The sequence below is a fragment of the Aegilops tauschii genome, chromosome 2 (assembly GCF_002575655.3).
Source record: "Aegilops tauschii subsp. strangulata cultivar AL8/78 chromosome 2, Aet v6.0, whole genome shotgun sequence".
NCBI lineage: Eukaryota > Viridiplantae > Streptophyta > Magnoliopsida > Poales > Poaceae > Aegilops > Aegilops tauschii.
The window spans coordinates 11,379,169-11,451,257 of record NC_053036.3 but is presented as its reverse complement, the minus strand read 5'-3'; the positions used below and the strand labels follow the sequence as shown (position 1 = coordinate 11,451,257).

General features: G+C 43.1%; 4 protein-coding genes across 7 annotated transcripts; 3 read left to right on the top strand and 1 right to left on the bottom strand.

Moving 5' to 3' along the window:
• The first annotated feature begins 8,190 nt into the window (after nt 1-8,190).
• On the top strand, nt 8,191-13,702 carry LOC109759071 (uncharacterized). 4 transcript variants are annotated; one of them, XR_002231987.4, is made up of 5 exons: nt 8,191-8,531; nt 9,459-9,508; nt 9,610-11,590; nt 12,429-12,613; nt 12,751-13,702. XR_002231987.4 is itself a non-coding variant. In XM_040401312.3 (4 exons), exons 1-4 carry the CDS (start codon nt 8,456-8,458, stop codon nt 12,515-12,517), a joined length of 2,199 nt encoding a protein of 732 aa, XP_040257246.1. In that variant the 5' UTR covers nt 8,191-8,455; the 3' UTR covers nt 12,518-12,795. The 4 variants fall into 4 exon arrangements, 1 of the variants encoding a protein (XP_040257246.1); XR_005770227.3 differs by having other exon boundaries at nt 9,456-9,508; nt 12,751-12,795; XM_040401312.3 differs by having other exon boundaries at nt 9,456-9,508; nt 12,429-12,795.
• A 28,238-nt stretch (nt 13,703-41,940) lies between these two features.
• On the bottom strand, nt 41,941-43,776 carry LOC123497301 (uncharacterized). Its single transcript, XM_045233724.2, has 2 exons — nt 43,401-43,776; nt 41,941-43,310 (listed from the first exon to the last, which is right to left on the bottom strand). Exons 1-2 carry the CDS (start codon nt 43,512-43,514, stop codon nt 42,606-42,608), a joined length of 819 nt encoding a protein of 272 aa, XP_045089659.1. The 5' UTR covers nt 43,515-43,776; the 3' UTR covers nt 41,941-42,605.
• Nucleotides 43,777-50,181: 6,405 nt separating this feature from the next.
• LOC109759056 (uncharacterized) lies at nt 50,182-52,923 on the top strand. Its single transcript, XM_020317900.1, has 3 exons — nt 50,182-51,066; nt 51,245-51,643; nt 51,898-52,923. Exons 1-3 carry the CDS (start codon nt 50,182-50,184, stop codon nt 52,921-52,923), a joined length of 2,310 nt encoding a protein of 769 aa, XP_020173489.1.
• A 1,940-nt stretch (nt 52,924-54,863) lies between these two features.
• LOC141040605 (probable WRKY transcription factor 54) lies at nt 54,864-58,815 on the top strand. The gene is given in 5 exon segments (XM_073506717.1): nt 54,864-55,109; nt 55,112-55,185; nt 55,334-55,444; nt 57,088-57,090; nt 58,503-58,815. Coding segments are annotated over 5 exon segments (747 nt in total).
• Nucleotides 58,816-72,089: the final 13,274 nt, after the last annotated feature.

Genomic DNA, 72,089 nt, shown 5'->3' with positions numbered 1-72,089 from the left:
TGTTTGATGCGATACGGTTATTCATTTAAATCTGAGAATAATGGTTGTTCTATTTATATGAGTAATATCTTTTATGGTCATGCACCCTTAAAGAGTGGTCTATTTTTGTTGAATCTCGATAGTAGTGATACACATATCCATAATGTTGAAGCCAAAAGATGCAGAGTTGATAATGATAGTGCAACTTATTTGTGGCACTGCCGTTTGGGTCATATTGGTGTAAAGCGCATGGAGAAACTCCATACTGATGGACTTTTGGAATCACTTGATTATGAATCACTTGGTACTTGCGAACCATGCCTCATGGGCAAGATGACTAAAACGCCGTTCTCCGGAACAATGGAGCGAGCAACAGATTTGTTGGAAATCATACATACTGATGTATGTGGTCCGATGAATATTGAGGCTCGCGGCAGGTATCGTTATTTTCTCACCTTCACACATGATTTGAGCAGATATGGGTATATCTACTTAATGAAACATAAGTCTGAAACATTTGAGAAGTTCAAAAAAATTCAGAGTGAAGTGGAAAATCATCGTAAAAAGAAAATAAAGTTTCTACGATCTGATCGTGGAGGAGAATATTTGAGTTACGAGTTTGGTCTTCATTTGAAACAATGCAGAATAGTTTCGCAAGTCACGCCACCCGGAACACCACAGCGTAATGGTGTGTCTGAACATCGTAATTGTACTTACTAGATATGGTGCGATCTATGATGTCTCTTACTGATTTACCGGTATCGTTTTTGGGTTATGCTTTAGAGACGTCTACATTCCTGTTAAATAGGGCACCATCGAAACACGTTGAGACGACGCCGTATGAACTGTGGTTTGGCAAGAAACCAAAGTTGTCGTTTCTTAAAGTTTGGGGCTGCGATGCTTATGTGAAAAAGCTTCAACCTGATAAGCTCGAACCCAAATCGGAGAAATGTGTCTTCATAGGATACCCAAAGGAAGCTGTTGGGTACACCTTCTATCACAGATCCGAAGGCAAAACATTCGTTGCTAAGAATGGATCCTTTCTAGAGAAGGAGTTTCTCTTGAAAGAAGTGAGTGGGAGGAAAGTAGAACTTGATGAGGTAACTGTACCCGCTCCCTTATTGGAAAGTAGTTCATCACAGAAACCGGTTCCTATGACAGCTACACCAATTAGTGAGGAAGCTAATGATATTGATCATGAAACTTCAGATCAAGTTACTACCGAACCTCGTAGATCAACCAGAGTAAGATCCGCACCAGAGTGGTACGGTAATCCTGTTCTGGAAGTCATGTTACTTGACCATGGCGAACCTACAAATTATGAAGAAGCGATGGTGAGCCCAGATTCCGCAAAATGGCTTGAGGCCATGAAATCTGAGATGGGATCCATGTATGAGAACAAAGTGTGGACTTTGGTTGACTTCCCCGATGATCGGCAAGCCATAGAGAATAAATGGATCTTCAAGAAGAAGACTGATGCTGACGGTAATGTTACTGTCTACAAAGCTCGACTTGTTGCGAAAGGTTTTCGACAAGTTCAAGGGGTTGACTACGATGAGACTTTCTCACCCGTAGCGGTGCTTAAGTCTGTCCGAATCATGTTAGCAATGGCTGCATTTTCTGATTATGAAATTTGGCAAATGGATGTCAAAACTGCATTCCTGAATGGATTTCTGGAAGAAGAGTTGTATATGATGCAACCAGAAGGTTTTATCGATCCAAAGGGTGCTAACAAAGTGTGCAAGCTCCAGCGATCCATTTATGGACTGGTGCAAGCCTCTTGGAGTTGGAATAAACGTTTTGATAGTGTGATCAAAGCATATGGTTTTATACAGACTTTTGGAGAAGCCTGTATTTACAAGAAAGTGAGTGGGAGCTCTGTAGGGTTTCTAATATTATATGTGGATGACATATTGTTGATTGGAAATGATATAGAATTTCTGGATAGCATAAAATGATACTTGAATAAGAGTTTTTCAATGAAAGACCTCAGTGAAGCTGCTTATATATTAGGCATCAAGATCTATAGAGATAGATCAAGACGCTTAATTGGACTTTCACAAAGCACATACCTTGATAAGTTTTGAAAAAGTTCAAAATGGATCAAGCAAAGAAAGGGTTCTTGCCTGTGTTACAAGGTGTGAAGTTGAGTCAGACTCAATGCCCAACCACTGCAGAAGATAGAGAGAAAATGAGAAGTGTTCCCTATGCTTCAGCCATAGGTTCTATCATGTATACAATGCTGTGTACCAGACCTGATGTGTGTCTTGCTATTAGTTTAGCAGGGAGGTACCAAAGTAATCCAGTAGTGGATCACTGGACAGCGGTCAAGAACATCCTGAAATACCTGAAAAGGACTAAGGATATGTTTCTTGTTTATGGAGATGACAAAGAGCTCATTGTAAATGGTTACGTCGATGCAAGCTTTGACACTGATTCAGACGATTCTAAATCGCAAACCGGATACGTGTTTTTATTGAACGGTGGAGCTGTCAGTTGGTGCAGTTCTAAACAAAGCGTCGTGGCGGGATCTACGTGTGAAGCAGAGTACATAGCTGCTTCGGAAGCAGCAAATGAAGGAGTCTGGATGAAGGAGTTCATATCCGATCTAGGTGTCATACCTAGTGCATTGGGTCCAATGAAAATCTTTTGTGAAAATACTGGTGCAATTGCCTTAGCAAAGGAATCCAGATTTCACAAAAGGACCAAGCACATCAAGAGACGCTTCAATTCCATCCGGGATCAAGTCCAGGTGGGAGACATAGAGATTTGCAAGATACATACGGATCTGAATGTTGCAGACCATTGACTAAGCCTCTTCCACGAGCAAAACATGATCAACACCAAGACTCCATGGGTGTTAGAATCATTACTGTGTAATCTAGATTATTGACTCTAGTGCAAGTGGGAGACTGAAGGAAATATGCCCTAGAGGCAATAATAAAGTTATTATTTATTTCCTCATATCATGATAAATGATTATTATTGATGCTAGAATTGTATTAACCGGAAACGTAATACATGTGTGAATACATAGACAAACATAGTGTCACTAGTATGCCTCTACTTGACTAGCTCGTTGATCAAAGATGGTTGAGTTTCCTAGCCATGGACATGAGTTGTCATTTGATTAACGGAGTCACATCATTACGAGAATGATGTGATTGACTTGACCCATTTCGTTAGCTTAGCACTTGATCGTTTAGTTTACTGCTATTGCTTTCTCCATGACTTATACATGTTCCTATGACTATGAGATTATGCAACTCCCAAATACCAGAGGAACACTTTGTGTGCTACCAAACGTTACAACGTAACTGGGTGATTATAAAGGTGCTCTAGAGGTGTCTCCGATGGTGTTCGTAGAGTTGGCATAGATCAAGATTAGGATTTGTCACTCCGGTTGTCGGAGAGGTATCTCTGGGCCCTCTCAGTAATGAACATCACTATAAGCCTTGCAAGCAATGTGACTAATGAGTTAGTTGCGGGATGATGCATTACAGAATGAGTAAAGAGACTTGCCGGTAACGAGATTGAGCTAGGTATTGAGATACCGACGATCGAATCTCGGGCTAGTAACATACCGATGACAAAGGGAACAACGTATGTTGTTATGCGGTTTGACCGATAAAGATCTTCGTAGAATATGTAGGAACCAATATGAGCATCCAGGTTCCACTATTGGTTATTGACCGGAGACATGTCTCGGTCATGTCTACATAGTTCTCGAACCCGTAGGATCCGCACGCTTAAAGTTTTGTGATGATCGATATTATGAGTTTTTGTGTTTTGATGTACCGAAGGTAGTTCAGAATCCCGGATATGATCACGTACATGACGAGGAGTCTCGAAATAGTCGAGACGTAAAGATTGATATATTGGACGACTATTCGAACACCGGAAGTGTTTCAGGAGGTTTCGAACATATACCGGAGTACCAGGGGGTTACCGGAACCCCCCGGGGAGTGTAATGGGCCTATTGGGCCTTAGTGGAGAAGTGGAGGGGCGGCCAGGGCAGGCCGCGCCCCCCCTCCCCCTCTAGTCCGAATTGGACAAGGAGGGGGGGAGGGGGGCGGCGCCCCCCTTTCCTTCCTCCTCTCTCCTTCCCTTCCCCCTTCTCCTACTCCTACTAGGAAAGAAGGAGTCCTACTCCCGGTGGGAGTAGGACACCCCCCTTGGCGCGCCCTCCTCCTTGGCCGGCCGCCTCCCCCTAGCTCCTTTATATCCGGGGGCAGGGGGCACCCCAAGACACAACAATTGATCATTGATCTCTTAGCCATGTGTGGTGCCCCCCTCCACCATAATCCACCTCGGTCATATCGTAGCGGTGCTTAGGCGAAGTCCTGCGTCGGTAACTTCATCAACACCGTCACCACGCCGTCGTGCTGACGAAGCTCTTCCCCGAAGCTCTACTAGATCGTGAGTTCGTGGGACGTCACCGAGCTAAACGTGTGCTGAACACGGAGGTGCCGTACGTTCGGTACTGAAGATTGGTCGATCGTGAAGACGTACGACTACATCAACCGCATTGTTATAACGCTTCCGCTTACGATCTACGAGGGTACGTAGACGACACTCTCCCCTCTCGTTGCTATGCATCACCATGATCTTGCGTGTGCATAGGAATTTTTTTGAAATTACTACGTTCCCCAACACTTAGCACATTGCCAGAAACTACAACCAGCGGAGCCTCTTTAAATATTTTCAATAAGTGTAGTAGGTTGAGGAGTAACTCTTTGTGCTTCTGGTTAAGGTGAAGATACCCCGAACAAGCCCTAAAAGGATTTTTTTTAGGACCATGGCAACACTTAAACCATGGGAGAACATACTCGTCTCTCATTACAAATCTAGCATCTAAAGGGGCGTTAGTGACAATAGAGAAATCGCCTGTTCTCCTTGCTATGGCTGCTAGTTCGTGGGCAAATTTGTTTTTGTCCCTGGTGATGATGCTGATTTCCGAGCTGGGGAAGCTGGAAAGGAGCCTTTTCGTGTCAGATTGCACAGCATGACAGGCTGATCTGCAAATCTGACTAGATTGCAGTCCTCGTCCCAATACGGCGTTGTCCGTTTCAAGAACCACTTGGCCATCGAAATGCTTTGCTAATTATATGAGACCCATCATAGCTGATGCACCTTCTGCTTCTTATGCCGAGTTGCAGCGGCCAAGCCTACGCCCGACCGAGATGAGGACATGCCCCTTGTGGTTCCTAGCCACAGCACCTCCCCACGTCTCTCCTGTTTCCTCGAAGTACGTCGCAATGCAGTTTAGTTGCACTTTGCCCGGGTCTGGGGCAAACCACTTGCTGGGTACAGGGTTTATTGGAGTGCAAACTCTTTCTGGGAATAAGGACTGTTTGTTCTTAAGTCCCACATCGGTAGGGTCACCTGTGGCCACCATGAGATCTTCTTTTAGCCTAAGCAGATACTGTACTGAACCAACGAAGGTGTCTTTCTTATCACCATGCACCAGGTTGTTCCTCAGACTCCACACCTGCCAAAGAACTAACAGAATGTTATTTCTGACATTCTCTGTTTGAGACAGCAATAGCATCTGAGTTCACTCCAGTATATCTGAGATCAGACTCCCTAGGCAATTCCCAACAGTTTCTCATTGCATGCCTTAGCGCCCGGCTTCTTGTGCAGGTGATAATGGCATGGAATTCATCATCTTTCTCCATCCCACAGATTTCACACACATTGTCATCCACTATGGTTTGTCTAAATGTGTTATGCTTTGTGGGTAGGGAATTAGTGGCCACTCTCCAACCGAAAATCTATAGTGACAATAAATTTCAGCACATAATATAAATTTTTCTTTACCAAATTCCACTCACCAAAAGCACTTCACTCCTCAGCAACGGTGCCAGAAAAAGAGTCTTGATGACCCACAAGTATAGGAGATCTATTGTAGTCCTTTCGATAAGTAAGAGTGTCGAAACCCAACAAGGAGCAGAAGAAAATGACAAGCGATTTTCAGCAAGGTATTCTCTACAAGCACTGAATTTATCGGTAACAGATAGTTTGGTGATAAGATACGTAACGGATAGCAAGTAATAAGTGTAACAAAGGTGCAACAAGGTGGACCAATCCTTTTTATAGCAAAGGATAAGCCTGGATAAACTCTTATATAAAGCAAAGATGATGATCGTAAAAGAAAACTGGAAAGCAAAGCGAAACGGAAGAGATCAAAAGCGATTGAAGTGACTAGTTGGAAGTTCCTGAAAGCAGGGAAAGCGATAGTTGACTTTTCTTGAGAAGTAGGGACCCAAGAATGACAAGTGGACTAGTATTCATAGGGGCCTTTTTCTTTCGAGAAGGCTTACCAGATACTATGCTGGCCCCAATGCGAGGTAGTTTCCCTGCTTGTAAGATCCTGATTGCCAGCTCGTGAGGACACATGGGAATTATTGTCAAGTTAGTTTTCATCATGCACATATGATTTGTGTCCGTTACTTTGATAATTTGATATGTGAGTGGACCAGTGCTTGGGTGCTGTCCTTACTTGGACAAGCCTCCCATTTATGATTAACCCCTCTCACAAGCATCCACAACTACGAAAGAAGAATTAAGATAATAAATCTAACCATATATAGCATGAAACATGTTGATCCAAATCAGTCCCTTACGAAGCAACGCATAAACTAGGGTTTAATCTTCTGTCACTCTAGCAACTCATCATCTACTTATTACTTCTCAATGCGTTTTTCTAGGCCTAAATCATGGTGACGTGTCATGTAGTCGACGTTCACATAACACCGCTAGAGAAAGACAACATACATCTCATCGAAATATCGAACGGATATCAAATTCACATGATTACTTATAATTAGACTTCTCACATGTCCTCAGGAACAAAAGTAACTACTCACAAAGCATGTTCATGTTCAAGATTAGAGGGGTAATAAATATCATTAAGGATCTAAACATATGATCTTCCACCAAATAAACCAACTAGCATCAACTACAAGGAGTAATCAACACTAGCAACCCACAGGTACCAATGTGAGGTTCTGAGGCAAAGATTGAATACAAGAGATGAACTATGTTTTGGGAGGAGATGGTGCTGGTGAAGATGTTGATGAAGATTGACCCTCCCACGATGAGAGGATCGTTGGTGATGACGATGGCTTAGATTTGCCCCTCCTGGAGGGAAGTTTCCCCGGCAGAATCGCTCCCCCGGGCTCTAGGTTGCTTCTGCCCAGGTTCCGCCTCGAGACAGCGGTGCTTCGTCCCGAAAGCTCTCTCTCCATTTTTTCTAGATCAAAACCCTCCATATAGCAGAACATGGACACCGGGGGCTGGCCAGGGGGCCACAAGCCCTGAGGGCACGCCCTTAGGCCTGTGGCCACCTGGTGGGTCCCCTTCTGTTGTTTCTTCGTCCAATTTTTTTTATATATTCCAAAATAATTCTCCGTAAAGTTTCAGGACATTTGGAGTTGTGCAGAATAGGTATCTCAGATTTGCTCTTTTCCAGTCTAGAATTTCAGCTGCCGGCATTCTCCTTCTTCATAATTCTTATCAAATAAGGGAGAGAAAGCATAAGTATTGTACCATAATGTGAAATAACAGCCCATAATTCAATAAATATCAACATAAAAACATGATGCAAAATGAACGTATCAACGTGCGGCAAGCCTGGTCGTAGGCGTGATCCTCCTTTGTGGCAGGGAGCCTTCCGGTAGTGCCTTCTTCTTCAGCGGCCATCTCATGCTCCGTGGCTAGGAGCTCTTCCGACTCCCGGCACCTCAAGGTGTTCGGGGAAAGGGCTTTGCGGAGGTCGTTAAAGCCATTGCACGTGCCCCGCCCACGGCTGCGTGAGAGGGGACATGCTCGCGCGCCAGCTTGGACCGCCATGGCGCGACATCGGGCTAGCTGGAGCTGCTGGCCTCCGTGTCGGTCGGCCGAACTTGCGTGGCGGCGACCCACCACGGCAACCACGCCTGTCGGCACCACCAGCCATGGATCCACAATCAAAGGATAGAAAGGAAAAGAGATGGGCGGCTAATTGCTCGCGGGAGTTCTTTATCGCCAGCGGCGGAGCTTATCCGGTACGCTGACCCTAATTTTTTTTACTGGTCGGCAGCATTTTATGGATCTGTTTGATACAGTAAAAATAATTCGAAAAACCTGTAAACCGGATCTGCTAGACATGGTATAACCAAATTTCTTTGGCGCAACTCAAATAAAATAAAATTATTTGACATGGCCCAGTCGCGGTCGGGTCTCGGTAGGAAATCCCCAAATCTGGTGATCCCCAGCCTCCTTCTGCTCAGCCATGGCGGAGGAGACCGCGGCTGCTCCGCTGCGCCTCCTGTCCGTAGCTACCACCGCCCTCCTCCGCCGCGACCACCGGCGCCATGTATCTTCCTCGTCGCCCCTCTGCTCGTTCGGAGCTTCTGGTCGCCGACGGCAGTCGTCCTCCACGCGCGGCGCCTAGCTAGGCCGACCGCGAGCACACAGTTCAAGCGCCTCACAGATGCGCCGCGGACTCCACCGGAGAGCCGGGGCGTCGTTGCCCGCAGACAGCTCCGCCATGCCCGCCGCTCTGCCATGTGAGTTCTTCCGAGTCCCCTTTGTTGAATCCGGTCCAATTTTAACCTCTGTATATTAGACATATATAATAACCCGTCGAATTTGTGCGTTTTAAGACGGCACTCTGAACCTGGTGCTAATTAACATGGCCTGGGATTAGAGTATTGTTGGTCGACTGGCTTATATAGTATTGTTGGTCCACTCGACTGAATGCAGCTTGTACACTGACTACCATGGTCTCAAGTCAATTATAGTACTGCACAGTGGTGTGGTGTCCAGATGCAGGCACATGTTTGAGACTGTATTTATGCACCTCATCTCATTTATGATGATCATCCTTCAAATTATGTGCATCCAGCGCGTACCCGCTACCCTCACATGCTATTCCTGGCTGTTATCAGTTTTCTTAATTTCTTGGTTTTTTTGGATACTTGTTGAGAGTGGACAACAAGGTGCGCGTACCCTCACATGCAATTCCTCGCTGTTATCAGTTTTTTTTAGTTTCCTGTTTCTTTGGATACTTGTTGAGAGTGGACAGCAAGCTAGTTCTTATCAGAGTAAAGCTGTAACATGGCCTGAGATTAGAGTATTGTTGGTCCACTCGACTGAGTGCACCTTGGACACTAGCTACCATGGTCTCAAGTCAATTATAGCACCGCACAATGGTGTGGTGTCCAGATGCAGGCACATGCTTGAGACTGTATTTATGCACCTCATCTCATGTATAGTGGATCATCCTTCAAATTATGTGCATCCAGCGCGTACCCTCACATGCGACTCCTCGCTGTTATCAGTGTTCTTAATTTTTTGGTTCTTTGGCTACTTGTTGAGAGTGGATGTGCAGCTAGTTTGTTGGCTAGCCCCTGTAACATGGAAATGCATATCATATTCTTTCGACAGTCTACAACATGTCTACTTGTACTAAGTTGATCTGGACTCGCTAGCAGGCGGTCTCATACTCTTCAGTGCAGGTGTTCGCTTCCTTCAGAGTTGGGAGGTACCACGCCGCCACTTTGCAGTGTCATACTCAATATGTGCAATTAGGCTCCTGTGCTCTTACTTTGATTGACTGTCATTACTGATTTTATGTATCTTCAGCTATTGTGTTGCAGGATCAAGCTCACAACAATGGCTGGAGGGGTGTTGGGCTTATGGAATGACTGGGCGTCCCGGATCTCGGTTCTCTTGAGCCTCTTCTTCCAGCTCTTACTCCATATATTTGCTAACATCCGTCGGCGTAAAGACGGCTCATCTTGGCTGAGGGTCCCCCTCTGGGTGGCGTACCAGCTGTCTGACTCCACTGCGACATACGCTGCCGGCCAGCTCCTCTTCAGCGGCGCAACAAAAGACCACCACCTCATTGCCTTCTGGGTGCCGTTCCTCCTGTTGCACCTCGGCGGCCCGGATAACATCACCGCCTACGCCCTCGAGGATAGCAAGCTCTGGGGGCGCCACTTGCTAAGCCTTGTGGTGCAGGTCCTGGCAGCTGCAATTGTCCTATCCAGGCATATCGTCGGCGGCGGGACCTTGCTCATGGTGGCTGCCATCTTGATATTCGTTGTCGGCACTGCAAAGTATCTGGAGAGGACACGTGCTCTCTGGTCCGCCAAGTTCAGCATCCTCCAGAGCTCTCTCAAGGTACGGGCACATGACATGCATCACCAGCAATTTTACACTGAGTATCAAGACTGGTACAATGATGGCGAACTAGTCCTGCAGCATGCTCACTGCCTGTTTCATATCTGCAAGCGTGGGATAGTTGATTGCGTGATCGCGGTGGATGACTCAGGTAGCCAGAATGAGGGGGATTATCTGGAGAACACAATAATCCAGGGCCTCTTGGAAGACCGTGAACACATGTGGAGGGTGATGGAGGTGGAGCTCTCCCTCATGTACGATATCCTGTACACCAAGGCAGGCGTGATCCACTCTTGGTTTGGCTACTGCATCCGTGTCATCACGCCACCCGCTGTCGCCACCTCCCTCGTGTTGTTCCAGTTGAGCAGCAAAGATGATTACAGCCTAGTCGATGTTGCCATCACATACATCTTGTTGGGTGGCGCCTTGGTCCTGGAGACAAAGTCGCTCCTTGGTGCACTAGGCTCAAGCTGGGCGCTTACCTTCTTGTGTGCCACGCAATGGGATTGGCTCCGGCATTCTGCTGTGTGCGCTGGAGGATGGCGTCAGCTTCGGCGCGCAATTTTTTCTCTCCGCCAGTCCTGGCCTGTCAAGGTGATGATGACAGGAAGCTCGCGGAGGTGGTCAGGCACCATGGGGCAGCACAACATGTTGTGGTCTCGTGCAAGACAGGTGGATCCGATGAGTCAACGCCTCGGCAATCTGTGCAAAATGCTGGGCCTCGGCAAGTGGTGGGACAAGAGGTACATGTGGACCATCGATGTCTCTGAGAAGGTCAAGAAGCTTGCATTGAATGTCACAGGAAATGATATGAACACAATGGGCTTGCGCAGGACTAGATGGGGTGAACGGGCACTGAATGAGGACCGCTATCCTGGGCTGTTGAAGGATTTGGAGGATTATCATGGAGTTGACTTCCATGAGAGTGTCATCAGCTGGCACATCGCCACCGACTTGATCCTTGCTAAAATAGACCAAAGGGGCGATCATGTGTCTGACGACCATGTGGAGCTAGTCAGCGTACTGTCCAACTACATGATGTTCCTCCTTGTGGACTCTCCCGACATGCTACCAGGCCTTCCCCAAAACTGGTTGTACGAGCAAACCTGTACACAACTGGATGAGATATGCACTAAACACATCGCAGGCTCACCTGGTAACAGCTTCTGCACCATGCTCAAGAACTTGTTCCGACCTCACCATCACCGTGGCTGGAAACCTTCAGAGCTTGAGAAGGAGATCGCCATCGACATACCGAGCAAGCTGAAACGCTCCAACTTCATCAATCCTCGGCTCACTTATGCGGGTATCATTGCTAAGACACTACTTGATAGGAAGGAAGATGTGGTTTATGCGCTGCTATTGTTGTGGTTGAACTTCCTGGCCTATGCAGCCAACCGGTGCAACAGGGAAGTGCATGCAAGGAAGCTCGGCAGCGGCGGTGAGTTGCTGACCGTCTTTTGGCTTTATCAAGAACACCTCCACCAAGTAAAAGAAGGCAGAAGAAAGGGGCAGGACCTTGTATAATTCACTGTACTAATGAGTATCTAGAAATATCTTCACCTTCTGTATTTTGTGAACTTATCTTTCTTCAGTTCAGTTCAGCATCCTTTGTTCATACGAAGTTTGTGTCTTATGAAGAATACCTCTCGGAGGACAAAACGCCCATTGACATGCTAGCTAGCCCAGCAATGATCCAGTGAATAAATTGTGGTGTACTCCCTCCGTCCGGAATTAGTTTACGCTCAAATGGATGTATCTAGACGTATTTCAGTGTTAGATAATCCGTTTGAGCGGTAATTCCGGATGGAGGAAATTGTTTGAGCGTCAAGGCAATTGTTAGCGTTCTTTTTGTTTTGAAGGAAATTGTTACTGCTCTGAACATAAATAGAAATGCTGAACTTCAGAGGTGTGGTACTTGGTTTTTAGGTATGCTTGCAAAATTGTTGTTTCACCAATTAATAGGATATATATCTTCATTTCATTGCGGGGCCATAATAACCCGATAAGAGTACTTAACCAATAACTTAATGATAACTTGCCAAAGAGAAACATTGTGAAACCAGGTGCAAATTCTATATCCTGCTGATTCTTCAGAAATGCAACTGTTCATGATCTTTATGTTGGTTGTGGGCTGGCTTCCAGGTTATGCAGTCAATTGTCTGGTACTCTTTAGTGTAACATGTCTGTAGCTAGGTAATACAGTACTACAGTAGCAGGTTTTTTATTGAGTGAGAAAATACAGCATGAGGCTCTGATTACTATTTCTTCTGCTGCAGTGAAAATGCATTTCAGCCAATGCAGTAAACTTGGAAGCAGATTTTTTGTAGAACAATGCAGAGAGTACGGCTGCCTCCTGCTGTCCTGAATCACCGGGCTGCCCGTCATTGCTCTGCCAAACTCCGCCTGGAATCTAGACTGGCCTTGAAATGTGGCACTTGCCAATGGCTCCTAGCAACATCAGGTATTTGCACTGGCATCTAGAGCTTTCTTTAGCAGGGCATCACTTATGACTGTAGTGTGCTCTGTTCTTATACGTCAGAATTTTCATGCACATGTTTTTTTACTTGTCAATTGCATCACCAAAAATGTTCTAAGCAGCATGACTGGAATCAAGAATGCTAGAACCGTTGACACGAGGATCCATGGATGCCTGATGTTTGAAGATCATATGAGCTAGGTGAACAGTAAAATTCGGAAAAATGATAACAAATTCAAAACATTCTGAAATGTTTTTGTGGCAAACTTTGACAAATGTTCTCAATGCTTGCAAACTTTCATCATAGAATGACATTCGTGGAAGTCGTGGCAAAAAATAATGCTCCAAAAAATGTTATTTTCAAAAGCATTTTGGAGGGCTGATTTTTTTTTTTGCCATGACTTCCACAAATGTCATTCCAAGATGAAAATTTGCAAGTTAGTTTGCTACAAAAAAAATCAGAAAATTTTCAATTGTTTTTAAAATTTTCGGATCTTACTGTTCACCAAAGCTCATATGAGCTCGAGTTGAGGACACTTTCGTCAGTGCACAGGCTGTATGAGTAGCCTGTACAAATTCAGCCTCACGTGTACAGCCAGGATGGTGAATTGGTGATGGATGCTGTGAAGCTTCTGAGTTGCAAACTTGCAGTAGAATTAACAGAACCACTCGGAGGGGTCAACTCGGCTCGGTATGTCATGGCCATGACCAAGGTTGTCAAGAGGTGCAACAGCTTGCGCGTCTTCTCCACCAGATCATGATCGTCGAGTTTGCTGCCGCGGTATAGTGGGATGAAGATAGCATGCACGACCATGTGGACAAGTATGGCACCCAGCAAGGCTATGACATAGTCGAAGATAAAGGCACAAGGCACTTGTTTTCTAACGTGCCAGTAGCAATATTTCTGTGAGTTCTCAGGCAACTGAACCTTTTCTGCAATCCCAGTGGCTATTTTTTTTTTGCGAGAAAACTTTGAATCTATTCATCTTCTATCATAGCAGTACAACGAACACTAGAAATCTGGTTCCCTATTTGGCCCTAGAAATTTCATTTTTCCCTTTTTGACATCATAAATTCATTTTAATCCTTCCATGACACTTTTGTCACCTTTTGCTGTTAACACCGTCAAATATGACTTGAAATGTCTTATTTACCCCTGCTTTACCACGTCGGAAAAAAAACAGAAAAATCTAGTTGCGGCGTGAGGCACACAAAGGCGGCGCGAGGCAAGGAGGGCGCGGCAAGTAGTGATGGACGGTCGAGGCGGCGCTGTGCAGGCCCATGTCACGCGCCGAGACCCTCCAGTTGCTGCCCCTCTCGCTAGTGCAAAGGCCAAACAAACCTGGCCACCATGCATAGTCTCCACGTAGCCATTTGAATGTCCTAAGTATTTCTAGAGTGTTGCCAGCACATGCATGTACATCCCATAAATATTAGGCCACATAGCTAGCTACTTCATGATTAATTTGTACTTCTACTTACTTTGTACTACTGCTGAGTCAGACCGACATGAGCCAGTGGAAAAACTCCACATCTTCCCTTCTCACAAGTTCTCTATATATTGGCATGCGGACTACTTAGCTTGAGAGAATTTCCTCCACCCGTGTACATCTTCCCATTATCTATTACATTTCTTTGACGCAGCGGTGTAGCATATCTTATTTGCTTAATTATTTGTTTTAAAAAATAATACAAATTTAATTATCTAACTTAACTCAGCAACTTAAAATAAATATCCTTAAAAATCAGGTTTTTTACACCGGAGGTCCGTTGGTGGCAGGGGCGTGCTAGCTGGGTCACCGTGGCTGCGTGCTTTCCATGGTCTAGTATGTGCTCTTTGTGTGTGCGTCATGTGATATGTGTGTTGTGTGCAAATAGAGAAATTGAGAGATGAATCTCTTCTATACGCTGTGCGTGAAGAGAGAAACCGTGAGATTGTTGTGCATGTCTGTACTGCTCGTACATGTTAATTAGTGCACTGGTTCTTATTAATATGGGTTTCTCAGTACAATCTTGTAATATAATTTCGCTGCAAATCCAAGGCACTGACGCATTCTGTCCATGCGCCCACGTCGCCATTGCTTTTGACTTCTAGTTCATAATTTTGCTCACAAAATACATCAGGGATAAAATGGACTTTTCATGTTGCACTTAACTTGTTAGTTGTCAAAACTGACGGAAATATCATAGAGGGAACAAAATAAAGTTTAAGTGTCAAAACAGGAAGAAATTTTTTGCTAGGGTCAAAAAGGGAATCAAATTTTAAGGAAGGGCCAAATAAGGAATTCTCTCTTTTACTGAAGGCGCATGTGCATCTGCAGTAAAAAGATGTGCAATTGACTTTCGATCTATTCATCTTCAATCTTGACAATACAACAAAGCAGTTGACTGTCTTTAGCTGGATCGTTTTCACCTGCACTCTGATACGAAGATAAAGACATGATATCGCACCCCCTAACAAACTAGATTCAGTAAGCACCTTAGCTCTATCTGCACATGCTTGCACATGCACTTGCTAGTGATTATTGAGTGCTTCACAGCTAGTTGAGCAGTTTAGAATTAAGCCACTAATTGAGCAGCTTAGAATTAAATCATTAACTATACATTTGCATGTGACGCGTTGCCACTAGTAGAAAACAGGGCCCCCAATTTTAGTCCCGGTTGTGTTACGAACCGGGACTAAAGGAGCTCCACGTGACCGCTATGGGGCGCCCAGGCAGGAGGACATTTAGTCCCAGTTGGTAACACCGACCGGGACTAAAAGGCAGCCACGCGTCAACCTCTGCAGAGCGCTGGGGTTTAGGTTTTTTTAAGGAGGGGTTTAGGGGTTTCCCCCTTTTCTTTTTGTGTTTACAATTCAATTCTTTTACATTTAGGGTTTTTATTTTCATTTTATGTTTTTCATTCAACTAGGCGCTAGCTACTACATATATATAGCAATGAAGAAACCATTACACAACATCGTCGTGAATGTATATAGAGAAGTGACCTCTCTTTCTCCGTGCTTGGTCGAACAACAAGTTTTCGCATATCTATTCGACACTACTACATATAGTACACGTTAATGCATATATACAATATAACATGTCTTATGATCCCTAATATCTAATTAGCAACATTCACTACCAATTTCCGATGGTATACTCCGGTTTCATCTATGACCTTTTCAAGAAAGAATCCCGCCAATTCCTCTTGAATTGCTCGTATGCGATCCTTTAGTAGGAGTTCGTCCTGCTTCCGTTGACGAGAATAGAGTTCAATCAAAACAATAATCAAGCATGGTAATGGTATGTAAACTAGAATGAAAGAGATGCCCGGACCTAGGTAGTACTACTTACAAGGAGTTTTTAAAATCGCAGATGCTCTTTCCATTCACCCCTAGCCTGCTTGGTGAACTCTTTTCAAACGCCCGACAAAGAAAATGAATAAAGGAGTTATTAATTACTTGATATCAGGAAATGAACTAAAGTTGCCGATATAATGCGATAATGATTGAAATTACCTCTGGAGCATTTCTCTCATGTCCACCCACATCTCCATGTCTTTACGTTTTGAGTCCATGACAAGTACTCTTCCCGCGTAAAACCAAATAACTAGCAGAATAAAGTGAAACCTGCGCATGCATAACTCATCAATTACACTTAACATCGAGTAAGCGAAACAGAATGCGCAAAAGACAATAACACTCACTTAAAGTTGTTTGTTGTTCAGTTAATGCCCTTAGCAAGATCTTCTCTCGCCCCTCCGCCACCATGCACGCCATGGACCAGAGGGGAAACCCTCCTCCCATCTAGGGGCGAGGTCAATGGAAAAGAAGAAGGAGGGGGGGCTCTCTCCCCCTCTCTCCCGGTGGCCCTGGAGTGCCGCCGGGGCTAGGATCTTGACGGCGATCTACACAAACAACCTTGCTACCATCAACACCAACTTTCTCCCCCTCTATGCAGCGGTGTAACCTCTCTATTCCTGCTGTAATTCTCTATTTAACACGGTGCTCAACACTATATATTATTATCCAATGATATGTGGTTATCCTATGTCGTTTTAGTATATCTGTTTTGTCCTATGGGTTAATTGATGATCATGATTGGTTTGAGTTGTATATTTTATTTTGGTGCTGCCCTATGGTGCCCTTCATGTCACACAAACATGAGGGATCCCCGCTGTAGGGTGTTGCAATACGTTCATGAAAGTGCGTTATATCGACTAGAGGGGGGTGAATAGGCAATTTTTATGAATTCTTCACTGAGGAATTTGCGGGTGAGGAAATTCCTTAGCGAAGAACTACTTGCAGCGGAATAAGTACTCAAAAGTAAACATAACAGAACACAAGCATGGTCATCATGATGAAATGAAGACAAGCATAGAGTACAGAAAGCGTAAACACAGGATGAAGACAAACAAACTGAAGAATTTGAACTGAGGAAATTAAGAAAGTCTTCAGTCAAAGTCTTCAAACACAGATATGAACAAGTGAACAACACAGTTATGAGGAAATGAAAGAGTTGAGGGAATAGAACCAGTAAGCTTGGTGAAGACAATGATTTGGTAGACCAGTTCCAACTGCTGTCTCGGTTGTACGTCTGGTTGGAGCGGCTAGGTATTTAAACCTGAGGACATACAGTCCCGGACACACAATCCTCACCGTAATCTCCTTGAGCTAAGGTCACACAGACCTCGCCCAATCACTCGTGGTAAGTCTTCAGGTGACTTCCAACCCTTCACAAACTCGGTCACTCGGCGATCCACAATTTCCTCTTGGATGCTCAGACCATGACGCCTAACCGTCTGGAAGAAGCACAGTCTTCAAAGGTAACAAGCGTCGGATCCACACAGGATCAATCTCTTTAGTGATGCTCAATCACTTTGGGTTTGTAGGTGTTTGGGTTTGGGTTTTCCTCACTCGATGATTTTTGCTCAAAGTCCTCGGAGGATGGGATGCTCTCAAATGACAAGTGTCAGTTTCTCTCGGAGCAGCCAACCAGCTGGTGGTTGTAGGGGGCGGCTATTTATAGCCTAGGGAGCAGTCCGACATGATAAGACATAAATGCCCTTCAATAATGTGACCGTTAGGTGGGTAGATATTTTGGGACAGCTGGCACAAGGCACAAGAACGGTCGAAAATTTGAGTATCAAATTCCTCAGGGCTACCATGTTCCTCACAGTGTAGGCAATCCGCACTGGCGAATTCCTAACTCCTCAGTCAGAACAAATTCCTCAGAGACCAGAAGAACTTCATCTCTGTCACTGAAGAATAGGACTGAACTATATGAGATTTCCAATGGCTTCACTCGAAGGGATTGGTAGGTGTAGGATTTTGAGTTGAGCATCACATGGAAATTTTTCTTTAGTATTTCCTCAACCCCCTTTAATAGTATGGTGTTTCCTATGACTCAATAAAGAGAAAATGAAACTACGAAAACAAAAGTCTTCACGCTTCATGTTTCTCGAATGGATACCTAGTCTTCAAGGTCACACCAATTTGTTCACTCTCAAAGTCTTCAGAAAGTCTTCAGAAATCCAGAGTCTTCTGTCGAAGAACTTCATTTTTAGTGGCCGACTTTCACTATAAATATGAAACTCCTCATAGACTTATAGACCTGTGTACACTCATAAACACGTTAGTCCCTTAACCTATAAGTCTTCAATACACCAAAATCACTAAGGGGCACTAGATGCACTTACAATCTCCCCCTTTTTGGTGATTGATGACAATATAGGTTAAGTTTTCAACGGGGATAAACATATGAAGTGTAAATACGGATATTGAGGAATTTGATTGCAAGATATAGAAGAACCCCCCCTGAAGATGTGCATAGTGAGGAATTTGCTTTTGAAGCAATGCACACTTGAAGAGTAGTATCATGGAGCTCCCCTATATCTTGCAATTCATACACGCATTTGACATATAATATATGAAGAATTTGAAATGCATGATGAAATATGGTGACTGATGTAGTTCAGCATGCGTGCATTAGCATTAACGAGGAATAAGCATGCAGAAAAGCTCAGCAAAAGTATCAGGCCACCATAGAGTTTAAGTTTACAACTCGATCCAGCAAAGTCATCAGAAGAACGAGAGTTGTAACTTCGCAAAAAAATGCCCATATAGGATAGACCCGCTTGAAGACTAACTCAAATTTCTCCCCCTTTGTCATCGAATGACCAAAAGGGTTGAAAATGAGGACTAACGCCCCTGAAGAATATCAAGTTGATGAAGGAGCGCCAGCGTTGTTGGGGTCGTTTGTCATAGTAGGGCCTGCCGCAGTGTCGTCCAAGTCTTCATGCTCATCGGTTTCGCGCGATGAAGAATATGAGCTGGCCACCAAGGAAGGAACCTTGACCTTCTTGTATTTCTTTGGTGGAGGTGCAGACCAGTCAAAGTCCTCCTTGAGACCCATTTGCTTCAGATCTTCTTCACCATATACATGTGATAGAATAGCCCAGGTGCGACCGAAGACTTCATGGAGGTAGTAATGGTTTTTCTTCACTGCATTATGTGTAGCAATCATGTTGTGAAGAATAGAACCAAACTGACGCTTAACCCATTTGTGGTTTCGATCCATCTTCTGGTGAAGACTAAGAAGCAGCTCACGGTCAGTCATCACTCTTGGAGTTGTGGCTTGAGGAGTAGACTTGGGTGCAATGGCAACAGAGTCATGAGTGGCAGAGTCATCATCGGTGGAATAAGATGCAGCTTTGCCAAACTGACCATCCAATGGACGAATGCCTTCATCTATAACAGCAACGGCCTTGCCCTTTTCATCACCTGAGGAAAATGTCCTTTTGAGGACTTCAATGGGGGGCAAGTAGCTGCAGTGGTTGAGCGTGTCAGCCTTGTAGTTGAGTGAAGACCTTGTCCTGATGAATCTCATAATCCAAGGTGCGTAAGGCTTCAACTCAAATAGAGAAAGTGCGACATTTGCCAGAGTCCTCATGAAGAAATCGTGATAATTGACAGGAATGCCATGTATGATGTTGAATAGCAGATTCTTCATGATGCCAACAATTTCCTCATCAGACGAGTCGTGGCCTTTGATTGGACTCATAGTCTTCGTCAGAATGTGATAGACTGTTCTGGGCACATATAGCAATTCCTTCACGAGGAATTTGGTCCTTGGGGCTTGACCGGGCTTCAGAGGCTTCATAAGCACTTGCATATAGTGAGCAGTAAGTTCAGGCTCTTGGTACAAGCAACGAGCTCCTTCAATGGGTGGACTGATAGGCAGGGCGTGAAGTAATTCAGAGGCCGGTGCCTTATAGTGAGTGTTTTCGGTCATCCGGTCCAAAACCCAGGTGTTGATGTCATCAACATCGCCGGTGATGTGCTGGGTTGCATAGAATTGAAGAATAAGTTCTTCATTCCAATCAACAATGTCTGTGCAAAATTTGAGGAGGCCTGCATCATGAAGCACACTGAGGACCGGAGTGAAACAAGGCATGGATTCCATGTCGACGTGAGGAATATGCTCGTGGTCGAAGACTTTGTCCTTGTTGAAGAGCAGTGAAGAATAGAAATTGGCCTGTCTGGCAGTCCAGAAGCGCTTCCTTCTAAGACGAGCAGAGTCATAGGGATTATAGTCAGTGAAGAACACGTGCTCGCCGAAGAAGTCATCAGTATTGAATTTCTGTTTCTTCGAGAATGGATCCTTTGGCTTGGCCTGAGGAGTGTCAGTCAATTGCATCACCACTTCAGGAATCACAATCTCAGGTTCCACAGGCTCAGGAATTTCAGCTTCTTCTTCAGTGGCAGCCTGGGTCTTCAATTCTTCATTTACATTTTCTCCAGCACTAGTGGCTGGAATCTCTTCATGGATAGACGGTGTGTCATGTGGTTCATCAGATCCCATTTGAACTGTAGTTACTGGGGACTGAGGAATTTGTTGCAACGGTGTGAACAGTGGAGAGTTGGGGTGCTGACTTTCCCAAAAGTCATCATTCAGCACGGGTGTGGTACAACCAATGTCCACATCTTCTTCTTCTATTTCTTCAATGCCAGCCTCTTCAGCAGTGAACTGAGGCATATGCGAGGAGACAATTGGTGTTGAAGGGATAGCATCCGCTTCAATTTCTTCATCCAACTGCTCTGACGAAGCAGCAGAAGGAATCTCTTCATCTGATTCACTTGGAATCACATATTCTTCAGCAAAAGGAACAAGGTCCTTTGATGGCATGGTTGAGATAGGAACATCATCAATTGGATTTGCATAAGAGTTGGTCAACGGCTTCATCTTCTTCTGAGCTGAAGAATCTGATGAAGTTGATGCTTTCCTTTTCCTCACAGCTACTCTCTCTGCAGCCTTGGTTTTCTTCACATCTGATGCAGATGGAAGGATTGGAGTTGGGGTAGGCCCAGGAGGAGCAGAGGAATTTGGTTGAATTTCTTCAGGCACAAGTGATGCAGTTGCCCTGACTTCTTCATTTTCTTCAGGCGCACCACTAGTGGATGCCCTGGCAATTTCTTCATCGGCTGGAATGCAGTCATCAGCCCTGGTACTTTGATTTTCTTCAGTAGCCTGAATATCATCAGAGGTGCTGGCATTTTCTTCAGTCGCCTGAGCAGATGCTTCAGCCTGAGGATTTTCTTGTTGCGTTGGAGCTGCAACTTTGGACGTGAACTTCTCAGTCATGTTCACAAACCTGACTTTGGCTCCAAGCCAGTCAGCGTAGTGATACGTCTCCGTCGTATCTATAATTTTTGATTGTTCCATGCCAATATTATACAACTTTCATATATTTTTGGCAACTTTTTATACTATTTTTGGGGACTAACATATTGATCCAGTGCCCAGTGCCAGTTCCTGTTTGTTGCATGTTTTTGTTTCGCAGGATATCCATATCAAACGGAGTCCAAACGGGATAAAAACGGACGGAGATTATTTTTGGAATATTCGGAGAATATGGGAAGGAAAATCCATGCGATATGGTGCCCGAGGGAGGCACGAGGCAGGGGGGCGCGCCCCACCCCCTGGGCGCGCCCCTGACCCTCGTGGGCCCCCCGTAAGGCGGTTGATGCCCTTCTTCAGCCGCAAGAAAGCTAATTTTTAGGAAAAAATCACGGCGAAGATTTCAGTCCAATCGGAGTTACGGATCTCGATATATATATATACGAAACGGTGAAAGGGCAGCCGAACAGAACGCAGAAACAGAGAGAGACAGAGAGACAGATCCAATCTCGGAGGGGCTCTCGCCCCTCCCATGCAATGGAGACGAAGGACCAGAGGGGAAACCTTTCTCCCATATAGGGAGGAGGTCAAGGAAGAATAAGAAGGAGAGGGGCTCTCTCTCCCTCGCTTCCGGTGGCGCCGGAGTGCCACCGGGGGCCATCATCATCACCACAATCTTCACCAACAACTTCAACTTCACCGCCATCATCACCAACTCTTCCCCCCTCTATGCAGCGGTGTCACCTCTCTCTTACCCGCTGTAATCTCTACTTAAACATGGTGCTCAACGCTATATATTATTTCCCAATGATGTATGGCTATCCTATGATCCTTGAGTAGATCCGTTTTGTCCTATGGGTTATTTGATGATCAAGATTGGTTTGAGTTGCATGTTTTATTATTGGTGCTGTCCTATGGTGCTCTCCGTGTCGCGCAAGCGTGAGGGATCCCCGCTGTAGGGTGTTGCAATACATTCATGATTCGCTTATAGTGGGTTGCGTGAGTGACTGAAACACAAACCCGAGTAAGGGGGTTGTTGCGTATGGGATAAATAGGACTTGATGCTTTAATGCTATGGTTGGGTTTTATCTTAATGATCTTTAGTAGTTGCGGATGCTTTCTAAGTTCCAATCATAAGTGCATATGATCCAAGTAGGGAAAGTATGTTAGCTTATGCCTCTCCCTCAAATAAAATTGCAATAATGATTACCGGTCTAGTTATCGATTGCCTAGGGACAAATAACTTTCTCGTGAAAAAAAGCTCTCTACTAAAATTAACTTAGTTGTGTCTTCATCTAAAAAACCCCTACTTTTTGTTTACGCTCTCTTTATATTCTTGCAAGCCTATCCAAAAACACCTACAAAGTACTTCTAGTTTCATACTTGTTCTAGGTAAAGCAAACGTCAAGCGTGCGTAGAGTTGTATCGGTGGTCGATAAAACTTGAGGGAATATTTGTTCTACCTTTAGCTCCTCGTTGGGTTCGAGACTCTTACTTATCGAAAGAGGCTACAATTGATCCCCTATACTTGTGGGTTATCAAGACCTTTTTCTGGCACCGTTGTCGGGGAGCAATAGCGTGTGGTGAATATTCTCGTGTGTGCTTGTTTGCTTTATCACTAAGTAATTTTTATTTGCTTTTCTTAGTTGTTTCTATCTTTAGTTATGGGTAGGAAACGCAAAATACCAAAAAAATTAGTTGTATCTACTGAACCAATGGTTGAAGAACCACTCAAAATCTATCGCACTCCTGAAGCTTATTACTTGGATCATCTTCGATCCCTATGTGCTCGTGCTGAAACCCCAACTAGCTTAGTTGAGGGAAAATCTTTAGATGAGCATTCTTGTTATGTGCGACACCGTATATCTAAAAAAGGGAAACGTTTACTGGATCAAATTCATCGTTCGCAATGCTATGCTTGGAATTTATGTGAAATATATGATGTTACTTGTTGTTCTGAAAACCCTAAGAAACACCTTCCCTACCATTGTGAGTTTATTGATAATGGAATCGTATCTTCGTATGCTCAGGGTGTTTATAATTACTATGATGTTCAACAAATTGAAGAATTTGTTGCTTTTAAGGGTGCTTACGAAATTGCTTCTTTGATTGAAACGTATGATGCTACTCTTTACAAATCTGAAAATTTTGCCATACTTAAATATTGCTATGATAATTATGCTTCTAATGCCTATGTTGAACCATATATTGAGGACCACTCCACTGTCCAAGAAGAGACTAATATTTTGCAGGAGTCTATGGAAGAAGAAATTGATGAAACTGTGAGCTCATTGGATGAAAAAGATGATGAGGAGAGCGAAGAACAAAAGGAGGAAGAGCGGATTAGCTACCCGTGCCCACCTTCTAATGAGAGTAACTCTTCAACTCATACATTGTTTAATTTCTCTTCGTGCTTACCGAAGGATGATTGCTATGATGATTGTTATGATCCCGTTGATTATTTTGAAATATCCCTTTTTGATGATGCTTGCTATGCTTGTGGCCAAGATGCCAATATGAATTATGCTTATGGAGATGAACTTGCTATAGTTCCTTATGTTAAACATGAAATTGTTGCTATTGCACCCACGCATGATAATCCTATTATCTTTTTGAATTTCCCAACTACACTATATTGGAGAAGTTTACCCTTATTAAGGATTATATTGATGGGTTGCCTTTTACTGTTGCACATGATGATTTTGATGAATGTAATATGCATGTGCTTTCTGCTCCTACTTGCAATTATTATGAGAGAGGAACTATATATCCACCTCTCTATGTTTCCAATATGATAAAATTGCAAGAAACTGCTTATACTATGCATTGGCCTTTACTTTGTGTGCATGAATTGTTCTTTTATGACATGCCGATGCATAGGAAGAGAGTTAGACTCCGTCATTGCATGATATATGTTGCTTTGTGCTCACTACTAAATGCCAAATCATTGCTAATTAAAATTGGCTTTGATATACCTTGGGATCCGGGTGGATTCACTACTTGAGCACTATATGCCTAGCTGAATGGCTTTAAAGAAAGCGCTGCCAGGGAGACAACCCGGAAGTTTTTTGAGAGTCATTTATTTCTGTTGAGTGCTTTCATATAGTTTAAAAACAAAAAAATAAAAATAAAGAGGGGAACCCAAAACTTTTTCAAAAAGGAAAGTGAAAGTGGGAGAGACAAGCATTGTTGAAGTGGGAGCTAGCCTTGAACTTTGTTCATGCTCACGGAAACTTTGTGAATCTTGATTACAGAAACTTTTCAACAAAAATAATTATCCCCTTGTACAATTCCATTGTATTATAAAAATAATGTGCCAAGGTTTGCCTTTAGGATGTTTACAATGCTTGTTGCTTTGTACGGTGCAGGACAGAAACTTTGGCTGTAGTGCGCGATTTTACATTTTTTACTGGAACGTCAAATGGTTCTGATTCTTTTTGCACTGTATTTCTATACAAATTTTTTATTTTTACTAATTTTGGCAGAAGTTTTCAAGTATCATAAGTATGGTGAATGCTCAGATTATTACATACTGTTCTGTTTTAGACAGATTCTGTTTTTGATGCATAGTTTGCTTGTTTTGATGAAACTATCGATTTATATCAGTGGATTAAGAAATGAAAAAGTTATATTACAGTAGACACAATGCAAAAACAAAATATGAATTGGTTTGCAACAGTACTTAGAGTAGTGATTTGCTTTATTATACTAATGGATCTTACCGAGTTTTCTGTTGAAGTTTTGTGTGGATGAAGTGTTCGATGACCGAGAAGGTCTCGATGTGAGGAGAAGAAGGAGAGGCAAGAGCTCAAGCTTGGGGATGCCCAAGGCAGCCCAAGTAAATATTCAAGGAGACTCAAGCGTCTAAGCTTGGGGATGCCCCGGAAGGCATCCCCTCTTTCTTCAACAAGTATCGGTATGTTTTCGGATTCGTCTCGTTCATGCGATATGTGCAATCTTGGAGCGTCTTTTGCATTTAGTTTTATCTTTTCTTTTATGCACCATGCTGGTATGAGATAGTCCTTGGTTTATTTATAGAATGCTCTATGCACTTCACTTATATATTTTGAGTATGGCTTTATAGAATGCTTCATGTGCTTCACTTATATCATTTGAAGTTTGGATTGCCTGTTTCTCTTTACATAGAAACCCGCCATTTGTAGAATGATCTTTTGCTTCACCTATATTTGTTAGAGCGTGGGCATATCTTTTGTAGAAAGAATTAAACTCTCTTGCTTCACTTATATCTATTTAGAGAGATGACAGGAACTAGTCATTCACATGGTTAGTCATAAAATCCTACATAAAACTTGTAGATCACTGAATATGATATGTTTGATTCCTTGCAATAGTTTTGCGATATGAAGATGGTGATATTAGAGTCATGCTAGTGGGTAGTTGTGGATTGTAGAAATACTTGTGTTGAAGTTTGTGATTCCCGTAGCATGCACGTATGGTGAACCGTTATGTGATGAAGTCGGAGCATGATTTATTTATTGATTGTCTTCCTTATGAGTGGCGGTCGGGGACGAGCGATGGTCTTTTCCTACCAATCTATCCCCCTAGGAGCATGCGCGTAGTACTTTGTCTCGATAACTAATAGATTTTTGCAATAAGTATATGAGTTCTTTATGACTAATGTTGAGTCCATGGATTATACGCACTCTCACCCTTCCACCATTGCTAGCCTCTCTAGTACCGCACAACTTTCGCCGGTACCATAAACCCACCATATACCTTCCTCAAAACAGCCACCATACCTACCTATCATGACATTTCCATAGCCATTCCGAGATATATTGCCATGCAACTTCCATCATCATCATATACATGACTTGAGCATTTATTGTCATATTGCTTTGCATGATCGTAAGATAGCTAGCATGATGTTTTCATGGCTTGTCCGTTTTTTGATGTCATTGCTACGCTAGATCATTCCACATCCCGGCACACCGCCGGAGGCATTCATATAGAGTCATATCTTTGTTCTAGTATCGAGTTGTAATATTGAGTTGTAAGTAAATAAATGTGTGATGATCATCATTATTAGAGCATTGCCCCAATGAGGAAAGGATGATGGAGACTATGATTCCCCCACAAGTCGGGATGAGACTCCGGACTTTACAAAAAAATAAAAGAGGCCAAAGAAGCCCAAATAAAAAAAGAGAGCCCAAAGAAGCCCACCAAAAAAAAGAGAAAAAAAAAGAAAAAAATGATGAGAGAAAAAGAGAGAAGGGGCAATGTTACTATCCTTTTACCACACTTGTGCTTTAGAGTAGCACCATGTTCTTCATATAGAGAGTCTCTTGAGTTATCACTTTCATATACTAGTGGGAATTTTCATTATATAACTTGGCTTGTATATTCCGATGACGGGCTTCCTCAAACACCCGAGGTCTTCATGAGCAAGCAAGTTGGATGCACACCCACTTAGTTTTCAGTCTGATCTTTCATACACTTATAGCTCTTAGTGCATCCGTTGCATGGCAATCCCTACTCACTCACATTGATATCTATTGATGGGCATCTCCATAGCCCGTTGAAACACCTAGTTGATGTGAGACTATCTTCTCCTTTTTGTCTTCTCCACAACCACCATTCTATTCCACCTATAGTGCTATGTCCATGGCTCACACTCATGTATTGCGTGAAAGTTGAAAAGGTTTGAGAACATCAAAAGTATGAAACAATTGCTTGGATTGTCATCGGGGTTGTGCATGATTTGAATATGTTGTGTGGTGAAGATGGAGCATAGCCAGACTATATGATTTTGTAGGGATAACTTTCTTTGGCCATGTTATTTTGAAAAGACATGATTGCTTTATTAGTAGGTTTGAAGTATTATTGTTTTTATGTCAAATGATAGACTATTGCTTTGAATCACTCGTATCTTAATATTCATGCCATGATTAGATTACATGATCAAGATTATGCTAGGTAGCATTCCACATAAAAAATTATTTTTTTATCATTTACCTACTCGAGGACGAGCAGGAATTAAGCTTGGGGATGCTGATACGTCTCCGTCGTTTCTATAATTTTTGATTGTTCCATGCCAATATTATACAACTTTCATATATTTTTGGCAACTTTTTATACTATTTTTGGGGACTAACATATTGATCCAGTGCCCAGTGCCAGTTCCTGTTTGTTGCATGTTTTTGTTTCGCAGGATATCCATATCAAACGGAGTCCAAACGGGATAAAAACGGACGGAGATTATTTTTGGAATATTCGGAGAATATGGGAAGGAAAATCCATGCGATATGGTGCCCGAGGGAGGCACGAGGCAGGGGGGTGCGCCCCACCCCCTGGGCGCGCCCCTGACCCTCGTGGGCCCCCCGTAAGGCGGTTGATGCCCTTCTTCAGCCGCAAGAAAGCTAATTTTTAGGAAAAAATCACGGCGAAGATTTCAGTCCAATCGGAGTTACGGATCTCGATATATATATATACGAAACGGTGAAAGGGCAGCCGAACAGAACGCAGAAACAGAGAGAGACAGAGAGACAGATCCAATCTCGGAGGGGCTCTCGCCCCTCCCATGCAATGGAGACGAAGGACCAGAGGGGAAACCTTTCTCCCATATAGGGAGGAGGTCAAGGAAGAATAAGAAGGAGAGGGGCTCTCTCTCCCTCGCTTCCGGTGGCGCCGGAGTGCCACCGGGGGCCATCATCATCACCACAATCTTCACCAACAACTTCAACTTCACCGCCATCATCACCAACTCTTCCCCCCTCTATGCAGCGGTGTCACCTCTCTCTTACCCGCTGTAATCTCTACTTAAACATGGTGCTCAACGCTATATATTATTTCCCAATGATGTATGGCTATCCTATGATGTTTGATTAGATCCGTTTTGTCCTATGGGTTATTTGATGATCAAGATTGGTTTGAGTTGCATGTTTTATTATTGGTGCTGTCCTATGGTGCTCTCCGTGTCGCGCAAGCGTGAGGGATCCCCGCTGTAGGGTGTTGCAATACGTTCATGATTCGCTTATAGTGGGTTGCGTGAGTGACTGAAACACAAACCCGAGTAAGGGGGTTGTGGCGTATGGGATAAAGAGGACTTGATGCTTTAATGCTATGGTTGGGTTTTACCTTAATGATCTTTAGTAGTTGCGGATGCTTGCTAGAGTTCCAATCATAAGTGCATATGATCCAAGTGGAGAAAGTATGTTAGCTTATGCATCTCCCTCAAATAAAATTGCAATAATGATTACCGGTCTAGTTATCGATTGCCTAGGGACAAATAACTTTCTCGTGACAAAAAGCTCTCTACTAAAACTAACTTAGTTGTGTCTTCATCTAAACAGCCCCTACTTTTTATTTACGCTCTCTTTATATTCTTGCAAGCCTATCCAAAAACACCTACAAAGTACTTCTAGTTTCATACTTGTTCTAGGTAAAGCAAACGTCAAGCGTGCGTAGAGTTGTATCGGTGGTCGATAGAACTTGAGGGAATATTTGTGCTACCTTTAGCTCCTCGTTGGGTTTGACACTCTTACTTATCGAAAGAGGCTACAATTGATCCCCTATACTTGTGGGTTATCACGTAGTAACGATCAAATTCATCACTCAATTGCTTGATTTCAGCTTGCAAGGCAACTAGTTCTTCAGGGGAAAGCTTCAGAACATTTTGCTTCAGAAAGCGTTGTTTCTTGTACTGCGCTTTCTTCACTCTTCTTCCTTGTTCAAATTTCCATTTCTCTTCTTCAATCAAGGCAGTCAAAACATGACTTTGACCAGGAGTGAGGTTCATCTCCGGCAAAGGTGTGTTGGGATCCTTGTGCCAGAGGTCGATGAAGTCTAGGATCATCTTTGGATCCAGAAGCAATGGCACATTGCTGCCTTTGGCTCTAGCGGCCTTGACCTGCCGATCTCTGATGATTTCAGTAAGTTCATCATCACCAGCTTCGTCTTCATTAGACGGCACTTGGAAGGCGACCTGCTTCTTGTGAGGACTTGGGCGAGAACCGCGTCCAGCAGTGGCCTTTTTCTTCAGCATAGAGGGGCCTGTTGAGGAATTTGGTGCAGCTGAGGAACTGGCAAAAGCTCCTGAGGCAATAGAGATGCCCGTTGTGCTTTGGCACGTGGCAAGGTGCACAGGTGCAGAGGATTTGGTTGGAGCAGCTAAGGACTTTGGCGGAGGAGATGAGGACTTTGGAGGAGCAGGAGCAGTTTGAGGAGCTGGTCGTGAGGGCTTTGAGGAATCTGGCCGTGAGGGCATTGCTGAGGAACTTGGCCGTGAGGGCATTGAAGGTGAAGCACTTGGATTATGCGCATGCTTCTTTGCCATGGCCTTCTTCGGCTTGCTTGCAGAGGCCTCAGCAGTGGCAGCAGCAGCAGAGTTTTCATTGAATTCCCTCACTGCTTCTCTTGCTTGTTTGGCCAATTTGGCCTGGCGCTTGGCCCATTCATCAGGATAATCCTCACCGCGCTTGAGGCTAGTGGGATCTGCTTCTTGGCCAGGTGCCAACGGAGGTCTTGGGCATGGAGGATTGAGAGCGAATTTCTTCATGTACTTGGGAGTAACATACCTGTACTCCCTCCATTCCCGTGCCCATCTCCTCTCTATCCTTTGGATGCGCACCTTGCACTGATTTTTGTCCTCCGTGCTAAACTTGGCCTCATCAGGAGTGCAGTAATCCTTGTATATATCATCAGGGATCTCAAAAGCAGTATTAACCTCAGGCCTTTTTCCTCCTTTATGTGGCTTCTTTCCATCAGCCATTTTCTTCAGCTGAGGAATTTGAACAATTGAATTCTCTGAAGATGTATGCAACTTTTCTTCGAGGAACGCTGCAAATGAGTTAAGTTGATGAGAACCTAGTGATTCAGCAGCTGACATGAGTACCTGTGAACAGAGTATAGTTGCCACGAATTTGGAGAGGTCATATGCGTTCTCAGAAGTTTTTGTAAAATGAAAAAGTTTGAGGAATTTGACCAGATGAGTCTTGAAGAATTTCACTAAGCGTTCTTTGTCTTAGGTTCCAGAGTTGTATAGATTGAAAATCCACACAATTGAGGAATCTTGAAGAAAAATGTAGCTTAGAGAAATGAATCAAGAACAGATGACATGAGAGGTGTTTAGAATGTGAGAATTTGAAGAAAAAACACCTTTGAAGATTTTGTCGAAAACATTTGAATTAAAGAGGGCAGTAAAAGTAACTTTTAATTACCCTGGATGAAGAACACGACGAACTGGGAAGTGTAGATGTGAAGTTCGTCAGTTCAGATCTTCCACGCCCTAACTCGGCTGAGGAAGAAAGCTACGGCGGCGGCGGAGTGAAGAAATCCGCGGCCGGCGCGAGTACGACGGCGACGAGGTCGAGGCAGTGAAGCTCTTCCTCACCGACGACGATGAAGTAGCGACGGCGCTAGGGTTTGAGAAGCTCGAGCTGGAGTGAGGTCGAGCGGAGTAAAAGTGAAGTGAGGAAGGGGAGGGGTATATATAGCCACGGTGAAAAACTGTTCGCCCGAAGAAATTGGACGAACGTGCCCCTGACCCTTCTCATTTGCTTCACATGTGTCACCCACGTACTGAGAAGTGGAGATCGTGTGAGATCATGGGTGAATAGATAAGTATTATCGTGGGATGTGGAACGGTTTGAGCGGCAAAACCGAAATTTTGGATAAGATAAGTTTTAACGTTGCGTTCGCAAATTCTTCAGCTGACAAGGACACAGTGAATATTTTGAACGAGTTTCAAATAGAACGCACATGAAGAATTTGTGAATAGAATGGGTTGAGTTTAGCATAGAGGGGGAAGGGTCCGATCACATTCACTTAGCAGAAGAAACAACTTGAAGAATTAGCAATAAGTGAATGCTGTAGAGGACATAAACTCATATATATATATAGCCAATGAAGAAAAACGACGGAAAAGGTGAAGACAATGCAAAGTTGAAGAAAATGAACAGCTGAGGAATTTCAAAACCAGAAAAACTCAAATTGAAGATTTTCAACTTTTGGTGGTGGCGTGACCCACCGTATAAGAATGATGATTTCAGACACCGCGTGCAATTGTCGTAGGGCTCTGAGAATCAAATTCTTCGTTAATTTCATCACACTTAGAGTGTTATTCTTCATTGATTGAAGAAAAACGTTTCTTCATGTGTTGCACATCTAAGTCATCAATTTTGCATAAGTGTTAGGATGAGTGTCCTTTTCAAAGAACATTCGAAGATTCTAAGATATTTAGCTCACACCGCAACTTGCTAAATCTCTTCTCATCCAAGGGCTTTGTGAAGATATCGGCTAGCTGTTCTTCAGTCTTCACATGCTCAATAGAAATGTCGCCCTTCAACACATGATCACGAAGAAAATGATGACGAATCTGAATGTGCTTTGTCTTCGAGTGCTGAACTGGGTTGTGAACAATCTTGATTGCACTCTCATTGTCATAGTAGAGAGGCACATTCTTCATGTTGATGCCGTAGTCCTTGAGAGTTTGCTTCATCCACAGCAATTGAGCACAGCAAGAACCAGCAGCAATGTACTCAGCTTCAGCAGTAGACAGTGATACGCAATTCTGTTTCTTCGAGGACCAACAGACCAAAGATCGTCCGAGGAAATGGCATGTGCCAGATGTTGACTTGCGGTCCACACGATCACCAGCATAGTCAGAGTCTGAATATCCAATGAGATCAAAAGCCGAGCCCTTGGGGTACCATAATCCAAGTGTTGGTGTGTGACCTAGATATCTAAGAATATGCTTCACAACCTTATGGTGTGATTCCTTCGGTGTAGCTTGAAATCGGGCACACATGCAAACAGTAAGCATAATATCTGGCCTAGATGCACATAAATACAATAAAGAACCAATCATGGAGCGGTATACCTTTTGATCGAAGTCAATACCATTTTCATCAGTGCATAGATGGCCATTTGTGGGCATAGGAATTTTGACGCCTTTGCAATCTTGCATGCCGAATTTCCTCAGTACATCCTTGAGGTATTTCTCCTGAGATATGAATATGCCATTGTGTTGTTGACGAATTTGAAGGCCTAAGAAGAATTTCAAATCTCCCATCATAGACATTTGCTATTCTTCACTCATCATATAGGCAAATTCATCACTGTAACGTTGGTCAGTACAGGCAAAGATAATATCATCAACATAAATTTGGCACACAAACAATTCACCATCATAAGATTTAGTGAAAAGAGTAGGGTCAAGTGAACCGGGTTTGAAGCCTTTCTTCATGAGGAATTCCTTCAAAGTATCATACCACGCCCGAGGGGCCTGCTTGAGGCCATAGAGAGCCTTATTTAGTCTGAAGACTTTGTCAGGATGCTTTGGATCTTCAAAACCTGGGGTTGAGCAACATATACTTCTTCCTCAAGCTTACCATTGATGAATGCACTTTTCACATCCATTTGATATAGAGTGATATCATGATGGTTAGCATAAGCAAGTAATATGCGAATAGCCTCAAGTCTAGCAACAGGTGCAAAAGTTTCATCGAAATCAATTCCTTCAACCTGTGTGTAGCCTTGAGCTACAAGTCGTGCCTTATTCCTAACCACATGGCCATTTTCATCTTGCTTGTTGCGGTAGATCCACTTTGTGCCAATATATTGTGCTTGCGAGGATCTGGACGTTTGACCAGTTCCCAGACGTTGTTGAGCTCGAACTGATGTAATTCTTCTTGCATAGCTTGAATCCACTCAGGCTCCAGAAATGCTTCATCTACCTTAGTGGGCTCTATGATAGAGACAAAAGCAAAGTGCCCACAAAAGTTAGACAAATGTGAAGCTCTTGAGCGTGTGAGAGGACCTGGTGCTTCAATGTCATCGATGATCTTCTCAATTTGCACTTCGTTTGCAACGCGAGGATGAGCGGGTTGTCGTTGAGGAATTTGATCAGCATTTTCTTCAGGACCATTTTCTTCAGGTGCTTCAGCTCGACGTTCTTCACGTTCTGGAATGAATTCTTCAGCAGATTCTTCGGTAGGGATGACATCCTTAGTAGCCTTGAACTTGATAGTTTCCTCAGGTGCGGGTTCATCTATCACAGAAGGCAGGTGCTCTCTTTGCGAGCCATTAGTTTCATCGAACCGCACATCTACAGTTTCAACAACCTTGTGAAGAACGTTTTTGAAGACTCTGTAGGTGTGCGAGTCCTTTCCGTAACCAAGCATAAAACCTTCATGTGCTTTCGGTGCAAATTTTGAGTTGTGATGAGGATCTCTAATCCAACATTTAGCACCGAAGACTTTGAAATAACTCACATTGGGTTTGTTGTCAGTGAGGAGTTCATAGGCAGTCTTCTTGAAGAATTTGTAAAGATATACTCTATTGATGATGTGGCACGCAGTATCAATTGCCTCAATCCAGAAACGACGAGGCGTCTTGTATTCATCAAGCATAGTGCGATCCATCTCAGCAAGAGTCCTGTTCTTGCGCTCCACGATGACATTTTGCTGAGGAGTATAAGGAGCAGATAACTCATGAGTAATACCGAGTTCATCAAGATAGTCATCAAGACCAGAGTTCTTGAACTCAGTTCCATTGTCACTTCTGATGTGCTTGATCTTCACACCAAAGTTGGTTGAAGCCCTCAAAGAAAATCGTTTGAAGAATTCCTGCACTTCATGTTTGTAAGTGACAATATGTACCCATGTGTAACGAGAGTAATCATCAACAATAACAAAGCCATATTGAGATGCATCATTTGAAACTGCAGAATAATGATTAGGACCAAAAAGATCCATGTGAAGCAATTCAAATGGTCGAGTAGTAGTCATGATAGTCTTCGCTGGATGCTTGGCCTTCATCTTTCCAGCTTCACAGGCACCGCACAAGTGATCCTTGAGGAATTTGATATTCTCAATGCCAATGACATGCTTCTTCTTCGCAAGCGTGTGCAAATTCCTCATGCCTGCATGACCAAGTCGTCGATGCCATAGCCAGCCTTCTGACGCTTTTGCAAGTAGGCATACGGTTGGTTGAGGTCCTGTAGAGAAATCAACAATATACAAGTCTCCTCTCCTAAAGCCTTCGAAGACTTTGGAATTGTCAGCTTCCAAGACCACAACACAACGATACTTGCCAAAGACAACAACCATATCAAGATCACAAAGCATTGAGACAGACATGAGGTTGTATCCTAAGGACTCAACAAGCATGACTTTGTCCATGTGTCGATCCCTTGTCATCGCAACCTTACTTAGACCCAATACCTTGCTTTTTCCTTTGCCTGCGAAGATGATATGCTTCAGATGCGATGCAGATAAGGGAGCATCCATCAATAGATTCTTGTCACCAGTCATGTGATTTGTACATCCACTATCGAGGACCCACTCAGTGGCTTTGGGTTGATCATCCTGCGGATGAATGAGTGCAGCTTACGAACTCGTATACTTCATCAGTGAAGAATATGACATCAGTTCATCAGATCAATTTCATCAACCAATAGAACAGATAAAACAGAAAGAGGACGTGAGAAATGAGGGTTCATTTCTTCATGATTAGCCTGCGTCCTTTCAGGCATTTTCAGGTCTCCAGCAAATTCTTCAGATGTTTTAGCACGTCTGGAGACCTGGCCCTGCATAAGAGATTAGTTCTTTTTCTTCACCACCAGGGTGGCAAAGAGTTCATCACTCTGCGAGCTCCATATGAGAAAGGTGGCATAGAAGCCAGTCCATTTCGTTTCACATAAGAGGAGTTAGGATAAGCATATGAATAAGCAGAGAAATACTTCGAAGACTTATGAACATAATGATTAGAAGAATAATGCTCATATTCATAGCCCTTGGCTCTTCCCTACGAAACAGAGTTGTTAGCACGATGATATTCATATGAGGACTTTGATCCTTTTGAGGAATTTGATCCACGTGAGGAATTTGGTCCGTATGAGGACTTGGATCCATATGAAGAATTGGGTCCATATGAAGAATTGGGTCCATATGAAGAATTTGATCTGGGGTTCCTGTTCTTCACTGGTGGTGTCATGAGGACATTCACCTGAAGATTTTCAAGGCACCTTTTGGGAACCCAGATTTTCTTCATAGGAGAACCGTTCCTGCAGTTAGTGCCAACATATCAAGCAAATACTTCACCATTCTGATTTTTGAACAATTTATAGTTGGAGTCAAATGACTCATCAGAAGAATGAGGAGATTCACATGTAAAGACAGATAAATTGGATGGATCAACTGGAGGTCCCTTTGCAGCAACCCATGAGGTTTTGGGGTATTGCTCAGGCTTCCAATATGTACCATCAGCATTGAGTTTCCTCTCAAAGGCAATACCCTCTTTCCTAGGGTTCCTATTGAGGATCTGCTTTTTAAGCACATCACAAAGAGTCCGATGCCCTTTGAGGCTTTTGTACATGCCTGTCATGTACAATTCCTTCAGCCCTGCATCATCAGTGATACTAGCAATGTCCTCAGATGAGGAATTAGTGATAGCAGAGACAGGTGAAAAATTTGTAGCAGAAGAAGCATTTGAACATTCAGGTGAAGAATTAGCAGATTCACGTTCAATGCATTTCAAACATGAAGGAACAAATTCTTCCTGAGAAGCGCTGATTTGTTGACCAAGTAATGAATTGCGCTCCTTCTGAAGATCTTCATAACTCACCCTTAGCTTTTCAAGATCTTGCTTTCTTTGAAGAAATTCATAAGAAAGCTTCTCATGATCAGATAAGATAGTGTTATGATGACCTTGAAGGTTGTCAAACCTAGACTGAAGTCTCTGAAGATTTTCAGTCAAGGTTTTAGTGCGATCCATTTCTTCACCCAACATATCATCACTTTTGTCTAGCATGTTTTGAACCTTTTCAAAAGCCTTTTGTTGTTTCACAGCAATCTTAGCAAGTTTAGAGTAGCTGGGCTTGAGGTTTTCATCAGGTTCATTCTCACTTGATTCAGAGGAGGTATATTTGAGTACCTTGGCACCCTAAGCCATGAAGCAATAGGTGGGAGCGTAGTCATCATTGCCTTCATCAGCCTTGTTGGTGAAGCCATTTTCTTCAGAGTTGAAGATAGACTTGCTGACGAATGCAGTAGCGAGAGCTAGACTCGCCACACCAGACTCGGACTCCTCAGATGCCTCCTCTTCCTCATGTTCCTCAGATTCAGCCTCAGAGTCCATTTCCTTGCCAATGAATGCCCGAGCCTCTTTGAGCTGCTCTTCTTGTGAGATGAACACTTCGAAGATTTTCATGATGAGGACTTTGAAGATTTTTCTTCTTCTTCACGTCATCAGAACTGTAATCCTTGTATTTCTTCTTCTTTGATTCCTTGTCCCACTAAGGACAATCTTGAATGTAGTGACCAGATTTCTTGCATTTGTGGCATAGCCTCTTCTTGTAGTCATTGGATGCAGAATCATTGCTCCTTGAGGATTTTCCAAAGCGACCACGTCTTGAGAACCTTTGGAATTTCTTCACAAGCAGTGCTAGCTCCTAGCTTAGTTCTTCAGGATCACCAAGGCTACTACCAGAATCTTCACCTTCAGATTCAGAGACGACCTTGGCTTTTAGGGCACGTGATCTGCCATAACTCGAACCATAGAGATCTCTCTTCTCAGCAAGCTGGAACTCATGAGTGTTTAGCCTCTCGAGTATATCAGCGGGATCAAGAGACTTGTAATCTCCACGTTCTTGTATCATCAGTGCCAGAGTATCAAATGAGGAATCAAGCGATCTCAGCAGTTTCTTCACTACCTCATGGTCGGTGATGTCAGCGGCACCAAGTGCTTGAAGCTCATTTGAGATGTCAGTGAGGCAATCGAAGGTTTGTTGAACATTTTCATTGTTGAGTATTTTGAAGCGGTTGAAGAGATTGCGAAGAACGTCAACACGAGAGTCACGCTGTGTTGAGAGTCCTTCATTGACTTTGGACAGCCTATCCTAGATAAGCTTGGCAGTTTCCAAAGCACTCACTCTTCCATATTGCCCTTTGCTCAGATGGCCACATATGATGTTCTTCGCTTGGGAGTCGAGTTGCTTGAATCTCTTCACATCAGAAGCATTCAGAGAAGGTGTGACTGAGGGAACACGATTTTCCACAACATACCAGAGATTGTTATCAATTGCCTCAAGATGCATTCGCATCTTATTCTTCCAGTAGGGGTAGTCCGTCCCATCGAAGGTAGGACACCCAGCAGAGACCTTGATCATACCTGCGGTCGACATAACTAAAACTCTAGGCGGTTAAACCATAATCACACAGAACAAGGGAGTACCTCGCTTGATACCAATTGAAAGTGCGTTATATCGACTAGAGGGGGTGAATAGGCGATTTTTATGAATTCTTCACTGAGAATTTGCGGGTGAGGAAATTCCTTAGCAAAGAACTACTTGCAGTGGAATAAGTACTCAAAAGTAAACATAACAGAACACAAGCATGGTCATCATGATGAAATGAAGACAAGCACAGAGTACAGAAAGCGTAAACATAGGTTAACACAGGATGAAGACAAACAGACTGAAGAATTTGAACTCAGGAAATTAAGAAAGTCCTCAGTCAAAGTCTTCAAACACAGATATAAACAAGTGAACAACACAGTTATGAGGAAATGAAAGAGTTGAGGGAATAGAACCAGTAAGCTGGGTGAAGACAATGATTTGGTAGACCAGTTCCAACTGCTGTCTCAGTTGTACGTCTGGTTGGAGCGGCTAGGTATTTAAACCTGAGGACACACAGTCCCGAACACACAATCCTCACCGTAATCTCCTTGAGCTAAGGTCACACAGACCTCGCCCAATCACTCGTGGTAAGTCTTCAGGTGACTTCCAAACCTTCACAAACTCGATCACTTGGCGATCCACAATTTCCTCTTGGATGCTCAGACTATGACGCCTAACCGTCTGGAAGAAGCACAGTCTTCAAAGGTAACAAGCGGCGGATCCACGCAGGATCAATCTCTTCAGTGATGCTCAATCACTTTGGGTTTGTAGGTGTTTGGATTTGGGTTTTCCTCACTCGATGATTTTCGCTCAAAGTCCTCGGAGGATGGGATGCTCTCAAATGACAAGTGCAGTTTCTCTCGCAGCAGCCAACCAGCTAGTGGTTGTAGGGGGCGGCTATTTATAGCCTAGGGAGCAGTCCGACATGATAAGACATAAATGCCCTTCAATAATGTGACCGTTAGGTGGGTAGATATTTTGGGACAGCTGGCACAAGGCACAGCAACGGTCAAAAATTTGAGTATCAAATTCCTCAGGGCTATCATGTTCCTCACAGTGTAGGCAATCCGCACTGGCGAATTCCTAACTCCTCAGTCAGAATTAATTCCTCAGAGACCAGAAGAACTTCGTCTCTGTCACTGAAGAATAGGACTGAACTGTATGAGATTTCCAATGGCTTCACTCGAAGGGATTGGTAGGTGTAGGATTTTGAGTTGAGCATCACGTGGAAATTTTTCTTTAGTATTTCCTCGACCCCCTTTAACAGTACGGTGTTTCCTATGACTCAAGAAAGAGAAAATGAAACTACGAAAACAAAAGTCTTCACGCTTCATGTTTCTCGAATGGATACCTAGTCTTCAAGGTCACACCAATTTCTTCACTTTCGAAGTCTTCAGAAAGTCTTCAGAAATCCAAAGTCTTCAGTCGAAGAACTTCATTTTAGGGGTCGACTTTCACTATAAATATGAAACTCCTCATAGACTTATAGACCTGTGTACACTCATAAACACATTAGTCCCTTAACCTATAAGTCTTCAATACACCAAAATCACTAAGGGGCACTAGATGCACTTACAGTTCATGATTCTCTTACAGTGGGTGGCGAGAGTGACAGAAACCTATACCCGAGTAAGGGGGTTGTTGCGTCTGGGAGTAAAGAGGACTTGATACTTAATGCTATGGTTCGGTTTTACCTTAATGATCTTTGGTAGTTGCGGATGCTTGCTAGAGTTCCAATCATAATTGCATATAATCCAAGTATGGAAAGTATGTTAGCTTACGCCTCTCCCTCACATAAAATTGCAATAATGGTTACCGGTCTAGTTATCGGTTGCCTAGGGACAAATAACTTTCTTGTGTGACAAAAGATTTCTACTAAACAACTAAATTTTATTATCTTGCATTTTATTGATAGTTTTATTCTCCCAAAGTACTTATAGTTTCATTCTTGTTCTAGGTAAAGCAAACATTAAGTGTGCGTAGAGTTGTATCGGTGGTCGATAGAATTTGAGGGAATATTTGTTCTACCTTTAGCTCCTCGTTGGGTTTGTCACTCTTACTTATCGAAAAATGCTACAAACGATCCCCTATACTTGTGGGTTATCAAGACCTTTTTGGCGCCATTGCCAAGGAGCAATAGCGTGGGGTGATATTCTCGTGTGTGCTTGTTTGCTTTATCACTAAGTAGTTTTTATTTTGTGCTCTTGTTTTCTGTCTTTAGTTATGGGTAGGAAACGCAAAATACCAAAAAAAATAGTTGTACCTACTAAACCAATGGTGGAAGAACCACCCAAAATCTATCATACTGCTAAAGCTTTCTACTTGGATCATCTTCGATCCATTTGTGCTCGTGCTTAAAACCTAACTAATTTAGTTGAGGGGAGATCATAAAATTGCAAGAAACTGTTTATACTGTGCATTGGCATTTACTTGATGTGCATGAATTGTTCTTTTATGACATGCTGATGCATAGGAAGAGAGTTAGACTTCGTTATTGCTTGATATATGTTGCTTTGTGATCACTACTAAAGTACAAATCATTGTTGATTAAAATTGAATTTGATATACCTTGGGATACAGGTGGATTAATTACTTGAGCATTTTATGCCTAGCTTAATGACTTTAAAGAAATCGCTGCGAGGGAGACAACCCGGAAGTTTTAAAGAGTCATTTCATTCTGTTGTGTGCATTTATAAAATTTAAAAACAAAAAAAATATAAAGGGAAACCTAAAACTTTTTCAAAAGGAAAAGTGCAAGTGAGAGAGACGAGCATTGTTAAAGTGGGAGGTGAACGTTAAAAGGACTCCAACTCTATCTATCTATATCTCTATGACTTGTAGATGAAGAGAAGAGAGGGGCGCACGTTACAATCTAACGTGCACAGATATTACAATGTTTATCATTAAAAACACTGATAATGGTGAGGAATCACATGTGACGGTGCGTGCTGGATGTGTCTGTCAGGGCCAACTTATCATATTTTAGCTTGTCCATACTAAAATAGGAAGGAAAAGACGAATTAGGTGGATAAATACAGTCTCAAGCATGTGCCTAAAATACTTCCTATGATGTTTTTTATTGTTGAGACAATGCAGTGTACATGGTGCATTCAGTCAACTAACGATACTATACTCCCAGAGCATGTGATGGCAAGCAGGAGGTAGTTAACAGCCTGGTCAGGCCAAGCCATGGTAGGAAGGCGACGAGGGTGAATCCCCCTCTGTGGTCTGGAGCAGGAGCAAAACCGAGCAATGTGTGGCTGTAACAGAGAATTGGAGATTGATTCCTGGGGAGAGGCGAAGAAGATCGGTAGAAACTAATGGATTACCACAATGTTTTTCATGACTAATAATAATACATATGCTCATTAGACAGGCGGAAACAGGTGGCATAGGTGCAATCAAGAATTGAAATGCATATATAAGAGTGCAGTGAAATGTGAAAAGTGGTGATACCTGTAACAGCAGCAGTATTACTGGCGGTACCAAAGTCCAGGCAGGAAGTAGCAGCAGAGAGAGATGGCAGAGATTAGGACAGTGTCTGGCTGGTAATTATATACCAGAAAAGAAAGTGATACACATGGAAGAAAACAACTACTAGCCTGCCTCCAACCATCTTAATTAAAAGTAATTACACAGTGGCTTAATGAATTAAGACATGCACCCCTGCCTCACTATTACGAAGTAATTTCACCACCAAATACTCAGAATGCACGCCTGCAAAAGCAAAATAGAAATTAAATAGCAATCTACCATCAGGAATAATTTCGCAACAAACAACTCTGCCCTCCTCCAGTTATGTTTTCAAACCGATTCCTGTTGGGCATTTGTGTACCCAACAGAGGGGCCCAACCAACAAAATTATACGAATGGAAATATAACTATTCACTCTGGAGTGGCATGGTTTGGATATAAGAAGTAATCATGATTGTCATGAGCATGGTTTGGATATTATTGAGACCGACCAACAATATCATACAACGCCTTCTGTACGAGGTGGATGGCACTACAATGTAGTTGTACATGTGCATGCCTGCCTGGATGGCGCATAACAAAAAGAGTATTGAGAAGTTGCTAAGCTGAAACTACCAATTGGCTGGGTTAAACTTGTAGACTAGACCACATTTGCATTTCCAGGTTTAAATTAGAAGGAAACTCCTACATACGCAGCAAGAATGCAAGATCCTCGCTCCCAAAACAAGTAGTTTTTTTTTGTGAAATTACAATATTACAAAAACTGAAACCAGTTAAGAATAAAATGCGGAAATCATGATTGTCATCAGCATTTGGTATTATTGAGACCAACCAACAATATTACATGTGCAATCTTTAAGGTTATATCCAATCAACCAATGTTTTATTTCTAGACCATGCAACACCTGCATTACGACGAGGTAGATGGCACTACAAACTGGAGTAGCAGACGTTTATTGCCAAAATACATAAACTGAAACCAGTTGAGATTCAAATACTGAAAATTATGACTGTCATGAGGGTTTGCTATTATTGAGACCATGCAAGGACCAACCAACAATATTGTGTAGGTGTAAGAATCAACAGTTAAAGAATGGAAGACAATCTCACTGTGATCGGGGATAACTTTTCGACGACAACCTTACTGCACTTTAGCTTTACTTTCACCATCTTCTTTTACCTCCAGTTGTATGAAATGGGTTGGGATTTGGGAGCAGCACTGGGCATCTCTCCTTGTATTCGGTTAAATCCTAGCCTCCCCTTGTGCTGGTTGTGTCTCAACTTTTCTCTGTAATTGAATCTATCTCTGTAAAATCACTCCCAGATGTATCTATTTTCTCTGTGTTATTGCCTGAATCCTGCAACTAGGCTCTGAAATTGAATTGCGAAAATACAGAAACTGAAACCAGCTCAGATTCAAGAAACTGTTTTCTTCAGGTACCAAACATTATCAGGCAACTACAGAGCAAACATGTTACTCAATCACGACGCAGCTTGATTCTGCCAGAGGATATGGCTGCCAACTCTACATGGAAACAGGGCACTTTCATCTAACAAACATAACAAAGACGACATGAGTCCAGAGGTCACTCTAGACTTTACATTCATCATCACTGAAAATTAATGACCTCTCATTCATAGGAAGCCTTTCCAAACAGACAGTTGCTAATCTCACTGGCTTATTTTCACAATCTGTGGCCTCTCAAGAGCTTACCTGGGCAGCAGGCTTGGGCAAAAGCTTAAGCCGTTCCAAAGCCGGCCTGAGCAGGTGGTAGGGAAGCCACATCACGGCGAAGAAGGTAACAAGCGTATAAAAGCCGTACAACGCAAGATAAGCAACGACCAACCATGAAGCGGCTGGATCGTATGCGTTACCGATGGCGAAGGTCCAGGCGACGAAGAAGCAGAGGAGCCCCACCATCACCTTCACCATATATATGAAACGTGTGGGTGGCGACCTTTTCATTATCACCAGTGCTAGCACTAGTGCCAGTGATATGGCGAAAGTGGTCGTGTTAATGAGCACGTACTTTAATGCATGAACAGCCTGTTTCTTTGAGATGTTATCTGGCGCCGCCATTTCTGCAGGAGAAAGATGGGACCAGGGAAGACGGATGTAATTAGTCTTCCTCAGCACTTGGTACCAATCCTTGGGCATCCAGCTTGGCGGTCGCATCGCCGCGTGAAACGACATGCCGATGAACAGGGTGCCCACGGTCATCAGCCATCCGCGCATCTGGCCCATGTACTCCTGGTTTTTAACTCCCTCTGCTGCTGCTGCTGCTGCGGCGGCGGCGTCCGCCGAGGGCGCAGCATCAGCAGGGCACTGCAGAGCCAGCTTCCCTGTAAGGGTGATCTCAATGACCATGCTCCTGTTCTCACCTATGTCGATTTTCAGCCTAGCGTGCTGCGTCAAACATACACAAACAATTTAGTCCATTATAACTACATAAATGACAGGAGACACTGACCCTCAGATCAATTAGAAGAAACAGACCTGCGATTCCTTTGGCCGCCCAGCAGAATCCACAAGGCCACCCTCAGTGGCGTTGGCGACAGGCAGGACAACAACCGCGTGTTGGTTCTCCTGCGTCATCGGTGATGTTGCCATCCTAGCTCACTCTCTACTTGTCCATAGGCATAGACTCTTGTCTTCTTATATATAGGCAATAAGGCAGGGTTTCCTTTTCAGTTCTCATCTGGACCCCCAATTCAAACTATGCATCTCTTCTCTGCCTGTAAATTAAGCTACTACTTAATCAGTAATACTTCTCCACCATGTAGCAGATGACTGGACACCAACTACGTACGTATCTTTTGCAAGAGAACCAAAGCTCCACACATGGGCTCACATGGTGGTTCCTTCAGGAAAATCTAAATAAGAAAGACTTCACTTGACTAGCTAGCTCCACGACATATATGACAGTAACACACATGTCTCACTCTAGTTGCAAAAACTACCAAGAAACGAAACATTAATTAAGTTTTCATTTCAATAAGCTTTCTACTAACATACAATAATGCTCGTCGTTAACTTTAGTCCCTAGGGTTCACTTTTTGCCGGATGAATGAACTTGTGCAAGGAGATAACATAACCGTTCATACCTGGGTACCACGAGTTTTACAAGACTAGAATTGGGCAAATTCATTTTCTATAGCGTAATAAAAAACTGTACGATAAATCAGTAGACAATTGTCTATAATATAGAATCACATTTTCCACCCCACTTGCTATCTACATGGCCCGTTAGGTCCAACAACCTGACAATGTTATTTATTTTATGCCTTTTGATTGATTGTTTTGAGTTACGCTCATAGGGGCAACAAACTAGTTTATTACATAAACTATCATCAAGCTACAACTTCAATCAACGGTAGCTACAGAGTAAGTAGAGAGCAAGCTAGCGCACTGTCCGTGATGCAGACGTACAGCCACAAACCATAGCTAAGTGCAAGAGAGTGTACTAAGTAACAACTCAGTACATCCAGCAAGAAGACAGAAGGAAAAACAAACAGGAAACCAAGTAGACCAATGGCCGCAGGGAGTCACCCAAGTGCTACCGAATTAGGTTGCATGGACCAACGCACCATTTGGTAGCTTATAAATACAAAATTTGGAACGGATCATGGGCATTAAGTAGATAAATAGTCTCATCCATGTGCCTACTCGTTAATTATTAGTGTGGCGGTAACTTGGGACACTGATAATTGTGAGGAACCACATTTGAAGGTACGTGCTGAATGCGTCCAACAGACCAACTCATCATTTGTTAGCTTGTCCATACTAAACTAGGAAGCAAAAGACGAAGTAGGTGGATAAATTCAGTCTCAAGCATGTGCCTACATGTGATTCCTCATGTGTTTTTCTTATTGTTGAGACCATGCAGTGCAGAAGCTGCATTCAATCAACCAACAATACTCTACTCCCAGAGCACGCTATGGGACCAGGAGGTAGTAAACAGCCATGCTGGGTTGAGCCATGGCAGGGAGGCGATGAAGGTGAATCCCCCTCTGGCCTGGAGCAGGAGGGTGGCTGCAGCGGCAAATCAGGGGTTGATCCCAGGAGGGAGGCGCTGAAAGCTGGATCCCGTTAAGATCAATAGAAACGAATGGATTTGCCACAATGTTTTACTACTAATAATAAAACATATGCTTGTTAGACAGGCCAAAATAAATGGCATAGTTAACAATCAACTGTCGAAGTGCATATATAGGAGTGCAGTGAGTGAAGTGAAATGTGACAGTGGCAATACCTGTAACAGCAGCACTATTACTAGCTCCTAGCAGTACCAAAGTCCAAGCAGGAAGTAGGAGCAGAGAGAGATGGCCGCTGATTAGGACATTGCCTGGCTGGGACTTGTATACAAGAATTGCACTTGTAGTGGTTTGGCCTCAACTTTCCTCTGTAATGGTATTTATCCCAGTAAAATCACTCCCATAGTTAGCTATTTTGTCCGTGTTACTGTCTGAATCCTACAGCTAGAATCTGAAATTGAGTTGCGAAAATACAAAATCTGAAACCAGTTCAGGTTCAAATACTCAGGCTCCACAAGACACGCTGCCGCAGGAGCGGAAGGAGGGCCAGGGATGGTCTATGACCGCTGCCATGGGTAGGTCTCCCCTGCGTCCTCGAGCAAGAGCAGTAGGGAGCCTCGTGGTTGGAGGAAGAAGCACTTCTTCCCAACAACGAACAAACGAGATTAGAGATTAACCCATCTGTCCCATAATATAAGAACGTTTTTGACACTAATGTAGTGTAAAAAACGTTCTTATATTATGTGATGGCGAGAGCACAGAAATAATCCTTCCAAAAAGAATGCATGTTTGACTTGTCACCATTCGTAAATTTACTTGACGCACTGTACAATCCGAATGCTCTCACTCCTGACGTTGTCATGGCTCATGGTTTCGCTTTTCTATTTCAGACTATGAAGGACCGGTACGGCGATACCGATACGGCGATAGGGGTATGGCGATACGGGATACGGCAACTTCTAAAAACAGCAATACGGCGATACGGCAAATATATATAAATAGTAATAAAATGACATATAATAAAAACTAACATAATAAAATGCGTGAGATGAGATGAGACCAAAATACACCCTTTGGCTTGTAGCATACCAAATGAATATATACGTCCTTGTTCCAAACTTCAAAGTTCCAACAAGTTTCAATTCTGAATTCTCAATGTCCATAGACAAATAATGGAAAATTTCACTAGGATAACATGATAAATAGGAAGATCCATAGTCAGATTTTCAATGGCCATAGATAAATAATGCAAAAGTTCACTAGGAAAACCGTGTGATAATGGCCATAGGCAAATTCTGGATTCTGAATTCTGAACTCCCCGCATATGCCATTGTGTATAGTACTTCCTACTCCTTCCGTAGAAATAGGCAGTAGCCATCAGCAGATCGAAGTACTACTACATTAGCATTAGCATGTAGCAACAGATCGAATTACTACTGGATCAACGGATCAAAGAATTGAGAGAGTACTATTACTAGTTTACTACCCACATCAACCGATCAACAGAAGCCATCAACAGCCCAGCAGCCAAGCATACATCAACGGATTAACCACACATCAGTATAGCATCGCTTGGGGTGGCGGAGACGAGCAGAAGACTCGAGACAGAGAGGCGAATCCATGTACTTGGGGCGGCGGCGGTAGTCGCCCTCGATCCTGCTGCATGTGGTCGACAGAGTGCGAGAGAGGATCTTTTAGGATTTGTTGTGGTCGACGGGTCGTGGGCTATTGGGCTCGCTCAGGGCTGCGCTCGGGAGCCTCGGCGTGTCCTAGACGTGTCACACGCGTGTCACAGCCATATCAGCATTTTTTCTTACTTTTTGTAAAACAAAAAACGGGATACGATGCTTCTCTCTCGCGACTGCGTCGCCCCCCCTCCCCCCCCCGCGCGGGCGACCGGCCGCGCAACGGGCGTCCTCCCTCCAGGCTCCCCCCTCCCTCCTTCCTTCTCGCCGCCGTGGCCGGCCTAGCCCCAGGGCTGCTGGTGGCGGCGGCCTCCTGCCCCTTCCCCTCCCGGTCGCTCTCCGGCGCGGGCGGAGCTGCGCCGGGGGGTGCATCTAGGCGGCGGCGGTCTGGCGTGGTGGCGGGGCTCCGTGGCGCATGCAGGCGAGCAACTGGGCGGCGGCGCCGTCGTTGGCGGCGGGGCAGCGGGATCAGGCGTCGTCCGCTCGGCCCAGATCTGGGCCCTTCGGGCCCCATCTGGGCCTGGGCGGGCCGGTGGCGGGGATGGCTCCGGTGTGGCTTTTGGGAGGCGAGGGAGATGCGACGAGTGGCTGGGTGCCGGCGGCGACGACGCCGGCCTGCTGCATCGCAGCCGGTGGGGCTTAACGGGCCCGCTTCGGGCCTGGCTGGGCCAAGGGTGGCCCGGCATGCCCCGTTGCCGCGTCCGGACGGCGACCGCGACGGTGCCGGAGGGACGGGCCTCCCGCACGACGACGGTGGAGGTGGTTCCCTCCCGCTCGGCGTCGATGTTGCTGCTCCCGTCGTGGTGAGCTTCTCCCCGATCCTCTTGGCCTCGTGGTGGTGTTCGTAGTGAGGCGGCTCTACTGCGTTGGCGCATGGTGATGGGCGACGGTTTGGCGGGCCGGTTCCGTCCAGTTGGGCGGTTGGGGGTTGGAATGCGGGAGAAATCCCTGCCGGCTTCGGCCCCGACGCGGTGACACCTGCGGGTACCACCATTCCTTCCTGGAGGGTGTCGGTGGTATCCACCCCCCACCTCCCTCCGCGTGCCCGGGGAAACCTGAGGACTCGTCCGGACAGCAGCGTCGTCGGCATCGCATCCCTTCCTGGAGGTGCTGCTTGGTATGTGGCGGATCGGAGCCTCGGTCTGTGGTAATTTGTTTCCGGTGGGCGCCGCGGTGGCGGGTCATCCGCGCTCTGCCAAGCTGCCGTGGTTGGCTTTTGTTTCTTCTTCTTTTTCCTTGGTGTGTTGTGCTGCTCGCCACATCGTTATCTGTACTCGGTGTTAGTGCTTTGGAATATAAAGCGGGGGAAACTTCTGGGATACCCGTATCTAAGCCGTATCTGACGTATCACCGACGTCCTGAACGGCGATACAGCGATTTCTGGCGTATCGGTGCTACGTATTTTCAGATGTGGATGGAGATTTGACTTCAAACTTTTTGCCCATCTGTGGTCTATTTTGTCCAAAAGCAAAAATAAACAACCTAAATACTTCACAGTGCAGCTGCGCCGGATGGACGCGGCCAGCGCACGCGCTAGATGACAAAACTAGTTTGTTGTGTGTAATAAACGCGTTATCCACTGGGTAGTGTGAAGCGCATGAATGTGCCAACGTCATCTATTTATTCTGTTTCAAATTTTCAAAAAGCTACAACTTTTGAACCGAGTGTCAGAACACAGAACCGTTTTCACTGCAGGGTTCCTCGCGACGAGCTCTTCAAAACTAGATCCCATATGAATATGTTTTGATGATTTTTTTCGAAAGCAACTTTGATGCTAGATGAAGCAACATTAGTGTTAAACATGAGCAACTCTGCTGCTAGATGAATTGCACCGTGTGTATGACTAACTTCGCCTAGTAGCCACCTAGTTAGTTGTGTGCAACGGTGTAATAGGGGGGTCATCATGATTTCTAAGTTGCATACATTGGAAAATAAGTTGTGGATTGTTTAGTTGCCTATCATACTGTGAAATTTCTTTACCATAGAGTGGAAACTCTAACATGGCTTATAAGTTGTCTACCGCAGAAACCAGGTTGCCCTTTCACTACGAAGTTGCCTACAAGTTATTATCAATTTCTTACAATACTAAGAAAGTTGTCCATCAAGGGACCTAAGTTGCCTACAATATCGAAAAGTGTTTGTGGGATTTAAGTCATCTATCATGATTTCAAATTTTGAACTATGTGGGGATGGGTGGTATGAGATCTGTGTGTTTTCCTTTTCTAGGGGAGTCTACCCGCCAACGCTATTAAGCACACGGATGTTGGCTAGTCAGGTCCCGACGAGCTCTTCAAAACTATACCCACATGAATACGTTTTGATGATTTTTCTTTCTTTCAGAAAGCAACTTGGACGCTAGATGAGACAACTTTAGTGCTAAACAGAAGCAACTCCACTCCAATTTAAAGTAACTAAGTACCAACAATGAGCAACTAACTAGTAATAGAGAATAGCCTTGAACAGAGGTAGACAACATCATATCACCTTTATAAGCAACTTTCTTTCTACGAGAGACAACTTTAGTGCAAAAAATAGGCAACTTCACTACATTTTCTCCTAATTAATTTTCTCTAACATTCTCCTAACTTCCTCACAGGTACTTCTAAGTTGCATATTCTCCTAGCTTCCTCACTGGTACTTCTAAGTTGCATATTGTTGATTCTAAACTGCCTATAATACTATGAAGTCATCTACCATTGATACTCTTGTATCTGTTATTGCTAACTACGATAGGCAACTTGGTGCTCAATTTTGGCAACTTTTAGAGTGTTTGCATGCAACTTAGAAAACAATGGTAAACCACTTCACAATATTGTAGGCAACTATTTTTGCAAAGTTAGGCAACCGAGAAGCAATGATAGACAACTAATTACCAATAGTAGGAAATTAGGCATCAATTGGTAGGCAATTTACAATATTTATAGGCAACTACACATCAATTGTAGGCAACTAACTATCAAACAATAGGCAAATGAGCAACCATGCATGATAGGCAAGTTGGGATAATGTTAGTAAAATTCACAGGTACACATAGTGTAGTGAGGTTGTTTTGTATGTAGCAATAAAGGGGCGTTATGTTTTGTCTGATTTTTCTTGTTTTTACACCAACAAACCTAATAGAAAGTCCTACTAGGCCAAAGAGAAGAAGTTGCTTCTCTATAGCACGATAGTTGCCTCCTTCACACCCAAAGTTGCCCTAAAAAAGTATCCAGTTGCCCACAGTCAACCATACAATTGCCTAAAACAAAGTATCCAGTTGCCCACAATCAACAAATAGTTTGCCTAAAACCATGTATCCAGTTGCCCAATCCTCACGAACAGAAATATTTTATCAAGACCATTTTTTGATAAATATCTAAATGTTTTAGATACCTGTAATTAAGTTTGGGTCATAGAGGGGGAGTCAAGATTTTCCCCTCCTCGGGTATCGCCATTTCAGTTTTGAAAAAAACAAAAGAAAATGATAAAAACTTTAAAAAATAAAATCCTTCGAGATGTAGTTATATTCTTACATCTACTCTACAGGAGCTACGCGAACTGCCAAACAGATCCGGGCCCATGCACATCGAGACAAAAATAGTTGACAGGCTGGCTGAATTATACCACAGAGAGGAGATTTTGTGGCGCCAGCGTGCTCGTCTCGAGTGGCTAATGCACGGGGATAAGAACACATATTTCTTCCATCCGAGAGCGAGCCGAAGAAGAAGGAAGAATCAGATCAAAGCTTTGCAAAAGCCGGACGGTCAAGTAACGGACAATGTTTCGAAGATGGAGAATATGACCAATAATTTTTATAGGGATCTGTACACATCAGAGGGAGTCCAGGGGATGGAACTGGTCCTTGATACCGTCCCGACCAAAGTAACTGCAGCCATGAATGAAACGTTGAATGCTCCGTACAGTCAAGACGAGGTAAAAAAGGCTCTCTTTCAGATGTTCCCCACAAAGGCACCCGGGCCGGATGGATTCCCTGCACATTTTTTCCAGCATCACTGGGATACTTGTGCGGAGGACGTGACTAAGGCTGTTTTGAGGATTGTGGAAGGAACAGAATCCGCCGAGTGCATAAACGACACTATCCTGGTTCTTATCCCAAAGGTAAAAAAACCCACGCTCCTGTCTCAATTTCGTCCAATCAGCCTTTGTAATGTCCTGTATAAGATTGCTTCGAAGGTGATCGCTAACAGACTAAAGGTAATGCTGCCTGACATAATATCAGATGAGCAGTCAGCCTTTGTGCCAGGCAGGTTGATCACAAACAACATCATCACAGCTTATGAGTGTTTGCATTTTATGAAGAGGAACAAAGCTAAGAAAAACCAGTCTTGTGCCCTCAAGCTTGACATGATGAAAGCCTACGACAGGGTGGAGTGGCAATACCTTAAATCTATAATGCTAAAACTGGGTTTCAACACCAGATGGGTGGATATTGTTATGAGCCTGGTAACTACTGTGAGTTTTTTCTTTGTTGTTCAATGGGAAGAAACTACAACAGTTTAAACCTTCAAGAGGTATCAGACAAGGGGACCCGATATCCCCATACCTGTTCTTGCTAGCAACAGAGGGCCTTTCATGCCTGATAAAATCAAAAAGTGAGTCATCCAACTTGAGTGGTCTACAGGTTACCCCAACGGCACCACCGGTAAGCCACCTCTTATTCGCAGATGACAGCCTGTTGTTCTTCAAAGCAAATGGTATGGGTGCAAATGAGGTGCACCATGTTCTGGAAACCTATTGTCAAGCGACAGGTCAGCGCATCAACCATACAAAATCATCAATTTATTTCAGCAAGGGGGTCCCTGACTCAGTGAGACAAGAGATAAAGGATGTACTCCATGTACCTAATGAGACTCTCAACGAGAAGTACTTGGGTATGCCATCTGATATAGGAAGTTCTAAGTATGGTGCTTTTAAGTACCTCAAGGACCGGCTGTGGAGTAAGGTCCAGGGTTGGATTGAGCGTGCCATCACCTCGGCGGGAAAGGAAGTGCTAGTCAAGTCTGTTGCTCAAAGTGTTCCGGTCTTTTCCATGTCCTGCTTCAAGTTACCAAGAGGCTTATGCGAACACCTCAACATGCTTATCAGAAAGTTTTGGTGGGGGAGCAAAGAGGGAAAAAGGAAGCCTCATTGGGTATCTTGGAAAGCAATGACACAACCCAAGAGCATGGGGGGTCTGGGTTTCAAAGACTTTGAGCTCTTCAACCTAGCAATGCTTGCGAAACAAGCATGGAGGTTATTACAGAATGCGGAAGCTTGAGTGCTCGTGTGTTGAAGATCATTTATTACCCAGATGCAGACATTCTCAAGGCTGAACTAGGGGGTCACTCGAGCCAAGTATGGCGAGCCATAATTGAAGGTAGAGATACACTTAAGCAAGGCCTGATCAAGCGCATTGGTAACGAAGTCTCAACAAATATATGGACACAAAACTGGCTGCCCAGGGAAGGTATGTTTCGGCCGTATGGTAGCATTGCGCTGAACCCCCCAACCAAAGTATCCGAGTTCATTATAAGCACCACAGCATCATGGAACAGGTCGCTGATCCAGCAGACTTTCATGCCAATTGATGCACATGTTATTCTGGAAATCCCTTTGTGCACTCGGAACATAGACGACTTCTGGGCATGGCACTACGAGAAACAGGGCTCTTTTTCGGTCAGATCAGCCTACAACATGCTCGTGGCTACCAAGCAGCGAAGGGAGGCTTGGTTGGAAGGGACGGCCGGCTCCTCTACCGCTATTACAGAAGAAGGAGCGTGGAACAGACTGTGGAAAACGGAAGTACCAGGGAAGATTCATATGTTTCTGTGGCGACTCTCCAAACACTCTCTGCCAACCAACGATCTGAGAGCTCACCGTCACATGACAGACTCTGAGCAGTGCGGTCTGTGCGGCTCTCGGGACTCATGGTGCCATTCATTGCTGGAGTGCACATCATCCAGGAGTGTATGTGCCTTGATTGAGGAGGAGACTACAGATAAAATCATAGGCAATACAGAGCCAAGTGCAAGACAGTGGCTGTTTACACTTATGCAGCTGTTAACACATGAGCAGTTTGTCTTGAGGGCAGTCACACTATGGTCCATATGGCATGCCCGCCGGAAAGCTATCCACGAGTCCGTATTCCAGAGCCCTCATGCTACTTATAACTTCATTACCAGATTCATGGGTGATCTGAACATTATAAAGGCAAGGAAAGCAGTCAGGCCGCAATCATTGGAGTTGCACCGCCGGTTCAGCGGAGGCCAAAGAAGCCACCTGCGGGTTACTGCAAGATACATGTTGACGCCAGAGTCATGACTAGAAGGGGAGGATCAGCAGCAGCAGTATGCCGAGATGAATGGGGAAACTATCTGGGCAGCTCCGCGTTAGTCCTGGAAGGAGTGGTAGATCCAGCCACTCTTGAGGCTATAGCATGCAGGGAAGCTTTGTCCCGAGCAGATGATCTGGGCATTCAAAATTTCATTGTCTCATCGGACTGCATGCAAGTCATCTCAGATATCAACAAAAACTCGCACGGGTCGTGTGGAGCGATCATCATAGAGATAAAACTTAGATCATCTACTTTTCATTGTAACTTTTCTTTTGAGAGTCGTGTTGTTAATTATGAAGTACATAGCCTAGCCGAGTTTTCGCTCTCTAGAGGTCCGGGACGCCACGTTTGGTTTGGCGTGTCTCATGGCCAGAGATGTATCCCACACCATGTGGAGTTTCATGAATAAATTTGGCTTTACCCCTCAAAAAAAAGTTAGGAAAATTAAAAAACTTAATTTGGACATGTTTTGCAAAAAAGTGTTATGAAAAAGTAAAACTGCTATAACTTTTGCATACGATGTCGGAAAAAAACGTATAATATATCAAAATGTTCAGCACGAAAATTCGCAAATTTTTAGAATCCTCAAATTCTAAAAGGAAAAAAAGTTATGCTCAAATTTCAGTTTTTTTTGAATTTTGGTTAAATCTGGTCAAACTGTGGTCAAACTACTTATTCAAGAAGTATTAGTGTTACTAAATAATTATTCAAGAATATTAGTGTTACTAAATAATTATTTCAGTTTTTCTGAATTTTGGCCAAATCTGGTCAAACTATGGTCAAACTATGGTCAAACTACTAATTCAAGAAATATTAGTGTTACTAAATAATTATTGTTTTTTACAATAATAGTTTCAAACTCAAACAACGAAACGTGTGAGTTCATGCTCAAGCTAAACTCCTGAGGGTTAATAGGATAGACATCTTACTATTGTTAGAAAACAACAAGTGCAAACTTGGAAACGAGGCGGAATAGAACCCGAAAGTTAAGCGTGCTCAGGCTGGAGTAGTGAGAGGATGGGTGACCGGCTGGGAAGTTAGATGATTTGGAATGATGAGGGATGATTAGAGATTAGAGGTTAAATTGAACGGTGATGCTGGTGATTAGAGATTAAATTATAAAATAATTCAGAAATTTGGAAATCATGAAAAAAAAATCAAAAAATAAATTTCGTAAAATTTCCTTTAGTCCCGGTTGGTAACGGGACTAAAGGTGGAGCTCCAAACAGCAGCCACATGAAGGGCCTTTAGTCCCGGTTCGTATAAAAACAGGGACTAAAGGGGGGCCTTTAGTACCGACCCTAGTGCCTCCCATCACCAGGAGGTTTCCTTAGTAGTATTGTATATCCATTTGTTCGCTGAAGTCCAGGCTCAGACTTCCAGTCTATGCATGGTCTGCCTCTGCACTAATTTAATGACAATAGCCTTGTTTCATGCATGGGATAAACTTTTTCGAACGGAGGGAGTAGTATATTGCACGCGTCTCCTTATCTTGCTTCATGCATGCATGGATGGATGGATGAACGAATGACTGCGTAAATGGCACTCTCTTTCTCTGTAATTTAATACCAGATATTTTTGACATATTATAGTACACAAACGTCTTATATTAACTTACGAGGGAGTAACTGTTAAGCTAGTCATAATCTGTTGATTTCTTTTCGAGCAGTGAGACAGAGAGAGCACGAGGAGGGTAAGTCGCCAGTTAGTCAGCTGAGACTTTTGACCGGGCCGGGGTTGTTGCGCCTGGATCCATCTAATACTGTGTATCATATGCAGCCATGTCCACTGTACAGAGCCCCTTTAAAGTTGGACAAATTAGTAGGAGGCAACATGCTATATAAGGTTGGTGCGTGCAGCTTAACTCTACAGTCTACTATACATTAGATTCCGCGCACGAGCTGATTGCATATGCAAGGATAACAAGATGACGAGCAGCAGCACGATGGTCGTCCATGGCGGCTCGGAGATGGACGCGTTGCTTAGGCGGCAGCAGGAGCTCCTGATTCAGCTCCGAGTGCTCATCCTTCCCGCGCTTCGCAACGCCGACAGCAGGTCAGCCGACCTCGCCGTCGACCTCTTTGATGGCGTGATCGACTGCGTCACCGGCGTCATATCCAGGCTCCAGAGTATCACCACCGCAGGTGGTGAACCAGTTGCGGCCTTCATCCTCGCAACGTTATCTCCACCGGCGCTGGCGAGGGACAAGAGGAGAAGCCCGTGATCAGCAACGCTGGTCAGAAGAGAAGGTTCTTGATTTGCCAATAAGACTCTTGATTATACTCTAGTCTCACTTTATTTGTTTTGCGACATGATTTAGCTGGATTCAGTAGCGCTACTCATCGATATATATTGGTACTCCATCATGTATGATATATATGTATGCATGGTATGTAGGAGGAACAACGAAAAGCGATCAAGATCACTTGTAACGATTGTTCCACATTACGATGGCCATCATTGGAGATAATATGGCCAGAAGAACATCAATGGGAGGCAACATGCTAGGTATCTGTACTACTACTAAACAGTTCATTCAAGCATATATATCGTCACATTACTACTACATCAACCTACATTTCTACTCCCCTTATCTGAGATGAGTGAGACTTGCCGGTTCTGTTATGAAAAATACATTGGAGGAAATCGCCATGGATACATATATGTACGTTGAACTTCAGAGATGTATTATGACCCACCTTTATCGTACATTGTTTTGAGGGAAGGGAAGTTGTCGCGAATAACTACCCTACTCCAACAGACCTGGTACACAGCCCAATAGATCTCTTGCCGCTACGTCTCTTGCTACCATCTCTCTCCTTTCCCCATTCTCGGGGAATCCTCGCCGCATATGCTTTGTGTCCTCCCTCATCATTCTTTTTTCATCAAACTTCCGTCAAGTCTCTTTAGATCTATGGAGAGCAGATGGCGATGAGGATGAAGGGTAAGACTAGGCTTAGGTCATGCCAGTGAAGTTAGGTCCGTCATGTCCATGTCGCGGTCTTTCACGTTGCTACCTTTCTCGCATGATGATCTAGTAAGTCGTTTGGATGTCTTTTCTTTTCAACCATTTTGGATAGCCGTCTTTCGCTAATTAAAGTAGTTGTAATATCTACATGTTATGAAGCAACTAATTCTTCATTTTAATGCATCTACTTACTATTAAAAGAGCAAACCTGAGCTTCCCTACAGACACACCGCAAAGTACACCCAGGAAAACCACGAACGTCCGATCTAGCAGACTAAATCACATCCAACTGCCCACGTGACATCTGTGAGTTCAACGGTTGAGATGAAATGTTCTGCCGGCAGACCTGCCCTCGCACGGTCATGCCAGACAACCCAACAGCCAACGATCGCTACATCCCAGGAGCAAATTACGAGTGGTTTCCTTTTTCCCATGATGGTGATTAAATGTGACCTTGCATGCAAGGAAATCAATTAAAACTTGAGACGTCAACGGAGCTAGCTATGCATGCAGCCCGTCCAAACATTGCACAGATTTGTTTTAGATCCCCACAACGCCTTCCACCTGGGCTCCTGGGGCGAGGCCGCTTCCGGTCAAGCCTCCTCGACGTCGCAGGGAAGTGCCGCACCGATCCCTAGGGATCCTCACCGAAAGGTACGACCCGCTGATGACGCACCTGTTGGCCACGGTCATCGTGAACGTCGCCTCCTCCACGGCCACAGCCCGGGATCGACGCCGGACACCTGCTTTCGTCCAAGCGGTTTCACGGGGATGCGTTGCAGCCGCAGCTGCGGGACGCTGTCCTCGGCATGCTCCGCCGCGTATCGGAGTTGGCGGCGTCCGGCCTGCCTGTGGAGGCTGGCCGTCGTCAGCCACCCGGCGTTCGCGTCCATGATGGACCTGCAGTGCCGTGTCATGTTGTCGGCCGGCCTCAGTGAGCCGGCGTCCTGCGTGTTGCACGGCTTCGCGCGGGAGGCCGTGGCGCACTCCCTCAGGCACAACGTCTCAGATTTCTTCCCTGCGCTCGCGGCAGCCGTCGTCCGGTGCGGCTTTACCACACACTTGGCGGCTTCTATGGCATGTGCAGCACCTACAACAACAACGTCGGCGCCCTCAACGGCCCTCGACGATGTTCGCCTCAATTTGCTGGACGCCCTACGCTTCAGTGCCCTCCCTGCATGAGGTCGTCTCGGGAGTGTCCCACGATGGCGCCCTGAACGGCTATGTGTCCAATTCCTGATTCCTTCAGCTATTTTTGTTTCTTTCTTGGGTGTCCCGTGCCCGCACGACCATCTAATTCTTTCTCGCCCATAGTTTCCAGCACTAATGTATGGTTTGAGAGAAGCAAGGAGTACAAGATTAACCTTTTAAATTTGCAATATACAGTTTTCATGTGGAGTCCAACTGTTAATGTTTTACAAAATGAAAGAACTATGTAGAAATTTCCTGTGATGCTTAACTGGTTACTTATTTCTCTCCTTTTTCATCGTATGCAATATACAGTTTCATGTGTAGTCCAACTGTGAATGTTTTACAAAATGAAAGAACTATGCAGAAATTCCCCGTGATGCTTAATTGGTTACTTATTTCCTCTCCTTTTTTCATCGTATTCTAATTGAGAAGATACTCTTGAACCTATGAGAAGAACATCAACTCTTTAGGTGCTGCCATGAAAATAGCGACAACTAGCTTTAGACGCAACATGTGCGTCCTAGAGGGCTCTGATATTTCTAACAGTCAAGCATGGTTGCTTTGATGCAATTTGTAGGAACTTGAATTGTACATGGTAATCAGATGGTGCGGATATTCATGTGCAGTCATATGGCGAGATGAATGCTATTGTCTGATGGAGAATAAGGCACTTTATATTGTGGTGGAAGTTATATTTGACCAGTTGACCAAGGTATTTCCACAACCTCATGTGTAATATACACACATTGATAAGAATCCACTTTGATCACCATTGATAAGATGGTTGCTGCCAACACCATTGCGTATCAAAAGATTTCAGAATAGAAAAATATGGGCCATTTTAGCTCAAGACGTAGCAAGATGAAGCTCCACCACGGTGGTGTAGACGTGAGTAAAATCTAAATCTCTAGACTTTGTCACTTTGACTCTGTACTTGTATATTTGCATGTGGTGCTTATTATTTTGTTCCATCAAAGAAAGAGTTTGTAGTATTTATGTTTTGTGTACTAAATAAAGATACTAAGGAGATGACAAGTAAAAATATAATTAATTTTCATGTTACTCCCAAGGTGAGAAGAGAAGTAGTGTCATTCCTGATTATTTTTTGATCATTTTTGTTAGGGTACGGTGTGGTAATATTTGTTCTATGCCATTGCTATTAATACACAGTTGGTTTTATCTAAAAGTCTTTAAAATTTAGTAAAATTTCACAGTGAAAGATATAATTTTGAATTTGGAGCAATCTTCAACAAGATAAAGAACAGAAAAAGTATGTGATCATGTAATCTAATCTAGATTTGGAAAACTTATGGACAACCTATTGCATTGACTTGTTTTTTTAAGGGAGACGTGCGATTGCACGTGCACACTAACTAGTAACTAATCAAACATGCAATTAAACATGAGCTACTACAGATGCGCCTACACGGAACGGAACTGCTCAGCAACCAAGACAATCCAGCAACAAGATCATAACGGAACTCTTAATTGTGAAGATGTAACTGCAAAGTACATTGTTGTGTACTATGGTCATCACACTTGCAGGGATGACATCACTAGAAATGGCGCAAACAACGACCCTAGCATGGACCTAATTCAAAGCGGTAAAATGGCCAGAGCAGCAACAGACTTTGAAAAGTTTGACCAGGGGGACTTGGACATACAGTCTCTGATAGAGGTGTTAGACAACCCTGATCTGAATTGGAACATTATTTTCTAGCTACACTGAAGATCTGTACATTCATTAGAAAAGGGGAATGTATAGCTCTATACAATGCACATTTTTGCTGAATTTAGAATTTTAGACGAGTCGATAATCATGTCTAGTTTACAAATGTCTTGGAGATGGGTAGAGATCGTTTTTATGTTTAAATGTATGTGTGGCTAGACATGCAGAAGGGCATAATTCATGTTCCTATTAGTTGTAAGACAATATATCAGTAAAGTTTATGGGCACTTTGGAAAATGTAGGAGTGACACATGATTCACCAGTAAGTTCCGTGTAGACCATCCTGTAGTGGTTTTCCAAGCTTCTCCTCACTTGTTATGATGTTGGTTTAGACTTTAGAAAAGAATAGCTGTGCAAGAAAACCATGGCTATATATATGGTGTTGGTCTAATTCTCGTGGGAGTTGTGTTCTTTGAGGATGTGCGAGGCGGAGGAGGGTTTGTCCTCTCTTTCCTTTCTTTTCGTCTTGGCGGTGGATATTGCATATTATTTGTTCATCTAAGCCCATTGTGAGATTTGTCCTTGTGAATTGTGATCTTGCTAGTGAGACATGTCCTTATGATGTACTATTCTTTAAACTACTAAGGATGCAACCAATGCTGACTGACAAAACCCCAACATAGACAGGTTTTAGACATGCCAATGTGTCTCTTCCAATGATGAGAAGGCTCTTCAATGATAAACACAAAACAGTATTTAAAATACCAAACCTTCTCAGGTAAGAGTGCTAACCTGCATGGGATTCCAGATGCACCAGCAAGCTTCTAGCATCCACACCCATCGTGACGCAGCTGAACAGTGGAGATAATGCATGTACCTACATAAGGTTTAGTTATAACTTGTACAACATACTGCTCATTCTCGACGAGACTTAATTTTGCGCTTGAGAGTGCGCTGTTATGAACAGTTGGGACAGAGGATGGTTCTCTCTTGTCAAATCACCACCATCGCTGGCCTCTTGGTGTAGGAGGACTCATGTTGCGTGCATCCATCTGTGGGTGGCGTAGGAATGGAAATCAATCCACCCATCAAAAAGTACAAGCAACACATGCATGTGAAAGTTGTTTCATGGGCACCGGATTATAATAACCAACTGGTAGAGGAATTTTCTAGCTAGAAGGAGCATGCCCCCGGGAAAATATCTGGTGCACCGGAGCTTGTGGTGCTACCGGTGCACCGAACTCACGTTGCACTTTTAACATGTTCAAGTCAAAAACTGAAACATAACTCCAAAAACAAAAATGACAAATTCAATACTGAATAGTACATAACATAACTCGGGCTTTATATTTGGCCCATTATCACACTGATGTCAAATTTGTCATTTGTATCTCAAAAAATATTTCAAATTTCGATACGAAATTTTGTGACATCATACATTGATGTTGTGTCAATTTGCTAGTTTTTTTATTCAGATTTTTTATAATGTACTATGGCATCCGGTGCACCGGTAGCACCACAAGTGCGGGTGCACCAGATATATTCCCGGATGCCCCCACCCCACCCACACACATGCGGTTTGACGAATCCGAATTATAAAGATTGTGTCATGAACCATTCAGGTTTGTAAGGCTTGTGCAAGTTTGGTATTTTGCAATACCTTGAGTAGAGTCATGGTGGAACATCGAGATGCAAGAGTTGAAGCTCGAGATGATAACTTTAAATAACCTTGGATCTAAATTTTGTGCTAGTTTGTTTGATCTGATGTATTTTGCTTGTAACAACAATAAAGTTAGATCGATATGCTAAAGTAAAATATGATATTTTTGGGTGAAAAGCGTGGCTTTTACTTCTAAAATTAATAAGTGAATTCAAAATCAAATCTAATAGGATTAGTGTCGAGTGCGTTCATGATAGGACAAGTAGTTGGTATCACGAGAATAGGTACATGGTTGAGGCAAGGTGCAATTTTTTGTTAGAGATAATCAGGGTGGAATTTAATGAACAAGAGTGTTGGGTTATATAATTTGAATGCTAAACTGCCATGCATGTTACAAATTGCATGATTTTGATTTAAAAATAGAAAGCACACATGTGCCAGTCGCAAACCATTGCCTCGACCGCATCACATAATGAAATAGAGGAAGATGGTATTCGAGGAAACATTACAAGTTCACATTTCATATAATCAAGAAGTATCTAGTTATTCATGCCAAAGCTAGTGAGTCTCATGCACTAGAAAGCTTTATCAACATTGTTTTATAAATACACTATCAAATACTATACTTAAATTTACAAATATCTACCGTTCATATGAAAAGGGGTACCTAAGAACACACAATGTCGTAATATTGGTTTGTTTACAATAAAATACTTTATATTAGCAAAGTATTGTAAAACTCAAACTAAATGAAAAACATTTATTTGAGAAAAAAAAGTTGCAAACAAAATTTAACAAATGTATGCATACATACAAGAGCATGTTTATATTCCATGCTACTTATTAGAGCTAAAAACTCTATTGAAACTAATATATATCAAATATTGTGTATCAATAGAAACAAAATATGTTTAATGACAAGATAATTTATCACATAATTAAAAAAGTTTAATATAAAAATGTGATACCATTTAGTCTTACCTTTGAGACAATGGACATGACTGCAATCTTTAATAACACTAGATGACTCGATTGGGCCCCGTGCGCAAAAATACCCAAAGCAAACCAACAGTTTGAAGCATCACTAGTGGCTGGGGCGCCACCTGGTGGCGCCTCTTGAGGCGGAATTGTGGGCACTAATCTAGCTGTCATATTTGTGAATGTGTATATATAACATTTTTTAATGTGTCTATATGACAATAGGCTTAGTTTACCAATCAAGACAGGCTCTTATAACAAACACCAAGTTCAACAGCTCCATAAGTCACATCTAAGAAATCATATAACACCCAATTTATTATTACCAAAAAATTAGCGAGATGATAAGGAAGGGGGCGACAACAACTACCTTGTCGTCCACTTTAAATCAAGTGGATCAACGTACAAGTGATTATTACAAAGTTAAATGAGTTGCAGGACTTGTGATAGCTTCCAAGCAAGCAGCGGTCACTGGACTGCTCTCCCAAGTTTAGATGAGTTAACTTGGATAGGCCTACATAGAACAAATAATAAATACTAACCATATGCTTTAGATTGGATCCACGCTGCAGTTGAATATTGATCATATACACCCATTAAACAAGAAATACTGATCCTTGGATTCCAACACTAGAATTTAAAACACCAAATAGTAACCAGCAAAGAAACAGTTTATAGTCATGTTTACCTCTAAGATAAGAAATACCGAGATATGTAATTCTACAAGACAACTGTAGTTCCTTTAAATTTGTGTGATCTGTAAATGAAAAATACTTTGTCAAATTTTCACGATGGGATATGAGGTATAGATTCCTTAATTTTATCAATCCAAAATTATAATAACTTCATTTCTTTTCAGAGAACAAGTGTAAGTCCGACAAACATCATATGATATTCCAAAGCAGAGAATATCAAAGGAAACAAACAGATTGTTGTTGTGGGAATCAACAAGATTGCTTTTTCCGGTGCTTGTCCAATCGTTTATGCTAATGGAAGTGGACCTGAAATAAGATAGGCGGCACGTAGTGTTCGTTTATGATAATGCGTGCAACAACTAAAGTTTCAAATTACATTGGCTGCAGTAGTTGCATTAGCTGAGTAATCTGTGTTTGATTGTACCGAATTAGCTAACTAAAGTTTCAGAGTTTGAGTTGTTCTTACTTTCCAAATTGTTTTCTCTTACATTCTCTGATGTATGTCTTCTTTATTTCCTTCAATCTCTGCTGAAAGGAAACTCGTTCAACTGGAAATAGTGTGCAGTTTCTATAAAACCATAACATGAGTGAAATGTCAGTACATCAAGATTTTGATGTAGTCACCTAAGCCGAAGGGCAAGAGAATCGGGGATAATTATATAACGAATCTGCAACAAAAAACTATAAATGGAATGGCTAGTTACTGATAAATTGTTGACCGATCTGACTATGATATCTTTACCTAGAAAAGAGCATGAGCAGTGAGACGGAGACCCACGAACGGAGGTCCCAACAGCTCCTACAGACGCGGCCGAGGTCGGATATGGCGACGAATCTCGCATCCATCGAGAGCTTCTTGGGCACCTTGGCGACGGACTCTGAGAGCGTGATATGTCTCTGTCGTATCTACTTTTCCAAACACTTTTGCCCTTGTTTTGGACTATAACTTGCATGATTTGAATGGAACTAACCCGGACTGACGCTGTTTTCACCAGAATTGCCATGGTGTTATCTTTGTGCAGAAACAAAAGTTCTTGGAATGACCTGAAACTTCACGGAGATTATTTTTGGAAAATATAAAAAATATTGGCGAAAGAATCAAGGCCAGGGGGCCCACACCCTATCCACGAGGGTGGGAGGTGCGCCTGCCCCCCCCCCCCCCAGGGCGCGCCCCCTGCCTCGTGGGCCCCCTGGAGCTCCACCGACCTCAACTCCAACTCTATATATTCGTGTTCGGGGAGAAAAAAATCAAAGAGAAGGATTCATCGCGTTTTACGATACGGAGCCGCCGACGAGCCCTAAACTCTCTCGGGAGGGCTGATCTGGAGTCCGTTTGGGGCTCCAGAGAGGGGAATCCGTCTCCATCGTCATCATCAACCATCCTCCATCACCAATTTTATGATGCTCACCGCCGTGCGTGAGTAATTCCATCGTAGGCTTGCTGGACGGTGATGGGTTGGATGAGATTTATCATGTAATCGAGTTAGTTTTGTTAGGGTTTGATCCCTAGTATCCACTATGTTCTGAGATTGATGTTGCTATGACTTTGCTATGCTTAATGCTTGTCACTAGGGCCTGAGTGCCATGATTTCAGATCTGAACCTATTATGTTTTCATGAATATATATGAGTTCTTGATCCTATCTTGCAAGTCTATAGTCACCTACTATGTGTTATGATCCGGCAACCCCGAAGTGACAATAATCGGGACCACTCCCGGTGATGACCGTAGTTTGAGGAGTTCATGTATTAACTATGTGTTAATGCTTTGGTCCGGTACTCTATTAAAAGGAGGCCTTTATATCCCTTAGTTTCCGCTAGGACCCCGCTGCCACGGGAGGGTAGGACAAAAGATGTCATGCAAGTTCTTTTCCATAAGCACGTATGACTATATTCGGAATACATGCCTACATTACATTGATGAATTGGAGCTAGTTTTGTGTCACCCTATGTTATGATTGTTACATGATGAACCGCATTCGGCATAATTCTCCATCACCGATCCAATGCCTACGAGATTTTCACATATTGTTCTTCGCTTATTTACTTTTCCGTTGCCACTGTTACAATTACTACAAAACTATCACAGTTACTTTTGCCCATACTACTTTGCTACTAAATACTTTGCTGCAGATACTAAGTTATCCAGGTGTGGTTGAATTGACAACTCAATTGCTAATACTTGAGAATATTGTTTGGCTCCACTTGTGTCGAATCAATAAATTTGGGTTGAATACTCTACCCTCGAAAACTGTTGCGATCCCCTATACTTGTGGGTTATCAAGACTATTTTCTGGCGCCGTTGACGGGGAGCACAGCTCTATTCTTTGAGTCACTTGGGATTTATATCTTCTGGTCACTATGAATAACCTGAAAGACGCGAAAACAAAAATTTATCCCTCAACTACGAGGGGAGGTAAGGAACTGCCATCTAGCTCTGCACTTGATTCACCTTCTGTTTTGAGTAAGCTTGCGAAACCTAAACCTGCTTCTGCTATTAATTCTGATATGTCGCATGTTATTTATGATGCCACTTCTGCTATGCATGATACTTATGATGAAACTACTTCTATGCTTGATACTACTGTGCCACTTGGTGAATTTCTTGATGAACAACTTGCTAGGGCTAGAGAGAATGAAATTATTGAAACTGATAATATTGATGAAAGTGATGATGAAGATTCTCCCCCTAAATATGAATTACCTGTTGTGCCTGACGGTTATGTTATGGATGAAGAAATTGCTAGAGACTTTCTTGTTTGCAATGTAGAAGTGACCTTAAGAATTATTAGCCAAGCTGAAACAAAAATCTCTAAATGCTAGAATGAAATATGATCCTGCTTATGCTACTTCACCTATCTTTGTTACTGATAAGGATTATGAATTCTCTGTCGACCCTGATATAATTACTTTGGTTGAATCTGATCCTTTATATGGCTATGAATCTGAAATTGTTGTGGCACATCTTACTAAATTAAATGATATAGCCACCCTGTTCACTAATGATGAGAAAACTCGCTACTATTATATCCTTAAGATATTTCCGTTCTCATTAAAGGGTGATGCTAAGATATGGTTTAATTCTCTTGATCCTAGTTGTGTGCGTAGTCCCCAGGATATGATTTATTACTTCTCTGCTAAATATTTCCCTGCTCATAAGAAACAAGCAGCTTTAAGGGATATATATAATTTTATGCAAATTGAAGAAGAGAGTCTCCCACAAGCTTGGGGGAGGCTTCTCCAATTACTTAATGCTTTGCCTGATCATCCTCTTAAGAAAAATGAAATACTTGATATCTTTTATAATGGACTAACCGATGCCTCCAGAGACCACCTGGATAGTTGTGCTGGTTGTGTTTTCAGGGAAAGAACACTAGATGAAGCTGAAATTTTATTGAATAATATATTGACCAATGAAAATAATTGGACACTACCTGAACCAACTCCTAAGCCAACTCCGAAGAAAAGGGGTATTCTATTTCTCAGTCCTGAAGATATGCAAGAGGCAAAGAAATCTATGAAAGAAAAAGGTATAAGAGCTGAAGATGTTAAGAATTTACCTCCTATTGAAGAAATACATGGTCTTAATTTACCGCCTGTTGAAGAAACACATGGTCTTGATAACCCGACACGGGTAGTAAAGGTAAATTCTCTCTATAGATTTGATGAAGGTGATATTCCTCGTTATAAATCTGCTAGCCAATGCTTAGATGAGTTTGATAATTTTATTGTCAAACAAGAAAACTTCAATGCTTATGTTGGTAGACAATTGAAACACAATTCTTATATGCTTGAACACTTGAGTGATTATATGTCTAGAGTTAAGGGTGAACGTAAACTCATTAGTAAACATGCTTCTATGGTTACCACTCAAGTAGAACAAGTACTTAAAGCTCAGAATGATTTGCTCAGTGAATTGAATAGTAAGAATAATGACTATGCTATTAGAGTGGCTACTAGAACTGGTAAAATGACTCAGGAACCTTTGTATCCTGAAGGCCATCCTAAGAGAATTGAGCAAGATTCTCAGAGGAATAATGTAGATGCACCTAGTCCTTCTAAAAAGAAGAAAAAGAAAAATGATAGGACTTTGCATGCTTCTAGTGAACCTGTTGCTGACACACCTGAGAATCCCAATGATATTTCTATTTATGATGCTGAAACACAATCTGGTAATGAACATGAACCTAGCGATAATGTTAATGATGATGTTCATGTTGATGCTCAACCTAGCAATGATAATGATGTAGAGATTGAACCTTCTGTTGATCTTGATAACCCACAATCAAAGAATCAACGTTATGATAAGAGAGACTTTGTTGCTAGGAAGCATGGTAAAGAAAGAGAACCATGGGTTCAGAAACCCATGCCTTTCCCTCCCAAACCATCCAAGAAAAAGGATGATGAGGATTTTGAGCGCTTTGCTGAAATGATTAGACCTATCTTTTTGCATATGCGTTTGACTGATAGCTTAAAATGAATCCTTATGCTAAGTATATGAAAGAAATTGTTAGAAATAAAAGAAAGATACCGGAAGTTGAAATTTCCAACATGGTTGCTAATTATACTTTTAAGGGTGGAATACCAAAGAAACTTGGAGATCCAGGAGTACCCACTATACCATGCTCCATTAAAAGAAATTGTGTTAGAACTGCTTTATGTGATCTTGGAGCCGGTGTTAGTGTTATGCCTCTCTCTTTATATCGTAGACTTGATTTGAATAAGTTGACACCTACTGAAATATCTTTGCAAATGGCTCATAAATCAACTGCTATACCTATCGGTATTTGTGAGGATGTGCCTGTTGTGGTTGCAAACGTTACTATTTTAACGGACTTTGTTAATCTTGATATTCCCGAGGATGATAGTATGTCTATTATTCTTGGAAGACCCTTTTTGAATACTACAGGGGCTGTTATTGATTGCAACAAAGGCAATGTCACTTTTCATGTTAATGGTAATCAGCATACGGTACACTTTCCGAGGAAACAACCTCAAGTCCACAGTATAAATTCCATTGGAAAAATTCCATCGATTATTTTTGGAGGTTTTGAATTTCCTCTTCCTACTGTCAAAAAGATATATGATATTCTTATTATTGGGGGTGTGAATATCCCCGTTGAGGTAACATAGTGTTATTCGAAATTTCTCCGGTTCCATGTTATTTGAAATGAGTTTGTTAACAAGACCTGATCAATCTTGTTAGTGGATTCCTTTTGATGAGCATGAGATGGATGAAGTTAAAAAGCACAACCTTCTGTACCCTCCTCTTACTTTCTGTTATTTAGAATGAATAAAGCAAAAATAGTATTTTCTGTCAGTTTTTTGAATTATCCGTGCAATAAAAAATACCCGAAAATAAAAGTTCTCCAAATGCCCCGAAATTGAAATATGATTTTTTCTGGAATATTTGAGAATATCTGGCACTGACAACACATCAGGGGGAGCAAGCACCTGGCCACGAGGGTCTAGGGCGCGCCCCCTGCCTCGTGGGCCCATGGTGGCTCCCCTCCACTTATTCCAGCAACCACACACTCCTTCTTCCTCCCAAAAATATCACCAACCAGCTCAAGCACGAGTTCTCGCTCATTTTGCTGCGATTTTTGATCTCCTTGCTCAAAGCACCTCTCACAAAACTGCTTTGGGGGATTGTTCCTTGGTATGTGACTCCTCCAATGGTCCAATTAGTTTTTGTTCTAGTGCTTTATTCATTGCAAATTTGTGTTGTCTAGGTGAACATGTTCTTGAGCTTGCATGTCAAATTTATATGGTTCCAAGTAGTTCTAATGCATGATATAGTCTCTAGGCACTTGTGGGAGTAGTTGCTACCAATTTTGTTGAGTTTGGTTCACTTTTATTTGAAGTTACTAAAAATTTCAGAAATTTTCAGAAAATGATGAAGAGATTTTTGAGGGGCTCTTCGAGCCGAAGCTCGAAGGATAAGCAAAGTGAAGAGGAAGAGAGGCCCAAATATAATCTCCCTCGCACCGCGGAGGTCCGGCCGTGTGAATGGCCTTGTGATGATTTCTTGAGAGCAGCCGGGATTTATGATGATTTTTATGAGTTGGCTGAGAATGCAGGCCTCACCGACTTCCTCCGCGACCAAAGCAAACAGTATCTCCTACTCACTAATATTTTTGTGCAAAATTTTCATTTCCATGCTAGGAGGTCACTACCTTCGGTGGATTTTTATTTATATGATGAGTATAAGGAGATGCCCCTCTCTGAATTTTGTGAGGTTTGTAAATTGCCCTTTTTGGGTAGCGTAGAGGAACCACATTGTGACGATGTGGAGGGGTTTATTGATACAATTGCTGTAGGGGAAACTAGGAAAGTTTCTGATGCACGAATTACTAGCATACATTTTCCTGTTTTACGTTACTTTGCAATATTGCTAGTAGATGCTTAATTGGTTGCGGAAACTGTGGCAACCTAAGTGCCCCTGATATTGTTCTTTTGTGTCATGCCCTCTTTTGTGATGACACATTTAGTATGGGCGCTATTGTTGCACAACGGTTAAATCTTAACCGTACTAAGGGCCCCATCTTGGGAGGCATCTTCGCCTCTCGCCTTGCTGCACATTTTAACATACCTATTAGACATTATGAGAAAGAAGAAAAGTTGCTACCTCCTGTTTTTCTAGATTATAAGAGTATGGTAGCACATGATTTCATTGTTAAGAACCGGAAAAGGAGCTTAACTATAGAATGATATTTGATAAAAATCACCCTGAGATTATTACTTTGCGTGCTCCTTCCTTGTTTGACTTATCTGTAGGCAAGTACCTTGTTCCGCTGGAGGCCATTCACGCCTACCGGAACCCCACATCAGCTACAGAGCCAGATCCGGAACCACAATCTGTTCCTCCACGCCAGTTTGTTTACCAGTGGGACCCGGAGGAGATGGCCAGCCAGTGGCAACCCGAGGCTTCATCTCAGTACGAATCTAGTTACAACTTTGGATATCCGCCAGGCCAGCTGTGGCAATAGACCAGCTTAGGCCAAAAGCCTAAGCTTGGGGGAGTACGTATCTCTCACCGACATTACATTTATGTTCACACACTCATTGCTAGTTGTCGGTGCTCATACTTTTTCACTGTAATATCCATGCTAGTTTATTTTCCTTTTTATGCTTTCTTCTTGTGTGTTTGAAAAACTTTAAGAAAACCAAAAAAAATTAGTTGTAGCTTTTAGCTAGTTTACTTTTCATGTTGTAGTAGTAATAATTAAAAAGAAAACCCAAAAAGATTTCCCGTTCTTCTTTTGTTTGTTGGGAGTTTTCTCGTGTAAATAGTTTTATTTCTTTTCTTTTCTTTGGGGGTCAATAGGAGAAGATTATAATGAAATTGTTGAAGTGGCTCTTATATGCATTATTGTTGATTTAACCAAGAGCCCATATTGCCTTGTCTTCTCCTGTTTATTGAATGCTCGCAGATTCCAGCTTAGTCCAATGCACGTGCACTATTGTTATTATTCACATCGTTCGGTCGTGCAAGTGAAAGGCAATTATGACGATATAAGATGAACTGATTGAGATGAGATAAGCTGGTATGAACTCGACCTCTCTTGTTTTTGTAAATATGATTAGTTCATCGTTCCTGATTCAGCCTATTATGAATAAACATGTTTGCAATGACAATTAGAGATTATAGTTGCTTATGCCATGCTTAATTAGCTAGGAGTTATGGTTTACCTTGTGTGCCAACATGCTATTAACATGGTTGTGATGTGATATGATAGGGTGGTATCCTCCTTTGAATGATTCGAGTGACTTGACTTGGCACATGTTCACACATGTAGTTGAAACAAAATCAACATAGCCTTCACGATATTTATGTTCATGGTGGATTATATCCTACTCATGCTTGCACTCAATGTTTATTCATTTTAATGCATGTCCATGACTGTTGTCGCTCTCTAGTTGGTCGCTTCCCAGTCTTTCTCTAGCCTTCACTTGTACTAAGCGGGAATACTGCTTGTGCATTCAATTCCTTAAACCCCAAAGTTATTCCATATGAGTCCACTATACCTTCCTATATGCGGTATCTACCTGCTGTGACAAGTAAATTTGTATGTGCCAAACTCTAAACCTTCAAATGAAATTTTGTTTTGCATGCTCGAATAGCTCATGTATCAACTAGGGCTTTTTGTATCTTCCATGCTGGCGGATTATTCTCAAGAGGAGTGGACTCCGCTCCTCACTCACGAGAAAATGGCTGGTCACCGGGATGCCCAGTCCCGTGCTTCATGCAAATCAAATCAAAATAATTGCAAACAAAACTCTCCCGGGACTCTTGTTAGTTGGAGGCACTCGTTGTTTCGAGCAAGCCATGTATTGATGCTTGTTGGTGGAGGGGGAGTATAAACTTTACCATTCTGTTTGGGAACCGCCTATAATGTGTGTAGCATGGAAGATATTGCCATCTCTCGGTTGTTATGTTGACAATGAAAGTATGCCGCTCAAAACATTATTTATCTCTGCTTTAAAATCGAGCTCTGGCACCTCTACAAATCCCTGCTCCCCTCTGCGAAGGGCCTATCTATTTACTTTTATGTTGATTCGTCACCCTCTTATTAAAAAGCACCAGCTGGAGAGCACTGATGTCATTTGCATCCATTACTATTAATTTATATTGGGTATGACTATGACTGGATCTCTTTTACCATGAATTGCAATGTTTAGTCAGTCCTTGATCCTTAAAGGTGCTCTGCATTTTTGTTTTGCGGTCTCAGAAAGGGCTAGCGAGATATCATCTTGTTATATCATATCATGATTGTTTTGAGAAAGTATTGTCATCCGAGATTTAATATTATTGCTCGCTAGTTGATTATGCCATTGACATGAGTAAACATGAGACCTAAGTGTTATTATGAAAATGGTTAGTCATAATCTTTGCTGAAAACTTGAATGCTGGCTTTACATATTTACAACAACAAGAGCAAACAAACTTTGTAAAAGCTTTTCTTTATCACTTTCAGTTTATCAACTGAATTTTTTGAGGATAAGCAAAGGTTTAAGCTTGGGGGAGTTGATACGTCTCCGTCGTATCTACTTTTCCAAACACTTTTGCCCTTGTTTTGGACTCTAACTTGCATGATTTGAATGGAACTAACCCGGACTGACGCTGTTTTCAGCAGAATTGCCATGCTGTTATCTTTGTGCAGAAATAAAAGTTCTCGGAATGACCTGAAACTTCACGGAGATTATTTTTGGAAAATATAAAAAATATTGGCGAAGGAATCAAGGCCAGGGGGCCCACACCCTGTCCACGAGGGTGGGAGGCACGCCTGCCCCCCAGGGCGCGCCCCCTGCCTCGTGGGCCCCCTGGAGCTCCACCGACCTCAACTCCAACTCTATATATTTGTGTTCGGGGAGAAAAAAATCAGAGAGAAGGATTCATCGCGTTTTACGATACGGAGCCACCGACGAGCCCTAAACTCTCTCGGGAGGGCTGATCTGGAGTCCGTTTGGGGCTCCGGAGAGGGGAATCCGTCACCATCGTCATCATCAACCATCCTCCATCACCAATTTCATGATGCTCACCGGCGTGCGTGAGTAATTCCATCGTAGGCTTGCGGGACGGTGATGGGTTGGCTGAGATTTATCATGTAATCAAATTAGTTTTGTTAGGGTTTGATCCCTAGTATCCACTATGTTCTGAGATTGATGTTACTATGACTTTGCTATGCTTAATGCTTGTCACTAGGGCCCGAGTGCCATGATTTCAGATCTGAACCTATTATGTTTTCTTGAATATATGTGAGTTCTTGATCTTATCTTGGAAGTCAATAGTCACCTACTATGTGTTATGATCTGGCAACCCCGAAGTGAAAATAATCGGGACCACTCCCGGTGATGATCGTAGTTTGAGGAGTTCATCTATTCACTAAGTGCTAATGCTTTGGTCCGGTACTCTATTAAAAGGAGGCCTTAATATCCCTTAGTTTCCAATAGGACCCCGCTGCCACGGTAGGGTAGGAGAAAAGATGTCAT

Coding starts and splice junctions, on each gene's coding strand:
- LOC109759071 (XM_040401312.3), top strand. CDS start 8,456: ATGCGCCGCGGACTCCACCGGAGAGCCGGGGCGTCGTTGCCCGCAGAC. Junction 9,509..9,609: donor GCTTCCTTCAGAGTTGGGAG/GTACCACGCCGC, acceptor ATGTATCTTCAG/CTATTGTGTTGCAGGATCAA. Junction 11,591..12,428: donor AAGGAAGCTCGGCAGCGGCG/GTGAGTTGCTGA, acceptor CTTCTGCTGCAG/TGAAAATGCATTTCAGCCAA.
- LOC123497301 (XM_045233724.2), bottom strand. CDS start 43,514: ATGGCAACATCACCGATGACGCAGGAGAACCAACACGCGGTTGTTGTC. Junction 43,311..43,400: donor GGCGGCCAAAGGAATCGCAG/GTCTGTTTCTTC, acceptor TGTTTGACGCAG/CACGCTAGGCTGAAAATCGA.
- LOC109759056 (XM_020317900.1), top strand. CDS start 50,182: ATGCACATCGAGACAAAAATAGTTGACAGGCTGGCTGAATTATACCAC. Junction 51,067..51,244: donor TGGATATTGTTATGAGCCTG/GTAACTACTGTG, acceptor AGTGGTCTACAG/GTTACCCCAACGGCACCACC. Junction 51,644..51,897: donor CTGTTGCTCAAAGTGTTCCG/GTCTTTTCCATG, acceptor CGTGTGTTGAAG/ATCATTTATTACCCAGATGC.